This window comes from Procambarus clarkii, chromosome 7 (assembly GCF_040958095.1).
Source record: "Procambarus clarkii isolate CNS0578487 chromosome 7, FALCON_Pclarkii_2.0, whole genome shotgun sequence".
NCBI lineage: Eukaryota > Metazoa > Arthropoda > Malacostraca > Decapoda > Cambaridae > Procambarus > Procambarus clarkii.
The window spans coordinates 50,635,967-50,696,995 of NC_091156.1; the positions used below are offsets into that span (position 1 = coordinate 50,635,967).

At 41.8% G+C, this 61,029-nt stretch overlaps 1 protein-coding gene and 1 non-coding gene across 2 annotated transcripts; both read right to left on the bottom strand.

The window, feature by feature from the left end:
* Window positions 1–7,346: 7,346 nt before the first annotated feature.
* LOC138358228 (ionotropic receptor 93a-like) lies at window positions 7,347–60,650 on the bottom strand. The gene is made up of 6 exons (XM_069315838.1): window positions 60,548–60,650; window positions 57,165–57,382; window positions 27,314–27,494; window positions 15,277–15,376; window positions 9,015–9,144; window positions 7,347–8,872 (listed from the first exon to the last, which is right to left on the bottom strand). Exons 1-6 carry the CDS (start codon window positions 60,648–60,650, stop codon window positions 8,786–8,788), a joined length of 819 nt encoding a protein of 272 aa, XP_069171939.1. The 3' UTR covers window positions 7,347–8,785.
* Window positions 24,132–24,204, bottom strand: TRNAT-AGU (transfer RNA threonine (anticodon AGU)). The gene has a single exon. It is a non-coding gene; the product is annotated as a tRNA-Thr (tRNA).
* Window positions 60,651–61,029: the final 379 nt, after the last annotated feature.

Sequence of the window (61,029 nt, forward strand, 5' to 3'; positions counted from 1 at the left end):
ATTTACTTTAACTTCTTCCAAAGCTATTTTTAAGAGTTTAATTTCTTCTTCCATGGCTTTGCAATTTGTTTCCAATTGAATCTTATCCATGCACAAGTCTTTCACTAAACCCTCAAGACATACAACTTTGCTATTTAAATGGTCATTACTTTCTTTCAATTTACTAATTATTTCTACATGAGAGGTCACTATAGTATCTAATTTTACCAACTTGTTGTATAGACTGGTTATATCAATGCTTTCTTCACTGAATCCAGCAAAATCAAGCTCTGTTTTTTATTTCCTCTTGCCGACGGCCATCTTGAATGTTCTTCTCTGCACTGGAAACACTAGGGCAACTTTTTCTCATCCAATTTTTCACTTCCCTTGGCACATTCCGGTTATCTCACCTATTTTTCAAAAGCACTATATCTTTATGTTCTCTGGGACACCACTCACTATCATCATCCTGTACTACAATACTTAGGATTGTTGAAATTTGCTGGAGCTCCTCTTGTCTACCTCTTGGGAAAGAACTTGGGATAGAAGAATAGTGTGTGTATGTGTGTGTGTGTATGCGTGTGTGTACTCACCTAATTGTGCTTGCGGGGATTGAGCTCTGGCTCTTTGGTCCCGCCTCTCAACCTTCAATCAACAGGTGTACACGTACCTGAGCCTATTGGGCTCTATCATATCTACACTTGAAACTGTGTATGGAGTCAGACTCCACCACATCTCTTCCTAATGCATTCCATTTGTCAACCACTCTGACACTAAAAACGTTCTTTCTAATATCTCTGTGGCTCATTTGGGCACTCAGTTTCCACCTGTGTCCCCTAGTGTGGGTGCCCCTTGTGTTAAATAGCCTGTCTTTATCTACCTATCAATTCCTTTGAGAATCTTGAATGTGGTGATCATGTTCCCCCTAACTCTTCTGTCTTCCAGCGAAGTGAGGTTTAATTCCCGTAGTCTCTCCTCGTAGCTCATTCCTCTCAGCTCGGGTACTAGTCTGGTGGCAAACCTTTGAACCTTTTCCAGTTTAGTCTTGTACTTGACTAGATATGGAATCCATGCTGGGGCTGCATACTCCAGGATTGGCCTGACATATGTAGTATACAAAGTTTTGAATGATTCCTTACCCAAGTTTCTGAATCCCGTTCTTATGTTGGCCAGCCTGGCATATGCCGCTGATGTTATCCTCTTGATATGGGCTGCAGGAGACAAGTCTGGCGTGATATCAACCCCCCAAGTCTTTTTCCTTCTCTGACTCTTGAAGAAATTCATCTCTCAGATGATACTTTGTATCTGTCCTCCTGCTCCTACACCTATCTTTATTACATTACATTTGCTTGGGTTAAACTCTAACAACCATATGTTCGACTATTCCTTCAGCTTGTCTAGGTCTTCTTGAAGCCTCAAGCAGTCTTCCTATGCCTTAATCCTTCTCATAATTTTGGCATCGTCTGCAAACATTTAGAGAAATGAATCTATATCCTCCAGGAGATCATTTATATATATCAGAAACAAGATATGACCGAGTACAGAGCCCTGTGGGACTCCACTGGTGACTTCACGCCAATCTGAGGTCACACCTCTCAACGTAACTCTCTGCTTCCTATTGCTATCCCTTATCCACCGGAGCACCTTACTAGCTACACCTGCCTGTCTCTCCATTTTATGTACCAGCCTCTTGTGCGGTACTGTGTCAAAGGCTTTCCGACAGTCCAAAAAAATGCAGTCCGCCCATCCTTCTCTTTTTTGCTTAATCTTTGTCACCTGGTTGTAGAATTCTATTAAGGCTGTCAGGCAAGATTTACCCTCCCTGAACCCATGATGGCGATTTGTCACGAAGTCTTTTCTCTCCAGATGTGTTAGCATTTTTTTTCTCACGATCTTCTTCATCACCTTGCATGGTATACAAGTCGATGACACTGGCCTGTAGTTCAGTGTCTCTTGCCTGTCCCCCGTTTTGTATATTGGGACCACATTCGCCGTCTTCCATATTTCTGGTAGTTCTCCCATCTCCAGTGACCTACTATACACTATGGAGAGTGGCAAGCAAAGTGCCTCTGCACACTCTTTCAGTACCCATGGCGAAATCCCGTCTGGACCAACAGCCTTTCTAACATCCAGATACAGCAGGTGTCTCTTGACCTCCTCTCTCGTAATTTCGAACCCATCCAAGGCCGCCTGGTTTACTTCTCTTTCTTCTAGCACAGTGACCTCACCATGTTCTGTTGTGAAGACCTCTTGGAACCTCTTGTTGAGTTCATCACACACCTCTTTGTCATTCTCTGTATACCTGTCCTCGCCTGTTCTAAGTTTCACTACCTGTTCTGGTTCACATACTCCATGATGGCGCGGCATACTCTAAGACGGGTCTCACGTAGGCAGTGTAAAGCGCCCTAAAAGCCTCCTCATTTAGGTTTCTGAATGAAGTTCTAATTTTCGCCAGTGTAGAGTACGCTGCTGTCGTAATCCTATTTATATGTGCCTCAGGAGTTAGATTAGGTGTGACATCCACTCCCAGGTCTCTTTCTCGAATCGTTACAGGTAGGCTGTTCCCCTTCATTGCGTACTGTCCCTTTGGTCTCCTATCACCTGATCCCATTTCCATAACTTTGCATTTACTGGTGTTAAACTCCAGTAGCCATTTCCCTGACCATCTCTGCAACCTGCTTAAGTCCTCTTGGAGGATCCTACAATCCTCGTCTGTCACAACTCTTCTCATTAATTTTGCGTCATCCGCAAACATTGACATGTATGATTTCACTCCTGTAAACATATCATTTACGTAAATTAGAAAGAGGATTGGTCCCAGCACCGATCCTTGAGGTACTCCACTTGTTACTGTTCGCCAGTCCGACTTCTCGCCCCTTACCATTACCCTCTGGCTCCTTCCTGTTAGGTAGTTCTTCACCCATACTAGGGCCTTTCCGCTTACTCCTGCCTGCCTCTCAAGTTTGTATAGCAGTCTCATGTGCGGTACTGTATCAAAGGCCTTTTGGCAGTCAAGAAATATGCAGTCTGCCCAGCCTTCTCTGTCCTGCCTTATCCTTGTTACTTTATCATAGAATTCTAAAAGTTTTGTTAGGCATGATTTCCCTGTCCAGAACCCATGTTGGTGCTTGTTTACAAACCCAATGCTCTCCAGGTGCTCAACAAGTCTTAGCCTAATTATTCTTTCAAGTATTTTGCAGGGGATGCTTGGCAGTGATACGGGTCTGTTGTTAAGTGCCTCCTCCCTATCACCTTTCTTGAAAATCGGTACGACATTTGCCTCCTTCCAGGAACTGGGCAATTCTCCCGACATAAGTGACTCATTAAAGATCATTTCCAGAGGCACGCTGAGAGCCTGCGCTGCCTCTTTAAGTATCCACAGTGATACTTTGTCTGGTCCAACAGCTTTATTTGCATCCAGTGTTGTCAACTGTTTCATTACCTCCTCTGCAGTCACCTCTATATCTGATATAGATATATCTAGCTTCTAACAATGGGAGCTGCTCAGGCTCGGTTGTGAACACTCCATGGAATTTTGCATTCAGTACCTCGCAGATTTCCTTGTCGCTTTCTGTATATGCCCCTTCTGTTTTCCTCAGTCTTGTCACTTGGTCATTTACCGACATCTTCCTTCTTATATGGCTATGTAGTAGTTTAGGTTGCTTTTTCGCTTTGACTGCAATATCATTCTCATAATTTCTTTCCGACACTCGTCTTATGTTAATGTAATCATTCCTAGCTCTCTTACATCTAATCCTGTTGTCCTCTGTCCTGTGTCTTCTGTACTTCCTCCACTCCCTCCTGCTTCTCACCTTTGCTTCCTGACACTGTCTATTAAACCATGGGTTATTATATTTCCTCCTGCTTTTTTCCTTTATTGTTGGAATAAATCTCTCTTCAGCCTCCTTGCATTTCAATATGACTTGGTTCATCATACCTTGCACTGTTTTTCCTCTAAGTTCTTCCTCCCACTTCACTTCTCCCAGGTAGTCCCTTATTCTTCTGTAGTCCCCCTTTTCTGTAATCAAATCTCCTTTTCCGGACCTCTTGTCCTTTGGTCACAATTTTAAGCTCCATCATGTAGTCAAAGACTAGGACACAATGGTCACTGACTCCTAGTGGTATTTCATGTTCCAACTGCTCGATGTCTTCTACATTCTGGGTGAAAATGAGATCTAATAGGCTGGGCGTATCCCCTCCTCTTTCCCTAGTATCTTCCTTCACATGCTGTGTTAGGAAATTCCTGTCAATAACGTCTACCAGCTTCGCTCCCCAGGTCTCCTCCCCGCCATGGGGATTCCTCGTTTCCCAATCTATCTCTCCGTGATTTAGGTCCCCCATGACCAGCAGCTTCGCTCTCATTCTATGCGCTATAGTTGCTGCCCTCTGCAGTTCATCTATACATGTCTTGTTGCTGTCCTCGTACTCCTGCCTGGGCCTTCTACTGTTTGGTGGGGGATTGTAGAGTATCAAGATTACAATCTTCTTCCCATCCACTGTCAGAGTTCCATGTATGAAGCTTGTGCTTTCATTGGTACCCGGATTTTCCAGCTCATCAAACTTCCATTTCCGCTTTATTAGTAGTGCCACTCCTCCTCCCTGTCTCTGTGTCCTTTCTTTTCTTATCACCTGGTACCCCTCTGGAAAGATTGCATCTGAGATCATGGCATTTATTTTAGTTTCCACTATTGCCACTATGTCTGGGACTGCCTCACTAACTATTTCTTTTATCTCTTCTGCTTTATTGGCTACCCCATCAGCATTGGTGTACCAAACCTTGAGACTCTTCTTGGAAACTCGAGTGTCAGAGTTCCCCCTTTCACCGGGGGTCTGGGGGGAACTAGGGGGGTGTCTGGGGGGCGAGTGGGGGCTGTGGGGGTGAATGGGGGGGTGCTAGGGGGGTGCCTGGGAGTACCTGGTAGGCGAATGGGGTCTAGGCATCTAGGGGGTATAGGAAGGGCATAATGGGTCTGAAAGTTAGGGGTCTGAAATGCATAGGGGGGTAGAGAAATAGAGTGAGACTGAGAGTCAGATAGAGGTTGAGAGGTTGGGGGGGGAGAGGGATAGAGGGCTGAGAGGAGAATGGAGCATGAGTGCTGCGAGTGGAAGAGAGGGTGTATTAGTTAGGGGGGAATTGGGGGTAGGTGGGGGTTTTGTGTGTGTGTGTGTGTGTGTGTGTGTGTGTGTGTGTGTGTGTGTGTGTGTGTACTCACCTATTTGTGCTTGCGGGGGTTGAGCTTTGGCTCTTTGGTCCCGCCTCTCAACTGTCAATCAACTGGTGTACAGATTCCTGAGCCTACTGGGCTCTATCATATCTACATTTGAAACTGTGTATGGAGTCAGCCTCCACCACAACACTGCCTAATGCATTCCATCCGTTAACTACTCTGACACTGAAAAAGTTCCTTCTATTGTCCCTGTGGCTCATATGGGTACTCAGTTTCCACCTGTGTCCCCTTGTTCTCGTTCCACCAGTGTTGAATAGTTTATCCTTGTTTACCCGGTCGATTCCCCTGAGGATTTTGTAGGTAGTGAACATGTCTCCCCTTACTCTTCTGTCTTCCAGTGTCGTAAGGTGCATTTCTCACAGCCTTTCCTCGTATCTCATGCCTCTTAGTTCTGGGACTATTCTAGTGGTATACCTTTGAACTTTTTCCAGCTTCGTCTTGTGCTTGACAAGGTACGGGCTCCATGCTGGGGCCGCATACTCCAGGATTGGTCTTACATGTGGTATACGGAGTATACCACATATTGTGATTTGTGGTATACTCCGTATACCAAATATATACATAAACTCCGTATATGTGTGTGTGTGTGTGTGTGTGTGTGTGTGTGTGTGTGTGTGTGTGTGTGTGTGTGTGTGTGTGTGTGTGTGTGTGTGTGTGTGTGTGTGTGTGTGTGTGTGTATTCATCAAGCTGTTCTTGCGGGGGTTGAGCTCTGCTCTTTCGGCTCGCCTATCAACTGTCAATCAATCATCAGTAACTAACTACGAGCTAATATTTTTTCACCCCCCCCCCCCGGGAAGCAGCTCCGTAACAGCTGTCTGACTCCCAGGTATCCATTTACTGTTAGGTAACAGGGGCATCAGGGTGAAAAAAACTTTGCCCATATGTTTCTACCTGGCTTGGGTAGCGGGATGCAGAATTACGAGTCCTGCCCGCTGTCCCCTCAGCTTGTTAAGTGTTTGTTTTCTGTGTTTGTTTGTTGTTTGATTTCTGCTGTGCGTTAACAAACAACTCAGAAATCATCGATAGGTACAGCGATAGCAGGCGGTTCGACATCTGCGAGGCACTACACATCAAAAAATCAACACCAGCAATCAACAGCCAATTAATGCATAACTATATTCTACCCACTTCAAGACTCCGAACCAACATGGAAGCAACAAGAGGAAGTACAGGCCAATAGGCCTTCTGCAGTTCTCATATCCAATTTATACCCATTGTTCCATGTTCTATCTTGTGTTTGTCATAAGTTTGTTCACCTCACCCAAAACTTTGTACCATATCACCTCACCCAAAAAGATTATAAGTTCGATGAATCTGTGTGTAAATTAAGTCTTTGAAATTGTAATAAGCATTACGAAGCGCGTTCAGGCGTCAGACAATTAAAAAATTAATTTTGGAGAATTGATATTTTTATTACCACCGACATTGAAGAAAAACATAAGAAATATTGAGAAAATTCGTGTTAGAATTATTAATCTTTCCTTTTCGGTCATATTCAATAACATATATTATATATATATATATATATATATATATATATATATATATATATATATATATATATATATATATATATATATATATATATATATATATATATGTATATATATAAAAAGGGAAGGGAGTACCACCTCTGGCTGGAAGAAGGGGCACCCATAGCCTCAGAGGAAACCACACATAACGCATTGGAGGGAATGTAGGTCCCCTATAATACAGTTTCTGTGTGCTTTTCTCCTACCACCCCCTTCCCTTTTTTTCCCCTTTATTGTGTATTTAAAGGTTACAAAACATACAAGACAAATGCCTAAAGGTTATGGATCTCTTGAAGCTCCTCCGCTTCTGGACAGGAACCGAGGACGCAGCAAGCATTTTCCCTCTGGATTGCCACACTGAGACGCTGAAACATATATATATATATATATATATATATATATATATATATATATATATATATATATATATATATATATATATATATATATATATATATATATATATGTATATATATATATATATATATATATATATATATATACATATAAATATATATATATATATATATATATATATATATATATATATATATATATATATATATATATATATATATATATATACAAGCATGTTATAATGTTGCTTGTATAACCCAGCTTGAATATATATATTCAAGCTTGAATTGTCCCCAAGCAAACACGCATCAGAAAACTTTGACCCCTGAGGGATTCGAACCCGGTCAGCAAGAGGCTCCATGTCCATTGCTCCAGAAGAATTCCCACTACACCCGGGTGACTGTAGTGGACGTGGCATTTTGGACAGTTACGTTATCGTTGCTTTGTTCGCGTTCCGGTCTTGCTCTCACTCGCATAGTATGAGAAAATATAATTCTGTTATTTGAGTGTTAATGGTGGGTTAAATTTCACGACATACAATTTCTTAAATATAACATGTATAGCTGATTACATATTCAGTTCACATCGAGCCATAGTACATAATTGAGGTGATGAGTTTGTTGTTTTTATTTCATTGGACACTAACGGGTACCAGGTATTGTCTGGGTCTGTCGGTCTTCCCTTTCCCTCACTCTCTAACTCTTCAAATTCTACCTCTTCCTATATATATCTATGTAGATATATCCGTCCGCCTCCTCCTCCTCTCTTACCCCCTGCATTTCCCCTCAAGCAGCACTGAAACAAGTAACAACTTGTTTTTAGTTATTTTTATTTTATTTTTTATTTAAAAAAAAAAAGTTGTTTTTAGTACAACTCTATTCAAGCCATATTTCACACATCCCTCTATGAAAGACTCCACTAAAATTGTCTTATGCGTGTTTATAATTGTTAATATTTCTTAAAGCATTAAACATAGGCTTAGCCCGACCAGCCTGTTTCCATTGCGTAACCCTGAACATTCAACCAGCAAATATGGGCGAGGCTGCCGCCAAGCGCTGGCCTCCAGCTTTGGACAGACAGACAAACAGACATTCTTTCTTATAGGTACAGATTACATTTGTTAAATATTTTCATAATCATGTCTATAAATGTTGGAAAGTTATGGGAGCCGGTCGGCCGAGCGGACAGCACACTGGACTTATGATCCTGTGGTCCAGAGTTCGATCCCGGGCGCCAGCGAGAAACGATGGGCAGAGTTTCTTTCACCCTATGCTCCTGTTACCTAGCAGTAAATAGGTACCTGGGTGTTAGCTGTCACGGGCTGCTTCCTGGGGGTGGAGGCCTGGTCTAGGACCGGGCCGCGGGGACACTAAAAAAGCCCCGAAATCATCTCAAGATAACTTCAAGATAACCTTCCAAGCTCACCTTCTACCCAAGGGTATCGAATTAATAACTCATCTTCAATTAAAACTGTAAAACTTTTGCAAACTGATGTACAACTTATTTTAATTTATATTTGTCAATAAGGCGAACTAGTTTAGTCTTCTCATGCATCAGTTAATTTAATATTAAAACATTAAATGATGGTTTAAGCTTAAGATAAGTAAATATATAGATTTATGAGCAGCCGGCCACACTTCGCGTATGTAACAGACATGGTAATCCACTTCATGTAGTGAAGGAGTCCATCAGTGGAGAATGTTGCCGATCACCAGCTCCAGGCAGAGTACGTGCACACTGATGGCGTGACCAGCAATAAGGATGACAAACATTCCCTGAAGAAATACAGATACTGTATGTCAATTAGCAGCTAATATGTGCTCACGTACACACACTGACGTCACACTACAGACCACAGAACTTGGCAATATAAATGTCATTATTTTCATGTATACAAATATGAAACAGCTTCATTACCCAGACATTGCTAAGGGAAAGTGACTCTTGGACGGTGACTATTGTAGGCGCATGATAACACGCAGTGTAGTTTGGCTCAGCGGCCATCATCCAGTGTTGGAACAGTCCAGCCTCAGTCATAGCTTGTATCCTTTTACATAATAACAAGTAAAATTATTATTTTGTTATTATATTATTTATTAATTTATATATTATTTTTATTAAATGGAATTATATTTGATGTGATACATTTTTAAGTCATGATATATGCATTTCCCTTGTAGCTGACTGTGTATATATATTTACTACTGAAACACGTAATATATATACATATATATATATATATATATATATATATATATATATATATATATATATATATATATATATATATATATATATATATATATATATTTGCAAAAGAGCCTGAATGGTCCCCAGGACTATATGCAACTGAAAACTCACACCCCAGAAGTCACTCGAACCCATACTGCCAGGAGCAACGCAACTGGTATGTACAGAACGCCTTAATCCACTTGACCATCACGACTGTACAAAAGGAAGTGATAGCCGAAGCTATTTGAAACACTTCCCCGCTGGCACTCGGATGGTAATCTTTGGTATAGCATTTTATCAAATCACCTCATTCTTTGGGGCACACGTGAGGAACACAAATGCAAACAAGCCTGAATGGTCCCCAGGACTATATGCAGTCGTGATGATCATGATGGTCGAGTGCATAAGGTTTCCTGTTCACACTAGTTGCATTGTGCTCCTGGCAGTATGGGTTCGAGACACTTCTGGGAGGTGAGTTTTCAGTTGCATATAGTCCTGGGGACCATTCAGGCTTGTTCGCATATATATATATATATATATATATGCAATTGACGATCACAAAACACTGATCATTTTATGCGGAAAATCCACAGAGAAATATGAAATATAAATATGCCGAAACGTTCACCTCATTTCATATTTCTCTGTGGATTTTCCGCATATATATATATATATATATATATATATATATATATATATATATATATATATATATATATATATATATATATATATATATATATGTATATATATATATATATATATATATATATATATATATATATATATATATATATATATATATGTATATATATATATATGTATATATATATATGTCGTACCTAGTAGCCAGAACGCACTTCTCAGCCTACTATGCAAGGCCCGATTTGCCTAATAAGCCAAGTTTTCATGAATTAATTGTTTTTCGACTACCTAACCCACCTAACCTAACCTAACTTTTTCGGCTGCCTAACCTAACCTAACCTATAAAGATAGGTTAGGTTAGGTAGGGTTGGTTAGGTTCGGTCATATATCTACGTTAATTTTAACTCCAATAAAAAAAATTGAACTCATACATAATGAAATGGGAAGCTTTATAATTTCATAAGAAAAAAATTTGAGAAAATATATTAATTCATGAAACTAGGCTTATTAGGCAAATCGGGCCAATATATATATATATATATATATATATATATATATATATATATATATATATATATATATATATATATATATATATATATATATATATATATATATATATATATGTATTAAATATGACCGAAAAAGTAAGATTAATAATTCTAACATGAATTTTCTCGATTTTTCTTATGTTTCTTTTCACTGTTGTTCTTTTAAAAAAAACTCAGTATATAGGCAAGACAACAACATCTCTTTCCAGGCGATTAACGATGCATAAGCAACAGGGCTCCATTAAGGAACATATAATATCTTCCCACAACCAGACCATCACCAGAGACATCTTAGCAAACAACACAGAAATCATCGATAGATACAGCGATAGCAGGCGGCTTGACATCTGCGAGGCACTACACATCATGAAGTCAACTCCAGCAGTCAACAGCCATTTAATGCACAACTATATTCTACCCACTTCAAGACTCCGCTCCAATGTAGAAGCATCAAGAAATATGGGCCAAAAGGCCCCTTCAGTTACTTCCATTCTTACCTTCAATACCCATTGTTTCCTGTTCTATCCTGTGTTGAAAGTTTTGTTCACCTCATCCAAAACTGTTGTAACATATCACCTCACCCAAAATGCGGGTATAAAATGAAAAATGAAAGCTGTTTAAATCATTGCATAGTATGAACTCTGTTTAGTGTTTGCAGGTTATAGTTGTGTGTGTGTAAACTAAAAGTCTTTGAAAATTTAATAAGTTATTACGAAACGCGTTCAAGTGATGCGTCAGACTAGAAAGAAAAATGAATTTGGGAGAATTGATTTTTCAATTACCATCAACAGTGAAAAGAAACATAAGAAACATAGAGAAAATTCGTGATAGAATTTTTAATCTTACTTTTTCGGTCATATGTAATAATATATGTCTACAGGAAAGACTGCTACCAAAATATACTAATATTAAAACGCACGACCCAGCAGCAAGGAATCAAGCCTTCACGATAAAATTTCGCCGAGATCTGATTCGTAATCAGATATACAAGGGAGAAAATTAAATCAAAGACAACAAAACGCTACTACTTCATGCTACAAAACAATGGAGAAACAGCAACATCGACGAAAGTCTCCGTACTCGCATCGAGCAACACCTCGACATCCTCACAGATCGACATCACCTCAGCACTGAAACAAGGATAATCAAGAAACTAACAACGTTATATGGAGGACCTATGGCAATTCCACGACCAAGAGACGGCTTCCTGAACCTTGCAGGAATCAACCTCACTGAGGACCAAGTCACTCTCCTAAATCTGGGTATAAACTGTTACGTTATGTCCAGACCAAGTGAGATGGCCCGGAAAGTGGAGTTGGAGATTCTGTTGGACGACATATTCGACCTCGAGACACAAAAGAAGGTCACCACCAAAGATACCTTACAAGCAGAACTTTTTGCGGAAGGAGGAAAGAATCGAAGCAACTACAGGAGCACCATACTGTCCCCCGAGCTCAAAGCGGCAGCTAAGAGCCTTCCTGAGAACAAGGAGATAGTTGTCAGGAGAGGTGACAAGTCGCCAATATACGTCATTCTTAAAAAAGACGAATATCTGGCGAAAATGAACCTCATACTCCCTGACCAAACTAAATTCCAAAGGGTAACGAAGGACACTGGAGCCGAATTGAAAGCAAAGGTCAACAAATTGATCGAAACTGTAAACGCCAAGAAATCCGGACTCCCCCTGCCAAAGATTATTGAGTAATATAAACCTGGATACACGTATGGAAATGTCAAGACACATAAGCCTGGAAACCCACTTCGGCCAATCATCAGCCCGATACCCACACCCACGTACAGACTGGTGAAGCAACTCAATGGCTTGCTGAATCCTTATGTCCCTTGCGCCTTCAGCCTGAAGTCTCCAAAGGAATTTATTGACTTATTGCGGGGAGCACGGGCCAAAGGAATAAGAGCCTCGTTGGATGTAGAATCACTGTTTACCAACGTACCTGTGGATGAAACAATCGGGATGATAGCGGACAGAGTGTATCATGATCCAGCCCGTACTCCTCTTGACATACCAGAAAACATTCTAAGGAAACTACTCCAAGCTTGTACTAAAGAGGCACCCTTCTTGAGCCCGGATGGGCACATGTATAAGCAAGTAGATGGGGTCCAGGATATCTTGAGATGATTTCGGGGCTTTTTAGTGTCCCCGCGGCCCGGTCATCGACCAGGCCTCCACCCCCAGGAAGCAGCCCGTGACAGCTGACTAACACCCTGGTACCCATTTTACTGCTAGATAACAGGGGCATAGGGTGAAAGAAACTCTGCCCATTGTTTCTCGCCGGCGCCTGGGATCGAACCCAGGACCACAGGATCACAAGTCCAGTGTGTTGTCCGCTCGGCCGACCGGCTCCCTACGGGTCGCTATGGGTTCTCCCCTAGGTGTCCTGTTTGCGAACTTCTACATGGGTACCATCGAGCAAAGGGCCTTAGTTGACATAAACTTGAAACCGGCCATATACTGCAGGTATGGTGACGACATTTTTACACAGGTACCTGATGTCAGACATCTGCAGGAGCTGAAGGAGGCATTTGAGCAGAATTCTGTGTTGCGTTTCACTTACGAGATGGAGAAGGATGGGAAGCTGCCCTTTCTAGATGTAACAGTCATGGAAAGGAGCGGAGTTTTCCACACTGCAGTCTACACTAAGGAAACAAACATAGGAATGTGCCTGAATGCCAATAGTGACTGCCCGGACAGGTACAAGAGGAGTGTTGTTAACGCTTATGTCGACCGTGCCCTCAGCCACAGCTCAGAATGGAAGCAAGTCGACGAAGAACTCTGTAGGGTAAGGCAGGTCCTAGTCAACAACGGCTTCTCCAATGGTTTCGTTGAAGACATCATAAGAAGGAAGGTGAAACGCCATGCAACCTTTGAAGAGACAACTAACACAACACCGATACCCCGTATTAGACTATTTTAAGGGTACTTCTTTTCCACAGCTCATAAAACGGAAGAAAGGGTCCTGAAAGATATTGTTAATAAAAACGTTATACCTACAGACAAAAATCAGAAGATACAACTGACGATTTACTATAAAACCAAAAAAACGGCCAGCCTACTCATGAGAAACTCTCCAGATACAAAGCAGAACGCTTTAAAAGAGACCAACGTCGTCTATGCCTACAAATGCCCACTTGGGGACTGTAAGCCTCAAAAAACTCAGTATATAGGCAAGACAACATCATCTCTTTCCAGGCGATTAACGATGCATAATCAACAGGGCTACATTAAGGAAGATATAATCTCTTCCCACAACCAGACCATCACCAGAGAAATCTTAGCAAACAACACAGAAATCATCGATAGATGCAGCGATAGCAGGCGTCTTTACATCTGCGAGGTACTGCACATCAAGAAGTCACCACCAGCAATCAACAGCCAATTAATGCACCACTATATTCTACCCACTTTAAGACTCAGCTCCAATATAGAAGCATCAAGAAATTTGGGCCAATAGGCCCTCTGCAGTTACTTCCATTCTTCCCTTTAACTTACAAAATATTATACCCATTATTTCGTGTTCTGTCTTGTGTTGAAAGTTTGTTTTCACCTCATCCAAAACAGTTGTAACATATGACCTCACCCAAATGCAGGTATAAAATAAAGCTGTTTAAACTCTGTTTAGTGTTTGCAGGATATAATTGTGTGTGTGTAAACTAAAGTCTTTGAAAATGTAATAAGTTATTACGAAATGCGTTCAAGTGTCGCGTCAGACTAGAAATAAAAATGAATTTTTGAGAATTGATTTTTCAATTACCATCAACAGTGAAAAGAACCATAAGAAATATTGAGAAAATTCGTGTCAGAATTATTAATCTTACTTTTTCGGCTTTATTTAATATATATATATATATATATATATATATATATATATATATATATATATATATATATATATATATATATATATATGTGTCGTACCTAGTAGCCAGAACGCACTTCTCAGCCTACTATGCAAGGCATGATTTGCCTAATAAGCCAAGTTTTCCTGAATTAATATATTTTCTCTAATTTTTTTCTAATAAAATGATAAAGCTACCCATTTCATTATGTATGAGGTCAATTTTTTTTATTGGAGTTAAAATTAACGTAGATATATGACCGAACCTAACCAACCGTACCTAACCTAACCTAACCTATCTTTATAGGTTAGGTTAGGTTAGGTAGCCGAAAATGTTAGGTTAGGTTAGGTTAGGTAGGTTAGTTCGTCGAAAAAACATTAATTCATTAAAACTTGGCTTATTAGGCAAATCGGGCCTTGCATAGTAGGCTGAGAAGTGCGTTCTGGCTACTAGGTACGACATATATATATATATATATATATATATATATATATATATATATATATATATATATATATATATATATATATATATGTATATATATATATATATATAAATAAATATATATATATATATATATATATATATATATATATATATATATATATATATATATATATATATATATATATATATATATATATATAAGAAAGAAATGTTTACATAAATGAAAACTAACTCTAAAATGTTCTTTTTACTGCCGTATATGCACTGATGGTTAAAGATGTCTTACGTTGCGCATGTCAATATCTTTGGAGGATACAAGTTAGATGGTGCAGCTGAATATAACCAAGAAGGATGTGGCTAAGTATAGATATTACATGATTACCTGTTCTAATTATTTATTAACCTAATAAATACATGATTAACTGGGATAGTTAACAAAACCTAGATACCTTTTACTCATTGATGATACAATTGGATTTCCCTTCTGGCTCACCATGGCAAGCATCAGAGGCTCATACTCCTCCTTAGACTCGTAGAAATAACATTGATCTATGAATGAATAAAAAGAGTTTTCATAGAATTTATTAACATACGGAAATAATAAAGTATCGTTATCTACATCATTTTTGCATTTCTTTAGAATTTCTGATTAAAGTAGGAGGCCAGACGCTTGTAGCGAGCCTCGCCAAAACTGAGAAAGGTATTTGTTTGGAGTACGGGAGGAACATAGGATTCCCGGGGTCGCTATAATCAGCCATTAGAAGAGCGTGCCTAGGACACATTCAGACCCCCACCACAACTTTTGCAACACCTCGCTGGCTTAAGACGGTGACAAAGGCAGACAGACAGATATACAGTGGCTAGATGGATATCTGGAATGATAGATGGATATATATATATATATATATATATATATATATATATATATATATATATGAATAAATTAATAAATGGTTGGATAGAAGGATAAGTAGATGAATAGATAGATGGATAGATAGATTGATGGATGGGTAGGTGAAGTAGTAACAGATGAATAGTTCGACGGACAGATGAATTGTTGGATGGATAAATGGGTACAGATATGGACAGATTGATAAACATATATATATATAAATATATATATATATATATATATATATATATATATATATATATATATATATATATATATATATAAATATATATATATATATTAGTATATTTTGGTAGCAGTCTTTCCTGTAGACATATATTATTAAATATGACCGAAAAAGTAAGATTAATAATTCTAACACGAATTTTCTCAATCTTTCGTACATTACGCTTCACTGTTGGAGGTAAATCAAAAATCACTTCTCCAAAATTCATTTTTATTTCTAGTCTGACGCGACACGGGCGCGTTTCGTAAAACTTATTACATTTTCAAAGACTTCACAAATACACAACTGATTAGAACGTATCTCTGATTTTATATCTACATTTGAGTGAGGTGGGAAGGGTGATGTGGCATTAACACAAGACAGAACAGGAGGGGATATTAATAGGGTATTAAAAGTATCAACACAAGACAGAACAGAAACAATGGGTATTGAATAGAAGTGTTTGTAGAAAGCCTATTGGTCCATATTTCTTGATGCTTCTATATTGGAGCGGAGTCTTGAGGTGGGTAGAATATAGTTGTGCAATAATTGGCTGTTGATTGCTGGTGTTGACTTCTTGATGTGTAGTGCCTCGCAAACGTCAAGCCGCCTGCTATCGCTGTATCTATCGATGATTTCTGTGTTGTTTACTAGGATTTCTCTGGCGATGGTTTGGTTATGGGAAGAGATTATATGTTCCTTAATGGAGCCCTGTTGCTTATGCATCGTTAAACGCCTAGAAAGAGATGTTGTTGTCTTGCCTATATACTGGGTTTTTTGGAGCTTACAGTCCCCAAGTGGGCATTTGAAGGCATAGACGACATTAGTCTCTTTTAAAGCGTTCTGTTTTGTGTCTGGAGAGTTTCTCATGAGTAGGCTGGCCGTTTTTCTGGTTTTATAGTAAATCGTCAGTAGTATCCTCTGATTTTTGTCTGTAGGGATAACGTTTCTATTAACAATATCTTTCAGGACCCTTTCCTCCGTTTTATGAGCTGTGGAAAAGAAGTTCCTGTAAAATAGTCTAATAGGGGGTATAGGTGTTGTGTTAGTTGTCTCTTCAGAGGTTGCATGGCTTTTCACTTTCCTTCTTATGATGTCTTCGATGAAACCATTGGAGAAGCCGTTATTGACTAGGACCTGCCTTACCCTACAGAGTTCTTCGTCGACTTGCTTCCATTCTGAGCTGTGGCTGAGAGCACGGTCGACGTATGCGTTAACAACACTCCTCTTGTACCTGTCAGGGCAGTCGCTGTTGGCATTTAGGCACATTCCTATGTTTGTTTCCTTAGTGTAGACTGCAGTGTGGAAACCTCCGCCCTTTTCCATGACTGTTACATCTAGAAAAGGCAGCTTCCCATCCTTTTCCGTCACGTAAGTGAAACGCAGCACGGAACTCTGCTCAAATGCCTCCTTCAGCTTCTGCAGATGTCTGACATCAGGTACCTGTGTAAAAATGTCGTCAACATACCTGCAGTATATGGCCGGTTTCAAGTTCATGTCGACTAAGACTTTTTGCTCGATGGTACCCATGTAGAAGTTTGCAAACAGGACACCTAGGGGAGAACCCATGGCGACCCCATCTACTTGCTTATACATGTGCCCATCCGGGCTCAAGAAGGGTGCCTCTTTAGTACAAGCTTGGAGTAGTTTCCTCAGAATACTTTCTGGCATGTCACTCTGTCGGAATGATAGCCGACAGAGTGTATCGTGATCCAGCCTGTACTCCTCTTGACATGCCAGAAAGTATTCTGAGGAAACTACTCCAAGCTTGTACTAAAGAGGCACCCTTCTTGAGCCCGGATGGGCACATGTATAAGCAAGTAGATGGGGTCGCCATGGGTTCTCCCCTAGGTGTCCTGTTTGCAAACTTCTACATGGGTACCATCGAGCAAAAAGTCTTAGTCGACATGAACTTGAAACCGGCCATATACTGCAGGTATGTTGACGACATTTTTACACAGGTACCTGATGTCAGACATCTGCAGAAGCTGAAGGAGGCATTTGAGCAGAGTTCCGTGCTGCGTTTCACTTACGTGACGGAAAAGGATGGGAAGCTGCCTTTTCTAGATGTAACAGTCATGGAAAAGGGCGGAGGTTTCCACACTGCAGTCTACACTAAGGAAACAAACATAGGAATGTGCCTAAATGCCAACAGCGACTGCCCTGACAGGTACAAGAGGAGTGTTGTTAACGCATACGTCGACCGTGCTCTCAGCCACAGCTCAGAATGGAAGCAAGTCGACGAAGAACTCTGTAGGGTAAGGCAGGTCCTAGTCAATAACGGCTTCTCCAATGGTTTCATCGAAGACATCATAAGAAGGAAAGTGAAAAGCCATGCAACCTCTGAAGAGACAACTAACACAACACCTATACCCCCTATTAGACTATTTTACAGGAACTTCTTTTCCACAGCTCATAAAACGGAGGAAAGGGTCCTGAAAGATATTGTTAATAGAAACGTTATCCCTACAGACAAAAATCAGAGGATACAACTGACGATTTACTATAAAACCAGAAAAACGGCCAGCCTACTCATGAGAAACTCTCCAGACACAAAACAGAACGCTTTAAAAGAGACTAATGTCGTCTATGCCTTCAAATGCCCACTTGGGGAATGTAAGCTCCAAAAAACCCAGTATATAGGCAAGACAACAACATCTCTTTCTAGGCGTTTAACGATGCATAAGCAACAGGGCTCCATTAAGGAACATATAATCTCTTCCCATAACCAAACCATCGCCAGAGAAATCCTAGTAAACAACACAGAAATCATCGATAGATACAGCGATAGCAGGCGGCTTGACGTTTGCGAGGCACTACACATCAAGAAGTCAACACCAGCAATCAACAGCCAATTATTGCACAACTATATTCTACCCACCTCAAGACTCCGCTCCAATATAGAAGCATCAAGAAATATGGACCAATAGGCTTTCTACAAACACTTCTATTCAATACCCATTGTTTCTGTTCTGTCTTGTGTTGATACTTTTAATACCCTATTAATATCCCCTCCTGTTCTGTCTTGTGTTAATGCCACATCACCCTTCCCACCTCACTCAAATGTAGATATAAAATCAGAGATACGTTCTAATCAGTTGTGTATTTGTGAAGTCTTTGAAAATGTAATAAGTTTTACGAAACGCGCCCGTGTCGCGTCAGACTAGAAATAAAAATGAATTTTGGAGAAGTGATTTTTGATTTACCTCCAACAGTGAAGCGTAATGTACGAAAGATTGAGAAAATTCGTGTTAGAATTATTAATCTTACTTTTTCGGTCATATTTAATAATATATATATATATATATATATATATATATATATATATATATATATATATATTCAGATAGGTTAGGTTAGGTTAGGTAGGGTTGGTTAGGTTCGGTCATATATCTACGTTAGTTTTAACTCAAATATAAACAAAATTATTTCATACCTAATGAAATGGATAGCTTTATCATTTCATAAGAAAAAAAAATTGAAAAATATATAAACTAAGGATAACTTGGCTTAGTAGGCAAATCGAGCCTTGAATAGTATATAAAAAACATTAATTCGAAAAAACATTAATTCATGAAAACTTGGCTTATTAGGCAAATCGGGCCTTGCATAGTAAGCTGAGAAGTGCGTTCTGGCTACTAGGTACGACATATATATATATATATATTTCGCACCTAGCAGCCAGAAGGCACTTCTCAGCCTAGTATGCATGGCCCGATTTGCCTAATAAGCCAAGTTTTCATGAATTAATATTTTTTCGACTGCCTAACCTACCTAACCTAACCTAACCTAACTTTTTCGGCTACCTAACCTAACCTAACCTATAGAGATAGGTTAGGTTAGGTAGGGTTGGTTAGGTTCGGTCATATATCTACGTTAATTTTAACTCCAATAAAAAAAATGACCTCATACATAATGAAATGGGTAGCTTTATCATTTCATAAGAAAAAAATTAGAGAAAATATATTAATTCAGGAAAACTTGGCTTATTAGGCAAATCGGGCCTTGCATAGTAGGCTGAGAAGTGCGTTCTGGCTACTAGGTACGACACACACACACACACACACACACACACACACACACACACACACACACACACACACACACACACACACACACACACACACACACACACACACACACACACACACACACACACACACATATATATATATATATATATATATATATATATATATATATATATATATATCGTACCTAGTAGCCAGAACGCACTTCTCATCCTACTATGCAAGGCCCGATTTGCCTAATAAGCCAAGTTTTCATGAAATAATTGTTTTTCGACTACCTAACCTACCTAACCTAACCTAACCTATAAAGATAGGTTAGGTTAGGTTAGGTAGGGTTGGTTAGGTTCGGTCATATATCTACGTTAATTTGAACTCCAATAAAAAAAAAATTGACCTCATACATAATGAAATGGGTAGCTTTATCATTTCATAAGAAAAAAAATTAGAGAAAATATATTAATTCAGGAAAACTTGGCTTATTAGGCAAATCGGGCCTTGCATAGTAGGCCAAAAACTGCGTTCTGGCTACTAGGTACAACATATATATATATATATATATATATATATATATATATATATATATATATATATATATATATATATATATATATGTCGTACCTAGTAGCCAGAACTCACTTTTTGGCCTACTATTCAAGGCCCGATTTGCCTTATAAGCCAAGTTTTCCTGAATTAATATATTTTTTCTAGTTTTTTTCTTATGAAATGATAAAGCTACCCATTTCGTTATGTATGAGGTCAATTTTTTTTTATTGGAGTTAAAATTAACGTAGATATATGACCGAACCTAACCAACCCTACCTAACCTAACCTAACCTATCTTTATAGGTTAGGTTTGGTTAGGTAGCCGAAAAAGTTAGGTTAGGTTAGGTTAGGTAGGTTAGGTAGTCGAAAAACAATTAATTCATGAAAACTTGGCTTATTAGGCAAATCGGGCCTTGCATAGTAGGCTGAGAAGTGCGTTCTGGCTACTAGGTACGACATATATATATATATATATATATATATATATATATATATATATATATATATATATATATATATATATATATATATATATACATATATCGATAGGCTGATAGATGTATAGACAGATGATGGACAGACGACATAATAGATGAATAGTTTGATGAATAGATGGGAAGAGAGATGATTAGTGGAATGGATAAACAGATATATGGATAGACAGATAGATGTATAGACAGATGGTTGGACAGATAATTAGATCTATGGATGTATAAATGGATGGATAGATAGATAGATTGATGTATAGATGGATGGATAGAGAGGTGGTTGGATACATATATGTATAGACGGACAGATTGTTTGAGAGATGGATGGATGTACAGACGGATAGACAGGTAGATGGATACATGGATATGGATGGACATATGAGTAGATGGATGGATAGATGAATAAATAGATGGATACATAGATGGATGAATACATAGATGGATGGATTAATAGATGGATAAAGTGATAGAGAGAACGACGGATAGATGGCTAGATATATTAATATGTGGAGAGATGGATGAATAGATAGAGAAACATATATATGCATATATGTATAGATAGATACATAGATGGGTGTATAGACAGATTGGAGACTGACAGACTCTAGCAACGCAGGTTACCTCCTCTAATTGATCAATACTATAAGGGAGAATGTTTGTTAGTCTGGTGGATGTTGATGCCACACGGGTGAGGGATAGCCTCACCCAAGGTGGCAGAGGGAATGGTCTGGGGTATGGGATGAACATAATATGGTTACGTTCGCCAGAATTTAAAAGGGAACACCGTGCCAGGGTCCCACTCAGACTCCCATGACGATTTTTGCCACGTCAAAACATGGAGAAACGATGATGTTTCGGTCTCTCCTGGACCATTATTTAGCCCCGTGACAGCTTTCCATCAGTAGGCTTACAGGAAGATGACCGGAATTTTACGAATTTTCTATTGGTGGAAAACCCTCATGACGAGTATTGTTATATTCTGACCTACAGATTTTATTTCATTCTCTTCTGGGCTACATCATTTCCATTGCTCTTGCGAGCAAACACAAATATACATTCAAAACATTCAAGCTGTCCTACTATGCTGAAATTAATCAGAATCTATGCGTAGATAATGTTCAAGAGGACACTTAACAGCAAAACCAGGTTGTTACTCTTGTATTAGGCGGCACATTGTGAACATAGGTAAGCCAATATGACATTACAGTTGTGAGCCTTCAATACTTTATACTTGAATACTTTAAATAAACAGACAGACTGATTTACCCGATTATCTCATACCTAAAAATATAAAGTATTGGGTGTTGGATAGAACATCACTGTAACTATCTAAACTACACACATGATCCTCATCATTATAATCATATACTATACACACATGATCCTCATCACTGTACTCACCTATTTGTGCTTGCAGGATCGAGCATTGACTCTTCGATCCTGCCTTTCCAGCCATCGATTGTTTACAGCAATGACTCCTGTCCCATTTCCCTATCATACTTACTTTTAAAAGAATGTGTAGAGTTGGCTTCCACAACCTGTTCCCCTAGTGCATTCCATTTTTCCACTACTCTCACGCTAAAAGAAAACTTCCTAACATCTCTGTGACTCATCTGAGTTTCCAGTTTCCACCCATGTCCCCTCGTTCTGTTATTATTACGTGTGAACATTTCATCTATTTATACTTTGTCAATTCCCCTGAGTGTTTTATATGTCCCTATCGTATCTCCTCTCTCCCTTCTTTTCCCTAGTGTCGTAAGGTTCAGTTCCTTCGTACGCTCTTCATATCTCATCCCTCGTAACTCTGGGACAAGTCTCGTCGCAAACCTCTGAACCTTCTCCAGTTTCCTTATGTGTTTCTTCAGGTGGGGGCTCCATGATGGCGCGGCATACTCTAAGACTGATCTCACGTAGGCAGTGTAAAGTGCCCTATATGCCTCCTCACTTAGGTTTCTGAATGAAGTTCTAATTTTCACCAGTGTAGAGTACGCTGCTGTCGTTATCCTATTTATATGTGCCTCAGGAGTTAAATTAGGTGTTACGTCCACTCGCAGGTCCCTTTCTCGAATCGTTACAGGTAGGCAGTTCCCCTTCATTGTGTACTGTTCCTTTGGTCGCCTATTACCTGATCTAATTTCCGTAACTTTACATTTACTCGTGTTGAATTCCAGTAGCAATTTCTCTGACCATCTCTGCAACCTGTTTAAGTCCTCTTGAAGGATCCTACAATCCCCATCTGTCACAACTCTTCTCATTAATTTTGGGTCATCTGCAAACATTGATATATAAGATTCCACTCCTGTAAACATAGCATTTACGTAAATTACAAAGAGGATTGGTCCCAGCACCGATCCTTGAGGTACTCCACTTGTTACTGTTCGACAGTCCGACTTCTCGAACCTTACCATTACCCTCTGGCTCCTTGTTACACACACAAACACACAGTGTGTGTGTGTGTATGTACTCACCTAGTTGAACACATCTAGTTGTGCTTACGTAGGCTAAGCTCTGGATCTTTGGTCCCGCCTCTCAACTGTCAATCAACTGGTATACAGATTCCTGAGCCTACTGGGCTCTATCATATCTACATTTGAAACTGTGTATGGGGTCAGCCTCCCCCACATCACTGCCTAATGCATTCCATCTGTTAATTACTCTGACACTGAAAAAGTTCTTTCTAACGTCCCTGTGGCTCAATTGGGTGCTCAGTTTCCACCTGTGTCCCTTGTTCGCGTCCCACCCGTGTTAAACAGTTTATCTACCTTGTAAATTCCTCTGAGAATTTTTTAGTTAGTGATCATGTCTCCCCTTACTCTTCTATCTTTCAGTGTCATGAGGTGCACTTCACGCAGCCTTTCCAGGTGGCATTCCTCTGAACTTTTTCCAGCTTCGTTTTGTGCTTGACAAGGTACGGGCTCTATCTATTCAAGGTACGGTGTGTGTGTGTGTGTGTGTGTGTGTGTGTGTGTGTGTGTGTGTGTGTGTGTGTGTGTAATTACCTAAGTGTAGTTACCTTAGTGTAGTTACAGGATGAGAGCTACGCTCGTGGTGTCCCGTCTACTCAACACTCTTTGTCAGATAACGCTTGGAAGCTACAAAAAAAATAATGTAGCAGCCTTCAGCGTGCCTCCAGGGAGGATCGAACTCCCGGCCTCTGGTTTACTAGACCAGCGCTCTAGCCACTGAGCTATGGAGGCGCACCTACGAGGACCAATAGTTGTATTCACCTAGTTGTTCTTGCGGGGGTTCAGCTTTGCTCTTTCGACCCGCCTCTCAACTATCAATGAAACTATCAATCAATGAACTGTAACTAAGTCGATTAAGATGTGTGCGTGTGTGTGTGTGTGTCTGTGTGTCTGCGCGCGTGTGTGTACTCACCTAGTTGTACTCACCTAGTTGTGTTTGCGGGGGTTGAGCTCTGGCTCTTTGGTCCCGCCTCTCAACCATCAATCAACTGGTGTACAGGTTCCTGAGCCTATTGGGCTCTATCATATCTACACTTGAAACTGTGTATGGAGTCAGCCTCCACCATATTATTTGCTAATACATTCCATTTGTCAACCACTCTGACACTAAAAAAGTTCTTTCTAATATCTCTGTGGCTCATTTGGGCACTCAGTTTCCACCTGTGTCCCCTAGTGCGTGTGCCCCTTGTGTTAAATAGCCTGTCTTTATCAACCCTGTCGATTCCCTTGAGAATCTTGAATGTGGTGATCATCCCCCTAACTCTTCCGTCTTTCAACGAAGTGAGGTTTAATTCCCGTAGTCTCTCCTCGTAGCTCATACCTCTCAGCTCGGGTACTAGTCTGGTGGCAAACCTTTTAACCTTTTCCAGTTTAGTCTTATGCTTGACTAGGTATGGACTCCATGTTGGAGCCGCATACTCCAACATGGAGTATGCGGACCTGATTGGTCTGACATATGTGTCATTTAATGTTCTGAAAGATTCCTTACACAAGTTTCTAAACGCCGTTCTTATGTTAGCCAACCTAACATATGCCGCTGATGTTACCCTCTTGATATGAGCTTCAGGGGACAGGTCTGGCGTGATATCAACCCCTAGGTCTTTCTCTCTCTGACACTTGAAGTATTTCATCTCCCAAATGATTCCTTGTATCTGGTCTCCTGCTTCCTACCCCTATCTTCATTACAATACATTTGCTTGGGTTAAACTCAAACAGCCATTTGTTCGACCATTCCTGCAGCTTGTCCAGGTCTTCTTGAAGCCTCAAGCTGTCCTCTTCTGTCTTAATCCTACTCATAATTTTGGCGTCGTCAGCAAACATTGAGAGGAATGAGTCTATACCCTCTGGGAGATCATTTACGTATATCAGAAACAGGATAGGTCCGAGTACAGAGCCCTTTGGGACTCCACTGGTGACTTCACGCCATTCTGAGGTCTCACCCCTCACTGTAACTCTCTGCTTTCTATTGCTTAGGTACTCCCTTATCCATGGGAGTGTGTGGGAGTCATGTGGGTGATGTGGGAGTGAAGTGGGAGAGCTCCCATGTGATCCATGGGAGCATGGGAGTTATCCTCTTATGTGTGTGTGTGTGTGTGTGTGTGTGTGTGTGTGTGTGTGTGTGTGTGTGTACTCACCTAATTGTGTTTGCGGGGGTTGAGCTCTGGGACTTTGGTCCCGCCTCTCAACTGTCAATCAACAGGTGTACAGATTCCTGAGCCTACTGGGCTCTATCATATCTACATTTGAAACTGTGTATGGAGTCAGCCTCCACCACATCACTTCCTAGTTCATTCGATTTACTAACTACTCTGACACTGAAAAAGTTCTTTCTAATGTCTTTGTGGCTCATTTGGGTACTCAGCTTCCACCTGTGTCCCCTTGTTCGCGTCCCTCCAGTGTTGAATAGTTCATCCTTGTTTACCCGGTCGATTCCCCTGAGGATTTTGTAAGTTGTGATCATGTCCCCCCTAACTCTTCTGTCTTCCAGTGTAGTAAGGTGCAATTTCCCGCAGCCTTTCCTCATAACTCATGCCTCTTAGTTCTGGGACTAGTCTAGTAGCATACCTTTGGACTTTTTCCAGCTTCGACTTGTGCTTGACAAGGTGCGGGCTCCATGCTGGGGCCGCATACTCCAGGATTGGTCTTACATATGTGGTGTACAAGATTCTGAATGATTCCTTACACAGGTTCCTGAACGCCGTTCTGATGTTAGCCAGCCTCGCATATGCCGCAGACGTTATTCTCTTTATGTGGGCTTCAGGAGCCAGGTTTGGTGTGATATCAACTCCTAGATCTTTCTCTCTGTCTGTTTCATTAAGTACTTCATCTCCTATTCTGTATCCTGTGTCTGGCCTCCTGTTTCCACTGCTTAGTTTCATTACTTTGCATTTACTCGGGTTGACCTTCAACAGCCATTTGTTGGACCATTCACTCAGTCTATCTAGGTCATCTTGTAGCCCCCTACTATCATCCTCTGTTTCAATCCTCCTCATAATTTTTGCATCGTCGGCAAACATTGAGAGGAACGAATCTATACCCTCTTGGAGATCATTTACATATACCAGAAACAGTATTGGTCCAAGAACTGTGTGTGTGTGTGTGTTTTTGTGTGAAGAAAACAGTTGATTGATTGATAGTTGAGAGGGGGACCGAAAGAGTCAGAGCTCAACCCCCTCCCAAGCACAACTAGGTGAATAAATGATCCTCATCACTATACCCATCTGCACTACACATGATCCTAATCACTATACCCATCTGCACTACACATGATCCTCATCACTATACCCATCTGCACTACACATGATCCTCATTACCATAACAATCTACACTGCAAAATATCCTCCTCGCTATAACCATCATCACCATAACCATCAACACTACAACCAATCACCATCAACACTACAACCAATCATCATCACTATAACCATCTACACTGCAAACTATCTTCATTGCTATAACCATCTACAATACACTCACGATTTTCATCACCATAATCATCTTCACTCCTCACGATCCTCATCACTATAATCCTGTACACTACACACGATTATCATCACTATATATACACAACACACACGATCCTGATCACTATAAGTATCTAAAGTTCACAAACCCATCTTCACAGTAAGCATCAACATTACACACAACCATCAACATATATTCACTCTCATTACTCATTATCAATGGAAATGTATACGCTACACATAACTATCATCATTGCACTCGTCATGTAGAAAATCACATGGATGAATCTTAATAAGAATTGTTTGGAAATCATCAAATCTTTAAAATAGTCGCACAATACATACTCCGGCCCCACTAACACCCTTTTATAAATTACCTGATGCAGAAAAATCGCGAGACATATAAATCCTTATGTCAGAATCCGTCTGAATGGTAACGTGGTCCCCTCTCCTCACCAAGGTGTCGATGATCTCTGCAAACTGTGATGGAGGAACGTATAAGAGGCGGCCTTTCTCCTGCAGAACAGCAATCTCGCGGTAGATTCCAGTTTCGACCTTCTGCAAATATAGACCAGACTGTTTCGCTCTTCGTGTTATAGACATTCAACTGCTTCTATCATCATGTCCCTCCAACCCACCTGGGCAGTATATTTTATCTGAATGCACAAATAAAACTTGATTATAATGTTACAATGCATTGCCGCTTATACAAAAATCATAAACAAATATTCTGATTAATATCACAATCTCGATCTGGCTAGAGAATAAGAACGTAGTCAGAAAAATCTCTTCCTGGGAAAGAGTTTTATCTCTTCCCTTCCTCAGGAAGAAGTAATGACAGTTCAAGTTAAACACCATTTAGAAAAAAATAATAACAAAAAAATAAAAACATAATGCACTATTCGAAACCTCATAACATACACTTTTAATAATGACTAAACTATGAGGTTTATTTTCATAAGAATTTTCCGCAGCCACATTCAACTTGACTTCTAGTAGTCTTACACATACAATGTGTACACACACATTCTCTTTATAAGTCTTTTTCAAAAAGATTTATAAAGAGGCTTGTGAGTGTAACTCAAAACCCCTCTTCTAGCCGGTATGCCACTACATCACAAATAAATGTGCATATTAAATAACAATAATAGTCAAATTAACAAGGGACTTGAGGATTCGAACCTAAGCGCTGGATGTTCCCAGACGCGCTCTAGTCAACAGTACCACCGCAAGGTATAACAATTGCAACCTGAAGTGCTACTACCCCCATCGAGTATTCCAAGGCTTCCACTTTAGCCAAATCCGGGTTTCACACAATTCCCCCCATGCACTCAGGCTCTGTCAACCAAACAGTTCTACCTCTGATGCCCCTACTTCAATACAGAGAGAAATCACAATTCGAAATATATCAATGAACAAATTCCCGAAGGACTTGATGAAGATTCGAACTGGATGTTGTCAGACGTGCTCTTGTGAACTGTACCACTACATGGAATAAGAATTGCATCCTTGAGTACTACTGCCCTCACGAGCATCCCCTGACTTCCACTGAAACCTAATTGGGGTTTCACACAAGGCCCCCCTGCACTTGGGGCTCTGTCAACCAAATAGTTCTACCTCTAACGGACTTCACTACACAGAGAAATTACAATTTCTGGGTGGTGTAGAAATGCCGCCATTCGGGCTTCAGACACCAGAGGAGGATCTTACTATCCCGATGAGCATAGGGAAAAACCGGTTATTCCTACGTCTAGAAGTCCAGTACTTTCTGTATCCACGAGACAAGCCAAGTACTGGATCCTTGGTAAATTTCCGTGGAGCAGTCGATTATAATTCAGTACTAGAAGAAATATTTAAGGACGAAACGAAGGTGAAAGGGACAAGCACAGAAAACGTGCTCGTCTGTACGATACTAGTAGAGTGGTTTACCTGAACGTGTTATTTGACTAGGAAGCAGAGTGATAGAAGAAGTGAAATCGAGCATACTATTTAAGCAGTAGTGACTCAGTGTTAATTGTGAGTCTGATTGGGAGTGATTGCCCAGTAATCTGAGCGACAATCAAGTGTGGAATATCCCAGAAGTGCATTAGGTTTTGGGCATACTGTGAATGTGTAGTATTTCCCGTGTGTATGGGGTGGTGGGGAGTGTTGTTGTTGTTGTTGATGTAGGGGCGATGACGATCATGGGATCCGATGCGCCCCCCGAGTACCCGTGAAGGGTTAATCGCAAAGCCCGGAAAGGTGAAACGCCAAGCCTATTCAAGAAACGAGTGACGTCAATCACTGGACACTAATATGCCTCGCGGCAAGAAAACGCAGACAGGTAGATGATTGGGGAGCCCAGGAGTCCCTCAGGGTAACAAGCACCAGCCCTGCCCCACACAGAGAATACTGGATAGCTAACCCAAAAGCTTAGCCTCCAGCTAAAACGCAAAAGTCATCCAGTGTTTTTTTTTTTTTTTTTTTTTTTTTTGAGATATATACAAGAGTTGTTACATTCTTGTACAGCCACTAGTACGCGTAGCGTTTCGGGCAGGTCCCTGGAATACGATCCCCGCCGCGAAGAATCGTTTTTTCATCCAAGTACACATTTTTCTGTTGCGTTAAACAGAGGCTACAGTTAAGGAATTGCGCCCAGTAAATCCTCCCCGGCCAGGATACGAACCCATGACATAGCGCTCGCGGAACGCCAGGCGAGTGTCTTACTACTACACCACGGAGACTGTCCGTGGTGTAAGATTGTTCTCTGACGTAAGTAAGTAAGATTGTAAGATTGTTCTCTGACAATCTTACCTGGGACGCGGTCGGGTCAAGAAGTACCTGCTCCGCGACTAGAAGTGAAGTTGGTATTGGTGTTTAGTTCAGTCTACAGACAGCGAAACTGACTAGTATTAATCGCCTTCTACACATCTCCCCACCATGCTGGGTACTGAGATGGAGACTCAGTCACCAAAAGAACTGGCTACTTCCCACGGCAATATTCACATGGACTCAGAAAGCAGCCAGTCAGTCGAGGAGGGTGAGTTTCAAGAAGTTCTAACCAGGCAACAGAAGAAACGGAGAAGACAGGATGTAAGGTGTAGTGTTGACAGTAATAGTACACATAGCGGAAACGACAAGAGAATGAAGAATGACGCCGAGACTGATCAAACCAGTGTCGACGAACGGACAGAACGATGTTAGGAAGGTGAGGGTCAGCGGAGATGGAGGCTTCTCTTCCCTGCCTCATGCACTCTGGCCTATCATCAGAAGCTGCTGTGGACAATCAGACTTGGAAGAGAACACCGCAAGTTCGAGCTCCTGCTGAAGGAAGGTGTGAACAGATCTTTCTTAACGGTAGGTTCTATGGAGGCAGTTGTGTTTCTTACCCAGCAAGGATATGAAGGAATTGTTATGGAAATACCGGAGGAGAACGAGAAGCTGACGAAGGTAATTATCTATAAATACTCTCAGATTCTAGACCCTGAATTCATCCTCGACGACCAACGATTTGTGTGGGCCAAGCGTCACCTTATTAAAGGTGAAGCTAGGAATCAGGTGGTGGCTCTAATGAGAGGTGAAGTTCCCGAGAGAGTGTTCATCACCGGGGCTGGCTACAGGTATGTAGCAAAGTATGTGGAAGAGCCCATAATATGCCTGAAATGCTGCAGATGGGGGCATAAATCCTGGAGCTGTCAACATGATCCACGATGTCGTTTCTGCGGAAAGTCTCACCTCTCTAATGTGTGTAGAAACAGACTTAATCTGGGTGAGAAAATAGTTCCCAAATGCAGCAAATGTGGAGGTGTTCACATTGCCAGCTCGGCTGTGTGTAGCAAGAGGTCGAGTATGGCTGTTCCCCGGCCGGTGAATGTTACAGAGCAAGCAAGAGCTCTTACCCAGACACCGGGAGCACAGCAAAACAGTCTGCCCCAAACAGTGCCAGTGAACCGGACGAATGCGTGGGTAAAGGAGTCACCTTTACTTCGTCAGGTTCAAGCAACAAGCAGCCACACCAACACTCAGGACTCCGGCAGTGACAGTGTAACGGTGAGTGAAGTGGCTACTGTAGCTAAGAAAGAGGGCCATAATTATATGGTCAAGGAGGTGTGGGCTGAACTATGAAAAGTTGGTGAGTTCCTCCGAAATCTTGGGCAGAGAATCGAATCCATCGAGGCGACATTAAACGTTCAGGAGGTCAAGGAAAGTCACAAAACAGTGAAGGAAAGTCAGGATATAGTGGTTAAGGACAATAATGAAATACTGAGTGATGAAATGAAGGAAAGTGAAGTGTGTGAGAATGATGATAGTCGTAGTGAAAGAAAGAACCATATAATTACGCATAAAATGAAGGAATCATTTGGGCCAATAATGGACGTCACAGGACTGAAAAAATCTCTTGAGAAACGCAATGTCGCTTTTACTGGTGAACTTGGGAGGAGGCGGGAGATGTTATAAAAGGTATGGCTATCATTTAGTGAACTTATTGGGGATGACTTAGGCAGTGAATTGATTAATAATGGATCACCCTAGACTGAAAGTGTTGTCATGGAATGTTAATGGTTTAAGAAACAGGGTTACAGATGTTCATTGTTATGTGATGGGAAATGATATTGATGTTGTAGCTCTCCAGGAGACAGGGGATAGGAATGAAGGCGTATTGAAATTTATTGGCTATGAAGGGTTTCACATCTTCGCCACAAATATCATCAGAGGGACGTCGATTTATGTTAAGAACTCCATACCAGCAGAGTTAGTAGAACCGCCATCAAAAACGCAAGGTATAGAGAGTGTCTGTGTTAAATTATCATTAAAGGAAGGGGAATTTATTGTAGTTAATCTGTATGTATCCAGGAACTGCTTCGACGCTAACTATCTACCTGACTGCATTTATACTAATCCTTCACTGGTCATTGGGGACCTTAATGCTCGGCACACAAGCCTTGGGACAGTGGGTAGTATTAATGCTAATGGGGTCAAGTGGTTACAGTTTCTACAAGATCATCCAGATCCTGTCTCTTGGGAAACAATGAACCAACTCACATCAGGGGAGGACGGCTTGACTATGCCTGCATTTTAAACTCTCAGGGGATTATGGGGGAGGCTCGGGTTGTTCGGGAACTACTTAGTGACCACTTTGCCTTGAACGTTGAATTACCACTGGGGAAAAAACAAGTCCTCTTTCAAAGGAAAAGGCTAAATATTAATAAAGATATGAAAAATTATTTTATTCAAAATATGAGAGATTAGTATCAACAATACACGCCGCTCTGCGTTGATAGTTTTTACGAGAGAAATTTTACATGGTCGAGAACATAGAGAAATTAGTACAGAGGGAAAATAACGGGGGCTGGGGAAGCAAGACGCATGGACCTAAGAAATTTAAATATTCCAATGATCAGCAAGTTAAAGGGTGGGAGAGAATGATACGGAGTGCACATAAAGAATGGTTAAGAAATGGAATGAGGGATGAAGAGAAAAATACAATGTTGGAAGTGGCTAGGGAATGCAGTCAGGTGAGAAAGGAGGCGCGGGACAGATACTGGCAAGACTTTGCTCAGTCCATTGGTAATACTAAGAACCTTAAAGACATATGGAAAGCAGTAAATAAATTCAGGGGTTGTAAGACCAAATTCATTGCTCACTCAGATTCAGGGAAGGTTGCTAATGAGTTAGTAGATAAATGGGCAAGTGCTGCTGGTATGGAGTCCTTACCTGAAGACACGAGAGTCACCATTGAGTCATGGGAAAATATTAGAAATGAAGTAACTGTATGTGCCTTAAATACAAGATCTGTAGCATGCACTGAGATAACTCACGATGAGCTACTGGATGCTATAAAAAGTGGCAGCTCTACTGCTCCGGGGAAAGATGGAGTAACGTATGACATTCTTAATTATTTAGCCGGTATGAAACCTAGTTCCTTACTTGATTTGTTTAATATGAGTTATAGAGAGGGAAAGTTACCAAGAAAATGGAAAGAGGCTGTCATCATTCCTATCCCTAAGTCAAACGGAGGTTACAGACCTGTCTCCTTAATATCCTGCTTTTGTAAACTGATGGAAAGGATTTTGTTAAATTGGCTACTCTACCTTGTAGGTGATAACATGTCCAATAATCTCTTTGGTTTTATCAAAGGCAGAAGTACTGCGGATTGTCTCTTAAAGTGTTTGTCTAATGTGGATGACAATTGTAGAGTTTTTGTTGATCTACAAGGAGCATTTGATAAAGCCAATGGAGAAGTAATCAAGGCATTTCTGGGAACAAAATTCAAACTGCTCTTAACATACTTGGTACACACTGTCACAAGTTAGGCTTAGTTATAAATACAGACAAAACCAAATATAAGTATAGGAAACGAAGAAATATAACACTAACTCTAAATGGTGTGGAACTGAGCCGTGTTCAGAAGTACAAGTATCTGGGCATGTATGTTGGATACACATATGAGAGTAAAAATGCTGAAATAAATCATATCAGCACCCTATGTAAAGCCAGTCTGCATCCTCTAAAAGCACTGGCTTTTTCTGGTAAAGGTGTTGGGGTACCTATCTTGCGGATGTTATACATAAGCACTGTTCGGTCCCTGATAGACTACGCAGCACCCGTTTTGTCTTACACAGGCCAAGGCAGAATTAAAAAAATAGAGCTGATACAGAACGAAGCTATGAAGATTATTCTTGGATGTCAAAGAAATGCAATGATTGAAATAATGAGAATGGAATTAAATTTACAGAGTGTGTGTGACAGAGTCCGGGACATTAACGCTAGAGTATCTATTCGTTTCATGCAGAGAAAAGGAGAGGATAAGCTGTTTCAGAGCGTTCAGACCTGCTTGAGTGACGTACACACTTCCAGGAAACTGAGGGAGACACGCTAAACGAGGGGATTAGCTCATGACCTCAGGGAATACCATGTACTTGACTGCTGTAAACCCTCTCACCAGTGTAATAGGTCTGCTCCCTGGAAAGTACAGAAAATAGACGTCGAAATTGTACCCCTCAAGGTGAAAAAGATTTATCATGAACCGGGACAATTACGGTGTTTGTATGGAAACATGATATCTCGGTTACCAAGAGGCAACAGTTTACATGTATATTGTGACGGGTCGGTGGCGGAGGATGGCAGGGCAGGGTGTGGTGTCCTAATAAGGGAATATACTGAGTTTGGGACTGTGGACAGGATAACTGAACTCTGACTTAGTAATTATATATCATCCACACAAGTGGAACTGCAGGCCATTCTGGCGTGTTTGGAGGAAGTACGTCATGACGACAAAAATGTTTTTGTATTTGTCGATAGCCGAGGAGCACTTGATTCCTTAAACAGTCGAAACCCAGTCTTCATGTCCCTAGTTGAGGATTGTAAGAAAAGGATAACTGAGATACAGCTGAAAGGTCATAGTGTGAAATTCATGTGGATTCCATCTCATGTTGGAATAGTGCTCAACGAGGTGGCGGATGACTTGGCCAAAGGTGCCACATCAAAACCACAAGTTGACATTGAATGTGAATTCACAATGAGACAAATAAGAAGCAAAACCAGAAATATTCAGGCAGAGGCAGAAGTGGAGAGGAGAGATATAATGTATGAGAGAAGTCTAACCATGCAACACTACATGTCAAAACACCCATTTCACTTATGGTAAAAGGAGAAATGCTTGGAGTGACTCTGTGTACATGCGGCTCAGGCTTGGGTACAAATATTACTGGGAATATGGGATAGGTGTTCATGATAATGACACGAAGTGTAAACTATGTGGTATGTTAAGGTCTCACACCCTTGCCCATTATGTTCTTAATTGTCCGTTGATTAATGTATATAGAAACACTGAGATAAGGACTGTTCCTGAACAAATAGCCTGGATGTGTCACACGGAAAGGTTGATGATATTCTTGAGAGATATAAGAATTTTGCACCAAGACTGTTATTTTTTGTTGAATTATCTGTATGTCTCATGCAAATTGTCTATGCAGTATACCTAGGTCATAAAAGTATTTGTGTGTATGTCTGATACCATACTACTTGTGAAGGAGGAAATGTATATGTTTATATCTCAGAATGTGTGGTAATATGTTTATTGTTTGTGATGTGTGTCTATGTATGTATTAACACGATGTACTGAACGGGGTGAGAATAGCTTGAGCTACCTCATCCCTTTGTGTGTATTTTACATCAATAAACTTATTTCAATTTCAATTTCAGTTTTCTCTGACAGAGCAGAAGCCAATCACCTAACACGGCTGAGGGCCCACCAGGAGCCCACCAAGTCTCACCAACTAAGGGCCAACCTCTCAGCCAAGCAGGGGTCAGACACTGTCAACCCGCCGGGGAAAGCAGCTATAACATAAAAAAAGATAAAAATAATCTACCGACAATCCCGTGACCCAAGGCGATATGTGCTAAAGGTGTCCTACAACAGGACCGTTGAATAGAGACGCCAAACGGCAGTATTAAATCCAAATCGCAAAACAAAACGTGATCCGGCGGCTCTCAGGTGGAGGAGGCATCCAGATGTCCACTCGGCGTTAAGGTTGAACCAGGAGTCTAGTGAGGGAGTGTAAGGTCATCTTCCCTCACTACGCCTGGGCTGTGGGTATGGGTTTGTGTTCGTAATGTGTTCATGAGCCGTGCGCACCACCAACAGAAAACGGTAGGGCGAGTGGAGCAGTGTATCGCGCCTTTAACAGACAGAAAACGGGAAGAGTGTATGGGCATCTAAGGTATAGGTGCCACCACCGGGTTGAGATGTATAGGGCTCAATTATACCTCAAGTAAAATAAACTGTTTAGTGACGCTGCATTTGAACAAACCCCATATGGTCGTGTCTGAGGGACTGACCGGCCCCCATTATTGCAACACCCAACACCTGGAAATATCATCTGATAGTTGGAGGTGTGAACCTAGTCTAGCACTGAAGAATTCAATGCCAGGTCCTCTCACTATAATTCTTCAATTTACCTGCCACGTCGACATCATCTACAGCAGCAGCCGTGTGTATGAGCATGTCAGGGTGCAATCTGTATGTAAATACATTCCCGGGTAATTGTACTGTATGAGTCATTATGGTGGTACAGTTAACCACTCAATCTGAATTATCAGTGTGTGCTCGCAAGGATACCTCTGTGTCAGAAGTCCAAAGAGATGGTGGGGGTGGTAATCTGTTTGACAGCTCTTAACCGTGCTTGACCTGTCACTAGTGAGAGTGACAGGTGACGTGTTGTGTGTGTATACAAGTGATCTATAACACATTGAGAATTAGGCTGTTAACGTCTAAGTGCAGGTATTGAATTGACTGATCTTTAATGCCCGTGTGACACTATGTTTCTATCCTTTTACAGAGATCCAGTTATTGAGTAAGTCATTGAGTGTTGTGTCTAGTGACAAATAATTGCTGACTGTTACTCATCTGTTTCTTTTGTCCGTGTTACAAGTATTATTGTCAATTGTGTGTTGATTGTGTAGTGGTATATAGTGATCCCCTTGTTAGTGGTTTGTCTGGTGACACGAGATAACTAATCCTTCAGATTAATTATTTTAAGCCATCTAACGTATTCAGTTAAGTCAGTAATGTAATTAGTAAAGTCAGTAGTGTAATTAGCAGAGCATTATTGTCATTGATTGCTAACCGTCAGTTTGACAGTGTACTGAGGTGCTGATTGTTTCATCTATTGTGATAAACAATAATTTAACGAATTTAAGTGATTGCTAATTGCCAGTGTGACAGTATATTAGCATTTTTTTTATTGATATATAAAAAAAACAAAGTACAAAAACTGGGAACAAAAAACAAAGCAACACATAAAAACAAAACCATCCGGCTTACACAGGAAACAAAGCAAACACTAGTGAAGAGACATAATATACACACAAGATGTCACAGGAAAACACACAGGACACAAACAAGGACTCCACAAACAGCATGGGACAGAGAATGCTCACAATACAACAAATAAGGGACATAAGGACAATACCAAAAATGTACAAGAAAAAAAACAAAAACGTACAAGAAAAAATACACAAAAATTACAACACACGTACAGAAATCAAACCACTCTAAAACAGACAGGGGACGAAATGAAAACACAATCACGGGCAGACCGACTCCGCACAGAAGGAGCGGAACCGGACACAAATGAGGACACCAAGAACAAATACACAGTAAAACCATAAATACACATAAGAACCCAAATAACAGAAAACATATACAAAGAAGAAAGCAATGACAAGTACATAGATATAAAAACGCACACACACCACCCCACACCATACGCCCACCACCCCAAAACATGGGGCGCGCGCAAATACAGGTAAGAAAGAACACCAAACACCCACAACTGCATACAACCACAGCACAAACACCCATACAGAACAAGGCAAAGCATAAAACACGCAGAAGCCAAAAACAAACATCCACACACCACACACGCACAGACATATATGCCCAATACTGCACGCAGGCACTGGGGAAACAACACGCACAACACAGTCAGAAACCAACCATACGGATCACTCGTACTTCTCCGGGTACTCCCGAGCCGGAAATCGTAGGCAGTAAGCATCCCAAACAAGTTGGTCCGTTTCAGGAATCGCACGTCCAGGAGTCACAGTAGGCCGAGGCATCGAATCCGGCATGCCAATGATGAAACACCGCACCCGCGGAACCCAGATGGTAGAAGGGCACCAGGGTATAGGACGCACTCGGTCATCCGATTCAACACACACATATTTGCACCAGACCCGTCGACCTCCTCACCGGACGGGAGGAAGATAGGGAAGGGTTTCTTCCAAGGAAGCCGGTCATAGAGCCGCACCCCAGGAAGCACACCAGGCCACACAGCGGGCCGCACATCCGGCCGTCCACTAGGGCGTGCACTACGATCTACGCTAAGTCCCACGGAGGGCGGCACCGCAGGCGCCCCAGAGACCCCACCAACCGGAATAGGAGCAGGGGGATCCCGTAGTACATCATTCGACAACACCACAACGAGGTCGCGGTCAGCAGGGGCAACCGCCCACTGAGGAGAGCCACCAGCAGGAGGCACAGTGTCCAACACAGAAGGCACCACAGGAGGCAACACAGCGTCGTCCACAGCAGCATCATCCATCGCATCACGCTCCTCCGCCCACGTCCGGCGAGGTGACACATCCCGAGCCGAACCTCAGCGCTTAAAAAGAGGCCGCTGATCGTCGGAGCTGTCACCCCCAGCAAGCGGAGCCCCAGAAGAACCAACGGCAGGCGGCCCCCAAAGCCGGGGCAGCACGATCACGCAGAACAGCAGCCTTAACAACACGGGGCAAAAAGCCACTACCATCCAAGGAGACCGGAATCGGGGAAAAAAGAGACACAGCAGGCGGAAGGGTAGACTCCATTACACGTGAGGTATCCAGCGGGGACGACGGAACCGGCGCAGGAGAAGAGGCACGTGGGAATGAGGAAACTACCAGAGGTGACGCTCACACACCACCACCCCGACAGCCCAGAAAGCACATGTCCATCTGCAGGAGAAGCAGACGCCACCCCAACAGCACCATCCAATGCCTCCATGGAAGCAACCGGCTGCAGATGCACCTCCGCAACCACTGAACGTCGAAGATCCGAAGCAGGTGCCCCTGCTTCGAATCGAAACCGCCGCAGGAACCACATCTGGCACCAGGACAGAGCGAGGATCCGCTGGGGAGCCCCCACTCACAGACAAGCAGGGAAAGTCATCCTCCAGGAAAACTGAAGGGGCCTCAGCATGAGGAGCGTCGCAGCTGGCCACCAAGTGGCCTCAGCGCCACACCGGAAACAGGTTCGTGTCTGATCCTGATAAAATATCCGCAGAGAGAGCCCACGAAACGAAACCCTGGAAGGAATGGGGCACGTCACCCGCATGACGAGCGTACGAGCGCGCAGACGGACCCCTTTCAGCCGGCCCACACTCAAAGTGGTGAACCGGTGCTTCACCACCACACCATACTGCATAAACACCGAAATAAAGTTATGCCTTGGGGAAGGTCACCGCTACACCGTGAACACTCACAAATGTCAAGGCCCCCCCCCCCATCCCAGAGATCCGAGATCTCCACAGTCACAGCCGAAGCAGGAATAGGAAGCGAGTGTGCATCTCAGGGTGCCACAAACTCCTGGGGCCAGATTCACGAAGGTACTTAAGAAGGTCTTTCTTCTTAGCTACAAATGTTTTCCTTCTTAGCTCCTTCGTGGCGGCTATGTCGGTATTCAGGTAGCTACACTAAGTCGAAAAACCTTAGATGTCAAAAACTTTATTCATTGAATACTTAAAGCTATAATTATGACTATATGGACAATTGAAAAAGAGAGAGGGAAGTAGGGGTCCAAGACTTCTTCCTGTTATACATCTTGGGTGTGGAACAAGTAATTATCAGAAGAAGGCACCATGCTGGGAAGGCTATGAAGCAGTAAGGCAGTGAGGCAGCTACTTATTTGAGAAATGCTTATTTTATTTACCTTATAAGCTGAGGCAACATATTTTATTTGAGGAATACTCAGTTGATTCCTCTACATTTAGCATGGAACAAATTTGTGTCCAAGACCTCTTCCTTTTACACAATTTGGTTGTGTGTAACCAAACTAGAAGTGCTCTACAAATCAAGGGACCCAGAATGTGGAATGACCTCCCGAATCATGTCAAAGGCTGTATCTCTCTCAACCAGTTTAAGAGTAAAAACCAAGTACTACCTAATTAACTCCATGTAACCTAACTTACCCCCTAAATGTCAACCCATGTCTTGTTATTTTTTAAGCAATGCTGTTCACCAACGTTTACAATTGCTGATTTCTGCTATGTTACCCCCTTCTTTTATTTTTTATTCCTTCTTTCAACACAATTTATACCTAATCCCGATTACTATTAAGTTTTAGTCTAAGTGTTTTTTCCCCCACACCTTGCCCAAAATGCTATGAGTATTAGTGGCTTTAGGTATTGTATGTACTAGCTCTGTCTATAAATCCAACATTATGTTTGTAAATCAACTGTATGTACTTTTCCTGAATAAAATTTATTTATTATTATTTATTTATTAATCAGTAAGTATTAAAAGAAGGCACCAAGCTGGGAAGGCTATGTAGCACCATTGTGTGTAACAATAAACCAATTTTTTTTTTAACAAATAATGCACCTGTATGGTAAAACAAATCCTGTCAGCTGTAAAAATATTGATGCAGTTATTTAAATAAAAAATATAATGAAAGAAATATTACTGGTTTATCTTTATCCTATATTTTTGTACTGTACAGTATATCCAAGGAAGTGAAAAATTGAGACATAATGCACAATTTAATGAATGATTAGCATGGATTAGCAGTTCAAAAGAAATATGACTATTACATATAAACATGAGATCTTAATGATCCATGGTTAACATGATTTAATAAGGATAATACAGTATTTGTAATAATACAAATTATAATTTAAAATCTTTATTACTGTTTTTTTTATTAAGAAGATTAGGTATACACAGCAATGTGCTGCTACCCTATTTTATATATAATATTACAGTGTAGATAAAAAACTACCTATAAGTTTATCTAATACTCCCATCTCACAGGATGGTTAGACATACATGGAATCAAGGTACAAAATACCAGCCTCAATACAAAAAACAAATCAACCCTGACTAAACAACTCTTCGCGATTTTCACAAGAGGTAAGCATTGAATCATGGAAACATTATATTATAATTACTCTTACCAGTTTCTACAAAACTCCTCTCAAACAATGTATTTTTTAACATGTTTAGGTATACACAACAATGTGCTGCTTCCCTATTCTGTATGAAGGACCACACAGTGTAGATAAAAAACCAGCTACAAGCTCATCCAACATCAATCATACATGGAATCAGGAGAGAACAAAATACTTAAGGCTGATCTAATAGCCTCCACTGGCAAAATCTGGGTGCAGCACAAGAATATCTTCCAATATTCCTGAGTTTATGAAGCAATTACAGAGCTCAAAGTACCTCATACCATTTGTTGTATGGTAACGAGACTCATTTTCCATTATCAAATTAATGGTGCCTTGGCCCAAGATATCAATGTGCTGTCAATTAACTGCTGTTAACTTTTTTCCACAACACTGAAGGCATGCAAGTTTAAATTTGCTGAAGGCTGAATTTTTGTGTTATGGTTGCCTGACTTCCGGTGTCCACAAATGCCATCCAGCTCAATCCATCGACCTTCAGAACTAAAGTTGGTCTACCATCACTAGTGGGGGCCTCATCTCACTACTACGCCAGCATGCTAGGTCAGTCCGCCTGCATGTGCCCGCACTTACCAAAGGTAAAACAAGTATGCGAGTCCCGAAAGTCAAGTCGTTGGGGCTGTCCTATGAATGTACCTGTTTGGGTTTGCTTATGGAAAGGACCTGTCATATTGCTGTTATTTCCCTTCCCCACCTGTTTGCTCACTGCACAAACATATGGAGACAGCTGGGCATCACCACACACGTTATACAATTCCAAATCACATGATCCGGCGGCGAATTGTGGAGCTCATTGAAACTCATTGAGGCCCCGTCCGAAGCAATGAACGGGCCGAGGGTGGGAGGTAAGGCTCTACAAAAATGCTGCTTAGTTAAGCTTACCACTTGGAATGCATCGTACCCCAATTCTTGTGTGAGGTCACTAACCCTACACATAAGGAGTGTGCCAAAATCTTTAAGTGTGACAGTTATCACGACTAAGAGACGTTAAGTAGCGGTGAGCCTCCTCTTCCGTTATTCTCTCTTTACATTTTTGTTTAACTGCCTGAACAAACTGCGGCCTCGTAATCAATTCGTAAATCTGTGTATCTATGTATTTACGTATGTATGTTAGCTTAGCATTTTAAAAGCACTACAATCACCTTCTGTGGTTGGTTGTTCAATAAATCTCTGAACTATATGTTTAACAAATCTCTAACCCTGTCCATTGAGGACAGATGGAAATGAATAAATTCTGGTTAGCATTGTAAATGTGTGGCCACGTCTGTGCTATAAAATAATAATAATAATAATAATAATAATAAAAATCGATTGTCTAAACACTTCCAGCTTTTTGATTGGTCCGCAGAGATACATTAACCACAGTGGTCCGCAGACACTTAACCTCAAGACTCTTAAACACTGAAAAAAAAATTCCTCGGAATATTTGAATACAGGACACTTTATACGTGGAACATGAGATGTTGGGAGTAAATACAGCTGCTAAATCTCCAGAATACAAAAAAGAATGCATGCACCATACTAAATATTCATCAGAGAAATAATTAGTACTAAATCAAGCGAAATATCCTATACTTAGTAAAACTTACAACTGACTTAAACAATATTTAGGGAGCACAGAACAATATTTAGAGACTTTCCTGCCTCTACTCTACACAGACGCTGTCTTGTCGACTCTACTCTGATACACAACCTACCTAACATTAACCTTAGTCCTGGCTTTGTTGCTGCTGACTCTTCCCTTTCACAGTATATACTCAAATGTTCTAAACTTTCTAACAAACGTCATCTGACATAATCCATCCCTTCCCTTTTCTCCTTCTTTTTTCTTTTTCTTTCTCTGGTTCCTCTTACGTTCCCATTCTTACTCCTATTATTACACCTTACCTTCCGTACGTTGTCGTTGCTGTAGATTCAACTAATTAGAACAAAAAGTTCCAAGTAGCACGGGCTATGGTGAGCCCCGTAGTGAACTTACCTGGCACAGGAGTGGTGTTGTAACTTTGGCGTACCAGTTGTTTGTTGTTTTAGATTTAGCTACTCTGAACGAAATGTCCATGTAGCACGGGCTATGGTGAGCCCGTAATTTTTTTTTGTGTGTACTCACCTAGTTGTGCTTGCGGGGGTTGAGCTCTGGCTCTTTGGTCCCGCCTCTCAACCGTCAATCAACAGGCGTACAGGTTCCTGAGCCTATTGGACTCTATCATATCTACACCTGAAACTGTGTATGGAGTCAGCCTCCACCATATTATTTGCTAATACATTCCATTTGTCAACCACTCTGACACTAAAAGAGTTCTTTCTAATATCTCTGTGGTTCATTTGGGCACTCAATTTCCACCTGTGTCTCCTAGTGCGTGTGCCCCTTGTGTTAAATAGCCTGTCTTTATCAACCCTGTCGATTCCCTTGAGAATCTTGAATGTGGTGATCATGTCCCCCCTAACTCTTCTGTCTTCCAACGAAGTGAGGTTTAATTCCCGTAGTCTCTCCTCGTAGCTCATACCTCTCAGCTCGGGTACTAGTCTGGTGGCAAACCTTTGAACCTTTTCCAGTTTAGTCTTATGCTTGACTAGATATGGACTCCATGCTGGAGCCGCATACTCCAGGATTGGTCTGACATATGTGGTATATAATGTTCTGAAAGATTTCTTACACAAGTTTCTAAACGCCGTTCTTATGTTAGCCAACCTGGCATATGCTGCTGATGTTATCCTCTTGATATGAGCTTCAGGGGACAGGTCTGGCATGATATCAACCCCCAGGTCTTTCTCTCTCTGACTCTTAAAGTATTTCATCTCCCAAATGATTCCTTGTATCTGGTCTCCTGCTTCCTACCCCTATCTTCATTACATTACATTTGCTTGGGTTAAACTCTAACAGCCATTTGTTCGGCCATTCCTGCAGCTTGTCCAGGTCTTCTTGAAGCCTCAAGCTGTCCTCCTCTGTCTTAATCCTTCTCATAATTTTGGCGTCGTCAGCAAACATTGAGAGGAATGAGTCTATACCCTCTGGGAGATCATTTACGTATATCAGAAACAGGATAGGTCCAAGCACAGTACCCTGTGGGACTCCACTGGTGACTTCACGCTATTCTGAGGTCTCACCCCTCACTGTAACTCTCTGCTTCCTATTGCTTAGGTACTTCCTTATCCACTGGACCACCCTACCAGTTACTCCTGCCTGTTTCTCCATTTTATGCATCAACCCTTTATGGGGTACTGTGTCAAAGGCTTTCCGACTGTCCAAAAAAATGCAGTCCGCCCATCCTTCTCTTTCTTGATTAATCTTTGTCACCTGATCGTAGAATTCTATCAAGCCTGTAAGGCAAGATTTATCCTCCCTGAACGCATGTTGATGGGTTGTCACGAAGTCTCTTCTCTCCAGATGTGTTACTAGGTTTTTTCTCACAATCTTCTCCATCACCTTGCATGGTATACAAGTTAAGGACACTGGCCTGTAGTTCAGTGCCTCTTGTCTGTCACCAAATTGTATATTGGTACTACATTAGCAGTCTTCCATATTTCTGGTAGGTCTCCCGTTTCCAGTGACCTACTATACACTATGGAGAGTGGCAAGCAAAGTGCTCCTGCACACTCTTTAAATGCCCATGGTGAGATTCCGTCCGGCCCAACAGCTTTTCTCACATCCATGTGTGTGTGTATTCACCAAGTTGTATTTGTGGGGGTTGAACGTGTGTGTGTGTGTGTGTGTGTGTGTGTGTGTGTGTGTGTGTGTGTGTGTGTGTGTGTGTGTGTGTGTGTGTGTGTGTGTGTGTGTGTGTGTGTACTCACCTAATTGTACTCACCTAATTGTGCTTGCAGGGGTTGAGCTTTGGCTCTTTGGTCCCGCCTCTCAACCGTCAGTCAACTGGTGTACAGATTCCTGAGCCTACTGGGCTCTATCATATCTACATTTGAAGCTGTGCATGGAGTCAGCCTCCACCACATCACTTCCTAGTGCATTCCATTTACTAACTACTCTGACACTGAAAAAGTTCTTTCTAATGTCTCTGTGGCTCATTTGAGTACTCAGCTTCCACCTGTGTCCCCTTGTTCGCGTCCCTCCAGTGTTAAATAGTTCATCCTTGTTTACCCGGTCGATTCCCCTGAGGATTTTGTAGGTTGTGATCATGTCCCCCTTACTCTTCTGTCTTCCAGTGTCGTAAGGGGCATTTCCCGCAGCCTTTCCTCACAACTCATGCCTCTTAGTTCTGGGACTAGTCTAGTAGCATACCTTTGGACTTTTTCCAGCTTCGTCTTGTGCTTGACAAGGTACGGGCTCCATGGTGGGGCCGCATACTCCAGGATTGGTCTTACATATGTGGTGTACAATATTCTGAATGATTCCTTACACAGGTTCCTGAACGCCGTTCTGATGTTAGCCAGCCTCGCATATGCCGCAGACGTTATTCTCTTTATGTGGGCTTCAGGAGACAGGTTTGGTGTGATATCAACTCCTAGATCTTTCTCTCTGTCTGTTTCATAAAGTACTTCATCTCCTATTCTGTATCCTGTGTCTGGCCTCCTGTTTCCACTGCCTAGTTTCATTACTTTGCATTTATTCGGGTTGAACTTCAACAGCCATTTGTTGGACCATTCACTCAGTCTATCTAGGTCATCTTGTAGTCTCCTACTATCATCCTCTGTTTCAATCCTCCTCATAATGTTTGCATCGTCGGCAAACATTGAGAGGAACGAATCTATACCCTCAGGGAGATCGTTTACATATACAAGAAACAGTATAGGTTCAAGGACTGACCCCTGCGGGATTCCACTTGTGACGTCTCGCCAATCTGAGACCTCACCCCTCACACAGACTCGTTGTCTCCTGTTGCTTAGGTACTCCTCTGTCCACCGGAGTACCTTCCTTTTCACTCCAGCCTGCATCTCCAACTTTTGCACTAGCCTCTTGTGTGGCACTGTATCAAAGGCTTTCTGATAATCCAAAAATATGCAGTCTGCCCACCCTTCTCTTTCTTGCCTTATTTTTGCTGCCTGGTCGTAGAATTCAAGTAACCCTGTGAGGCAGGGCCTGCCATCCCTGAACGCATGTTGATGCTGTGTTACAAAGTTCCTTCGCTCCAGATGCTCCACTAGTTTTTTTCGCACAATCTTCTCCATCAGCTTGCATGGTATGCAGGTTAGGGACACTGGCCTGTAGTTCAGTGCCTCCTGTCTATCCCCTTTCTTGTATATCGGGACTACGTTAGCTGCTTTCCAAATATCTGGCAGCTCCCCTGTTGCCAGTGATTTGTTATACACTATGGAGAGTGGTAGGCACAGTTCTCTTGCTCCTTCCTTTAGAACCCAAGGGGAGATTCCATCTGGGCCTATAGCCTTTGTCACATCCAACTCTAGTAAACACTTCCTTACTTCCCCGCTGGTAATCTCTAACTCTTCCAGTGGTTCTTGGTTAGCTATTCCCTCACTTACCTCTGGAATTTCTCCTTGCTCTAAGGTGAAGACCTCCTGGAATTTCTCATTCAATTCCTCACACACTTCCTTGTCATTTGTAGCGAATCATTCCGCCCCTATCCTTAATTTCATAACCTGTTCCTTTACTATTGTTTTTCTCCTGATGTGGCTATGCAACAATTTAGGCTGAGTCTTTGCCTTGCTTGCGATGTCATTTTCGTATTGTCTTTCTGCCTCTCTTCTCATCCTGACATATTCATTCCTGGCATTCTGGTATCTTTCTCTGCTCTCCAGTGTCCTGTTATTCCTATAGTTTCTCCATGCCCTTTTACTTTGCTGCTTAGCTAGCCTACATCTCTGATTAAACCATGGGTTTCTCATTTTCATTTCTGTTTTCCTTTTGGACTGGGACAAACTTGTTTGCTGCGTCCTTGCACTTCTGCGTGATGTAATCCATCATATCTTGGGCCGTCTTTTCCCTGAGCTCTGTTTCCCATGCTATATTTGTTAGGAATTTTCTTATCCTCTCATAGTTTCCCTTTCGGTATGCTAACCTTTTGGTTTCGGTATCCTTCCTCGAGTTCAATAACCGTTCTTATATCAAGTACTCAAACACCAGTACACTGTGGTCGCTCATTCCTACTGGGTTGTCAAAACCGATTTCTCTTATGTCGGAGTCGTTCAGAGTGAAGACTAGGTCGAGTCTCGCTGGTTCGTCATTGCCTCTCATCCTTGTGGGTTCTCCGACATGCTGGGATAAAAAGTTCCTTGTCACCACCTCCAATAGTTTGGCTCTCCACGTATCCTTGCCTCCATGCGGTTCCTTGTTCTCCCAGTCAATCCTGATCTCCCATGATGAGCTGGTGGGATCTATTTTTACAGACAGCAGAGGCTGCCCTCTCAATTATAGTGTTAACTGCCATGTTGTTGTTTTCATACTCTTGACTGGGTCTTCTGTCATTTGGTGGAGATTTGTATATTACTGCTACTACTATTCTTGGTCCTCCCATTGTCACGGTGCCTGCTATGTAGTCTCTGAACTCCTCACAGCCCGGGATGGCCATCTCCTTAAAACTCCATTCCTTTCTCATGAGTAGGGCCACTCTACCTCCTCCCCTACCTTCCCTCTCTTTCCTTATTACTGTGTACTCCTGGGGAAACACGGCATTCGTTATGATTCCAGAGAGTTTTGTTTCAGTGAGTCCGATTACATCTGGGTTCACTTCTTGTGCTCTTTCCCTTAGTTCACTTGTCTTGCTTGTGATCCCATCTATGTTCGAGTACATCACCCTGAAACTCACTCTCTTCTGCTTCTCCTCTGGGGTGGACCTTTGGGATCTGGGGTGAGTAGGAGCTGTGGGGACCTGGCACGGGGAGACTGGTGGAGGAAGGAGGGCTTGGGGGGTGGGGGAGAGGGGGGTGGTGGGGGAGAGGGGGAGGGTAAGGGGGGAGAGTAAGAGGGGGAGGGTAGGGGGGGAGTGAGAGGGAGAAGGTTGGGGAAGCATGGGGGGAGGAGAGGCTTTGGGGGATAAGGGAGTTGGGGGGAGAAAAGGGTGGAGGGCTTGGGGGCGTGGGGGAAAAAGGAGGGCTGAGGTGGGTGAGGAACAGGGGAGGGTTTAGGGGAGTGGGGGAGAGGGGAAGACTTAGGTGGGGTGGGGGAGAGTGGGGGGCGGGGGAGAAGGGAGGGCTTGGGGGTGGGAGAGACAGGAAGGCATGTGGGAGAAGGAGGGCTTGGGGGATGGGGGAGAAGGGAGGTCCTGGGGAGATAGATGAGTGGGAGGAGGGGGGTGGGTGGGGGGAGGGTGCCGTAGGTGGATACTTAGTGGGGGGCTGACAGGGGATGGGGCAGGTTGGGTGTCTGTTGGTTAGAATGTGGGGGTGGTGCCCCCAATCCCTGTGGCTGTTGCACTGTTTGAGGAGGGTTCTCCACTTCCCTCTGGGATTGTAGGGTTCTGGGTTGTGGTACTCTGAATCCTTTCTCTCTCCCTGCGCTCCTTCCTCACGTCTGCTGCCTGTATTCTCTCTTCCCTTGTCATATCCCTCTGCAGGAATACTTTTTTGAACTTCGGAACATTTGCTAGACCGCTCTTCCTTGCTAACAGCTCCTCTTTCGTAATTTCGCTCATGAATACCACCTTTATCATTCGGTCCATGTCCTTGTTGAACTTTTCAAGCCTGAAAACCTTTTCAACATTTTGGTTAGTTCCCTCCATCCTTACCTCTTAAAGGATCTCGGTAACTGCGTTTTTGTCCTGGTCTCTCCGCTCCTTTGGGCTGGTCCCTGTTTGCTTTTTAATGCCTGCTACTACTACTGCTCTTTTTCTCTCTATCAGCCGGCTAGTACATCTAGCTGCTTCCTGAGAGGAAGCCACTTCCTTGGCAACTTCCTTAACTGCAGACCTAGTTTCAGGGCTCTTTTTAAGCATTTCAGTAAATGAGAGCTGGGTTGTGGTGGTCCCCTCCACAGTAGTATTCCCATCTCCCTGAGGTACTGTTTGTGTCTGGTATTGTGGAAGAGTCTCCTTTAGGCATCTTATCTCCTCCTTTGCTGCCCTTAGATCATCTTGCAGGTTGGCTACTGTCTCCCTCATTACCCGCAGTCCTTTACTGAATTCATTCTGCATTTGCTGGAGTACTTCCTTCATCCAGTCTTTCTGTTCCACCCCATCCTCTGTGTTTGTTCCAGCTGCGATTGTCCTCCTGCGTTTGCCAGCCAGAGTTCGTATCCCTTCCATGATTTCCCTATGAGTGTGTGTGAGAGAGAGAGAGAGAGAGAGAGAGAGAGAGAGAGAGAGAGAGAGAGAGAGAGAGAGAGAGAGAGAGAGAGAGAGAGAGAGAGAGAGAGAGAGAGAGAGAGAGAGAGAGAGAGAGAGAGAGAGAGAGAGAGAGAGAGAGCGAGAGAGAAAGAGAGAGAGAGAGAGAGAGAGAGAGAGAGAGAGGAGAGAGAGAGAGAGAGAGAGAGAGAGAGAGAGAGAGAGAGAGAGAGAGAGAGAGAGAGAGCGAGCGAGAGAGAGAGAGAGAGAGAGAGAGAGAGAGAGAGAGAGAGAGAGAGAGAGAGAGAGAGAGAGAGAGAGAGAGAGAGAGAGAGAGAGAGAGAGAGAGAGAGAGAGAGAGGGAGAGAGAGAGAGAGAGAGAGGGAGAGAGAGAGGGAGAGAGAGAGCGAGAGAGAGAGAGAGAGAGAGAGAGAGAGAGAGAGAGAGAGAGAGAGAAGAGAGAGAGAGAGAGAGAGAGAGAGAGAGAGAGAGAGAGAGAGAGAGAGAGAGGAGGTGTGTGAGTGTATGGGGGGGTAGGTGGAAGGTGGAATTGAGGGAGGGGGGATGGAGAGGGTGTGTGGGGGTGGATTAATGCGGGAGGGTTCAGAGCGAGGTTGTGTGTGTGTGTGTGTGTGAGTGCGTGCGTGTGTGTGTGTGTGTACTCACCTAGTTTTCCTCACCTAGTTGTGTTTGCGGGGGTTGAGCTCTGGCTCTTTGGTCCCGCCTCTCAATTGTCAATCAACAGGTGTACAGATTCCTGAGCCTATCGGGCTCCGTCATATCTACACTTGAAACTGTGTATGGAGTCAGCCTCCACCACATCACCCCCTAATGCATTCCATTTGTCAACCACTCTGACACTAAAAAAGTTCTTTCTAATATCTCTGTGGCTCATTTGGGCACTCAGTTTCCACCTGTGTCCCCTTGTGCGTGTTCCCCTTGTGTTAAATAGACTGTCTTTATCTACCCTATCAATTCCATTCAGAATCTTGAATGTGGTGATCATGTCCCCCCTAACTCTTCTGTTTTCCAGCGAAGTGAGGTTTAATTCCCGTAGTCTCTCCTTGTAGCTCATACTTCTCAGCTCGGGTACTAGTCTGGTGGCAAACCTTTGAACCTTTTCCAGTTTAGTCTTATCCTTGACTAGATATGGACTCCATGCTGGGGCTGCATACTCCAGGATTGGCCTGACATATGAGGTATACAAAGTTCTGAATGATTCTTTACACAAATTTCTGAATGCCGTTCGTATGTTGGCCAGCCTGGCATATGCCGCTGATGTTATCCGCTTGATATGTGCTGCAGGAGACAGGTCTGGCGTGATATCAACCCGCAAGTCTTTTTCCTTCTCTGACTCCTGAAGAATTTCCTCTCCCAGATGATACCTTGTATCTGACCTCCTGCTCCCTACACCTATCTTCATTACATTACATTTGGTTGGGTTAAACTCTAACAACCATTTGTTCGACCATTCCTTCAGCTTGTCTAGGTCTTCTTGAAGCCTCAAACAGTCCTCTTCTGTTTTAATCCTTCTCATAATTTTAGCATCGTCCGCAAACATTGAGAGAAATGAATCGATACCCTCCGGGAGATCATTTACATATATCAGAAACAAGATAGGACCGAGTACAGAGCCCTGTGGAACTCCACTGGTGACTTCACTCCAATCGGAGGTCTCACCCCTCACCATAACTCTCTGCTTCCTATTGCTTAGATACTCCCTTACCCACTGGAGCACCATACCAGCAACACCTGCCTGTCTCTCCAGCTTATGTACCAGCCTCTTATGCGGTACTGTGTCAAAGGCTTTCCGACAATCCAAGAAAATGCAGTCCGCCCAGCCCTCTCTTTCTTGCTTAATCTGTCACCTGATCATAGAATTCTATCAAGCCTGTAAGGCAAGATTTACCCTCCCTGAACCCATGTTGGCGATTTGTCACGAAGTCCCTTCTCTCCAGATGTGTTACCAGGTTTTTTCTCACGATCTTCTCCATCACCTTGCATGGTATACAAGTCAAGGACACTGGCCTGTAGTTCAGTGCCTCTTGTCTGTCGCCCTTTTTGTATATTGGGACCACATTCGCCGTCTTCCATATTTCTGGTAGGTCTCCCGTCTCTAGTGACTTACTATACACTATAGAGAGTGGCAAGCAAAGTGCCTCTGCACACTCTTTCAGTACCCATGGTGAGATCCCATCTGGACCAACAGCCTTTCTAACATCCAGATCCAGCAGGTGTCTCTTGACCTCCTCTCTCGTAATTTCGAACTCCTCCAAGGCCGCCTGGTTTATCTCCCTTTCTCCTAGCACAGTGACCTCACCCTGTTCTATTGTGAAGACCTCCTGGAACCTCTTGTTGAGTTCCTCACACACCTCTCTGTCATTCTCTGTATATCTGTCCTCGCCTGTTCTAAGTTTCAATACCTGTTCTTTCACTGTTGTTTTCCTTCTGATGTGACTGTGGAGTAGCTTTGGTTCAGTCTTGGCTTTGTTTGCTATATCATTTTCAAAATTTTTCTCTGCTTCTCTTCTCACCCTGACGTACTCATTCCTGGTTCTCTGGTATCTCTCTCTGCTTTCTGGTGTTCTGTTATTCCGGAAGTTCCTCCACGCCTTTTTGTTCAGTTTCTTCGCTTCCATACATGCCCTATTATACCATGGATTCTTCTGTTGCTTCTCGGATTTTTCCCTTTGGGCCGGGATGAACCTGTTTACTGCCTCCTGACACTTTTGGGTAACATAGTCCATCATACCCTGTACAGACTTGTCTCTGAGGTCTGTGTCCCAAGGTATTTCACTTAGGAAACTTCTCATCTGTTCATAATTCCCCTTTCGGTATGCCAGCCTTTTGATTCCTAGTTCTTTTTGGGGGGAGATAAGTCCTAGCTCTACCAGGTACTCAAAGTTCAATACACTGTGGTCACTCATTCCCAAGGGCGCTTCCATCTTAACTTCCCTTATATCCCATTCATTTAGGGTAAATATCAAATCAAGCATTGCTGGTTCATCTTCTCCTCTCATTCTTGTTGGTTCTTTGGTGTGCTGGCTTAGAAAGTTTCTTGTTGCCACGTCCAGCAGCTTAGCTCTCCATGTTTCTGGTCCTCCATGTGGGTCTCTGTTCTTCCAATCTATCTTCCCATGGTTGAAGTCTTCCATAATTAGTAGTCCAGATCCATTCCTGCTAGCAACAGAAGCTGCTCTTTCTATTATGTTAATGGTGGCCATGTTGTTTCTATCATATTCCTGTCTAGGTCTTCTGTCATTTGGTGGTGGATTATATATGACTGCGACTATAATTTTTTTCCCTCCATTTGTTACAGTACCTGCTATGTAGTCACTGAAACCTTCACAGCCCTGAATATCCATCTCCTCAAAATCCCAGCCTTTTCTTACCAGCAGAGCTACACCACCCCCACCTCTTCCTTCCCTCTCTTTCCTCATAACATAATAGTCCTGTGGGAACACTGCATTTTTTTATCGTTTTCGTGATCTTTGTTTCTGTGAGGGCTATTATGTCTGGGTTTTCCTCTAGTACCAGTTCTCCAAGCTCATTTACTTTATTTGTAATTCCATCTATGTTAGTGTACATCGCTTTGAGGCTCACTTTCTTCTGTCCCTTCTCAAATCGCCTCCTTGGTGAGTGTTCTGCTGGTGGGGGAGGCTGTTCCATGGGTGTGAGGACCTGTGAGGTGGATAACAGGGTCTCAGAGGATACTGGGATGAGGGGCGGGGGATCCAGTGAAGGGGGAGGGACAGGGAGGGTATGGGGTGAAAGGGGAGGGAGGACGGGAAGGAAAGGGGGGGAGGGAGGACTCGGGAGGAGGGGAGGGGTAGAAGGGTGGGGATTGGGTGTGGGGGGAGGGAGATTTGGCTGAACATTTGAGTGGGGGCAGAGAGGGTTTGGGGTAGGGGGGTTTTCTATGCAGAGGAGGGAGGCGGGGTTGTCCTCCCTTCTGGTGTTACTGGGTAGCTGGTTGTGGGTTCCCCCCTCGCCTCTGTGGGTGTTGTGTTGGGAGCTGTGACTTCCTGGTTTTCCCCTCTCGCCTTGCGCCTCTTCCTTGCTTTCTGCCGCCACGGCTCTCTCCTCCCTTGTCATGTCTCTCTGGAGGAATACATTTTTTAATTTTCCCACATTTTTCAGGGAGCTCTTCCTTGATAGGATCTTCTCCTTTGTGTTCTCGTTTGCAAACACTATCTTTATCATTCGGTCTCGGTCTTTGTTGTACCAGCCTAGCCTGAAAACCTTCTCAATGCTATGCTCAGCCCCTTCCATGTCTAGTGCCTTTAGTACTTCATTCACTGCTGCTTTGTCCTTGTCATTCCACTCTGTCCTATTAGATCCTTCCTGCTCTTTAATACCCACAGCAACCACTGATCTGTTCCTTTCCATCAGTTGGCTAGTGGAGCGTGCCGCCTCCTGCGAGGTGGCTGCTTTCATGGCCACCTCCATCACTGCAGTCATTACTTCAGAGTTATTTTTTTTAGTATTTCCGCAAATGTTGCTTTTATTGTGGCATTCTCATCCAAAGACTGTGTGTGTGCGTGTGTGTGCGTGTGTGCGTGTGCGTGTGTGCGTGTGTGTACGTTTGTGTGTGTGTGTGTGTGTGTGTGTGTGTGTGGTTGAGTGCGGGGGTGTTTGGGTATAGGGGTAGGGGTAGGGGGGTGTCTTGGGACAGTGTAAGGCGTGGGAAGGTTTGGGAGGGGGGGGAGGATGGGTGAGGTTACCAGGGTAGCATGTGTCAAGCCCCACCCAAGTGAGCCACGGAGTTGTATATTTGAGATATTGAGACCTACTTTAAATTAGGCATTTTAAGTCACTCTGTACACCTTATTGATGACCTAGAGAGGGGTACCTACCGTCAGCTCACCCCGAGCAAGCACGCCTAGGTGAGTTTGAAGAGATGTCCTTATGACGGGGTTGGTCGTCTGTCCTCTCCTCTCTCTGGTATCAATGTTGTCTCCACGTGCTACTGTTGTCTCCACGTGCTACTGTTGTCTCCACTTGCTCCTGGTAACATTCGTTCCTATCTTCCTCACTGGTCGTCAGCCACTATGTGCACTTAGTATACGATCCTAACGGTGCACACACTTCGGGGGATCAATCACTATGTATGCTGCAATCCGCTTCAGAACACATCACTCAGCAAGCAAATCGTAGGTCCTGGCTAGGCTGACCCATCGGTACACACTGATCTTGCCACTCGACCTTATTTTTGCTTTCTTAATTGCTCTACCGCTGTAGGAGCTCACTATACACCTTGATCACTGCGTTTGTGTACACTCCTGTGACAAAAAACTATGTTTCTTGTCTCCGTAACACTTCAATGTCTCGAGATAATTAATGTTATTCGCGGACCCTACGGACACCACGTGTGACTCTCTCCAGAACTGCGAACGAACGCAGAGTGTGTGTGTGTGTTGGGGTACCTTTTGCCTTGCTCTTATATTCCTCCAAGATTTCGGTCTCCTCTTGCCTTACTTAATGCACTTGCCTCCCTCGTCTCATCACAGTCGACTTGATAATGGTCCAGGACGGACCGAAACGTCGTCCATTCACTTTTTAGTATGAGGTTTGGTCAAAAATTTTCAGCAACGTTATTGACTTTTCATCTGCGCAGGGGGGGTCACTTAATTAAAGGGGGTCACTTATTTTTAAGGGAGGTCACTTATTTTTAATGGGTCAATTAATTAAAGGGGGGTCCTCTTATTTTTAAGTGGTCCTTCGTTATTATTAAACCAATAGCTTCTATTTCTTATATACATCAATGATCTGCCTAATGTCTCTAACATTCTGAAACCTATTTTGTTTGCTGATGATACTACCCTCATCTACTCCAACCCCAACCCACATACACTAAATAATGTTGTTAATAATGAACAAAAAAAGTCCACTTATGGATGTCAACCAACAAACTAACACTTAACATAGAAAAGACCTACTACATCTTATTTATGTTCCCAATTTGAACATCTTTACCATTGTGATCATTGCTGTCTTCTTATATGTGCTGCCAATCTGCTGTATTGTGTTCATTAATCTTGTTTATCTGTATCTATTGCTACCCAGTCTCCCAATCTTTATGCACCCAATCTAAGCATCTTTACCATTGTGATCATTGCTGTCTTATATGTGCTGTCAATCTGCTGTATGGTGTCTATTAATCTTGTTTAAATTACCAATCAAGCTGTCAATGTAATCAATCAGAGCTTTAATATAACAATGTGCTTTAATATACTTACTAAGCTCTCTCATCTCATTTTTCTCTTGCAATGTATTTGTTATCATTTATTATATTATATCTATTATTATACCCGGTAATCTATTCCACAAATCTACAACCCTGTTGCCTAACTCTTTGGCTTTCTAGAAAATGTAAATTAAGAATTTTCAACCTTTCTTCATATGAAAGGGTTCTAATTTGTTAATTAAATTGGTCATTATTCCCTGAAAACGGTCAGTTGAAGTTATGTCCAGTCTATAGTATGGAAACCAAAACTGAACTCCATAATCTAAATGGGGCCTAAAAGGAGCAATATATAGCTAAAGTATAAAACAATATTTTTTTTTATTATCAACGCTTATAGAAATAAATCCCAGTGTCCTATTTGGCATCTATCATATATTTGTGCATTGATATTTTTGCCTTTAAATTCTTTCTAATCATGGCCTCCATATCATTTTTGCAATTAGATTTCGCAATTTCAACATCCAGCTGATATCGTGTAAATCTATCAGCACCTAGCCTCAGAACCTTACATTTGTCAGCATTTGACTGAAACTGTCAATATTTTGATAATTTCAAAACACAAGCTAAATCGCCTTGGAGTGACTTTGAGTCTTCTGAAAATTTGTCCACCCAATATTTATATATCAGCAACTTTGCAAACATTGCTGTTGAATCCAAAAGCTAAATCACTGTAAATTCGGTAAACAAGACAGGGCCTGCGGACAGGGCCTTGAGGCACTCTACTTACAAGAGCTCTCACCCTCATTTAACTCAATTTAAACTAATTCCTTGTTTGTTTGAAATATGCCCTAATCCATCATATGATATCATCCCTAGTACCGTAAGCCTCTATCTTTTTAATCAATGGCACCTAATATAAAAGCTTTGCTAAAATCACGATATATGTCACAATCCATTCGACTATCAACTGTCTCAATCATGTTGGAAAGAATGAGAGAAAAATTTGTCAAATATGAGCGTGTCTTAGTAAAACCATCTTGTGAATCTTTTATTAATCTATGTTTTTCAATATGTACACAAATGGCCTTTGGAAAATATAGTTTCAAGCAGCTTTCCCACAATAGATGTTAAGCTAATTTGCTAATAGTTTGATGCAAGTGATCTACCTAGAATTCTTAAATATGGACACCACATTAACCACGACTCAATTGATGTTATAAATGTTTAAGACTGCGGATCACAAAGCCCTCAATACATTCATTATTCACCCGTCAAACACTTCATCTGTCCCTTAGAACTAGTCTTTCTTTAATTAGTAAATTTGACTCAGTGGAAGCTTCGAGATTTCCTCTGGATTTAGTGGAATCCAATGTTGTATAACTTCTACCGAATGGTGGTACAAGGGGGTTAGGTGTACAACTGGGAGTTTCCTTGATCGCTGGTTCGAGTCACTTCTTTGTTAAAACTGATGTTCTCACTTTCTAGATAATACTACTGACCACTTATCTTGGTCGTCACGAGATTAACATCAAAACAGCAAACGCTATCACACGTGTAGTGAAGCTATTGCCTTAATTTTCGTTGTGGCATTGTAACCTTCGTTAACCTTACCATTGAGGAACAAACATTTTTCTCTAAAAGTAGAGTCTGCTCTCTGCAAGTCTCCGTTTTATTTGAAAAAGAACTTAAGCGACATTAGGAACACCAACTTTTAAATTACCTAGGCATCCCTTTACTGCCACAGCTCCTTTGCTTGAATATATCAATAGATATAACTGTAAATTCTATGACCCTTCCAGGATTTGAACCTGGGACTCCAGACAACCATACTCTTAGTAGTTCGGCAATATACCCACTCAACCAGTAATTCCCTAAAAGTGTTGGAAGTCCTGAGACTCGCCTGTACCCAAACACTCACGTATGAGTCTCAAATTGTAACCAAATAAGTGCAGATGAGTGCAGTGAATGGTAACATTAGTCTTCAACAAAAAAATCTGGAAAACCGTAGAGAGGGTTAAGACTGGCACAGGACTCAACATATATTCCAAACCAGTTACATTACAAGTAACTAAGAATACATAGAAATATTTCATTCAAGACGATGTTTTGGTGCCTTTTATTCTTCATGTTTTAAAATATCTGGCAAACCAAAACACATTGTACAGACCTTAAATTGTGCATTAGACGAGCCATGCTCTAATATCATGATGGCAGATTTGTCCTCCACTACGTCTAGAATTGACTGGTAGGGTTGAGGGATGTGTCTGACGGCCAGGAGAGCCATGAGGTTGCCAGCGTAGCTCTGCGTCAGCACCACCGTCACCAGCCCCCACACCACCACCACCACCCGCTCCCACCACCTGTCACCACCACGCTCAAACACATCTGAAAAGGCAATATTTATTCATTAATAGTACTTGTTAATCATTGTATATGCAGCATTAATTTAGAAATTTTTTATCCATAAATTAAATCAATCTATATAAATAAGAATGGAAATGTTCTTTTGTTCAAAATCACAATTCTCCGAAAGTTCATCACCGATTGCTTTGAAATTTTCACACAACGTTCAGTTCGTATCCGAGAGGGTTTTTATATACATCCTATATAGATGTGACGTCTGTGGACAGGAAAAAAATGTTTTTTAAGAAAAACTGTGTTTTCAAGTGTTTTTCATGTGAGGGAAATCTCCGAAACCGCTTTACCGATTGCTTTGAAATTTTGACACAAAGTTGCAGTCGAATAGGTGCGTGTTTTTATATACCTACTATATACATGCCTCACCTGTGCCAGGAAAAAAACATGCTTTTTTGAAAAACAATGCCATCTATTAGACGTAAGAGCAACACTCGATGTAATGTACGAAAGTTCTTCACCGACTGCTTTGAAATTTTGACACAATGTTCCATTTGAATACGTGCGTGTTTTTATGTCTACTAAATAGATGCAACACCAGTGACATGCATAAAAATGTTTTTTTTTTAAGAAAAACAGCGCCATCTGTTGCATGTAAGAGCAACACACGCAATACTAAGTATGTTATGATTCCATTTCAATGTTTCCGATTGCATTGATAAATAGATTTTTCATAGATTTCGATTTATATTCATTTTGATTTAACTATTTTCTGAGATATTGTGTTGGAATTGAGCTGTGTTGTTTTATATACGTTTTATATATTTTATTATATGTATTATATATATATATATATATATATATATATATATATATATACTATATATATATATATATATATATATATATATATATATATATATATATATATGTCGTACCTAATAGCCAGAACGCACTTTCTCAGCCTACTATTCAAGGTCCGATTTGCCTAATAAGCCAAGTTTTCATGAATTAATGTTTTTTCGTCTACCTAACCTACCTAACCTAACCTAACCTAGCTTTTTTTGGCTACCTAACCTAACCTTACCTATAAATATAGGTTAGGTTAGGTTAGGTAGGGTTGGTTAGGTTCGGTCATATATCTACGTTAATTTTAACTCCAATAAAAAAAAATGACCTCATACATAGAGAAAAGGGTTGCTTTATCATTTCATAAGAAAAAAATTATAGGTAAATATATTAATTCAGGAAAACTTGGCTTATTAGGCAAATCGGGCCTTGAATAGTAGGCTGAGAAGTGAGTTCTGGCTACTAGGTACGACATATATATATATATATATATATATATATATATATATATATATATATATATATATATATATATAATATATATATGTCGTACCTAGTAGCCAGAACGCACTTGTCAGCCTACTAAGCAAGGCTCGATTTGCCTAATAAGCCAAGTTTTCATGAATTAATATATTTTCTCTAATTTTTTTCTTATGAAATGATAAAGCTACCCATTTCATTATGTATGAGGTCAATTTTTTTTATTGGAGTTAAAATTAACATAGATATATGACCGAACCTAACCAACCCTACCTAACCTAACCTAACCTATCTCTATAGGTTAGGTTAGGTTAGGTAGCCGAAAATGTTAGGTTAGGTAGTCGAAAAAACATTAATTCATGAAAATTTGGCTTATTAGGCAAATCGGGCCTTGCATAGTAGGCTGAGAAGTGCGTTCTGGCTACTAGGTACGACCATATATATATATAAATATATATATAAATATATGTATATATATATATATATATATATATATATAATATATATATATATATATATATATATATATATATATATGTATGTATTAGTCTATTTTGGTAGCAGTCTTTCCTGTAGACATATATTATTAAATATGACCGAAAAAGTAGGATTAATAATTCTAACACGAATTTTCTCGATCTTTCTTACGTTTCTTTTCACTGTTGATGGTAATTCAATAATCAATTCTCCAAAAATTCATTTTCATTTCTAATCTGACGCGACACTTGAGCGCGTTTCGTAAAACTTATTACATTTTCAAAGACTTTAGTTTACACACACACACACAACTTTAACTGAATAGAGCTTAAACATCTTCGAGTTTTTATACCTACATTTGGGTGGGGTGACATGTTACAATAGTTTTGGATGAGGTGAAAATAAACTTTTAACACAAGACAGGACACGAAACAATGGGTATTAAAGGTAGGTAACTGCAGAAGGACTATTTTTATTGGCCCATATTTCTTGATGCTTCTATATTGTTAGCGGAGTCTTGAAGTGGGTAGAATATAACTGTGCATTAATTGGCTGTTGATAGCTGGTGTTGACTTCTTGATGTGTAGTGCCTCGCAGACGTCAAGCCGCCTGCTATCGCTGTATCTATCGGTTGATTTCTGTGTTGTTTGCTAAGATTTCTCTGGCGATGGTTTGGTTGTGGGAAGAGATTATATGTTCTTTAATGGAGCCTTGTTGCTTATGCATCGTTAAACGCCTTGAAAGAGATGTTGTTGTCGTGCCTATATACTAATTTTTTTGAGGCTTACAGTCCCCAAGAGGGCATTTGAAGGCATAGACGACGTTGGTCTCTTTTAAAGCGTTCTGTTTTGTGTCTGGAGAGTTTCTCATGAGTAGGTTGGCCGTTTTTGGTTTTATAGTAAATTGTCAGTTGTATCTTCTGATTTTTGTCTGTAGGGATAACGTTTTTACTAACAATATCTTTCAGACCCTTTCCTCCGTGTTATGGGCTGTGGAAAAGAAGTTCCTGTAAAATAGTCTAATAGGGGGTATAGGTGTTGTGTTAGTTGTCTCTTCAGAGGTTGCATGGCGTTTCACTTTCCTTCTTATGATGTCTTCTAAGAAACCATTGGAGAAGCCGTGTTGACTAGAACCTGCCTTGCCCTACAGAGTTCTTCGTCGACTTGCTTCCATTCTGAGCTGTGGCTGAGAGCACGGACGACATAAGCGTTAACAACACTCCTCTTGTACCTGTCTGGGCAGTCGCTGTTGGCATTCAGGCACATTCCTATGTTTGTTTCCTTAGTATAGACTGCAGTGTGGAAAACTCGCTCCTTTCCATGACTGTTACATCTAGAAAGGGCAGCTTCCCATCCTTCTCCATCTCGTAAGTGAAACGCAACACAGAACTCTGCTCAAATGCCTCCTTCAGCTCCTGCAGAAGTCTGACATCAGGTACATTTGTAAAAATGTGGTCAACATACCTGCAGTATATGGCCGGTTCCAAGTTCATGTCGACTAAGATTTTTTGCTCGATGGTACCCATGTAGAAGTTTGCAAACAGGACACCTAGGGGAGAACCCATGGCGACCCCATCTACTTGCTTATACATGTGTCCATCCGGGCTCAAGAAGGGTGCCTCTTTAGTAGAAGCTTGGAGTAGTTTCAGAATGTTTTCTGGTATGTCAAGAGGAGTACAGGCCGGATCACGATACACTCTCTCGGCTATCATCCCGATTGTTTCATCCACAGGTACGTTGGTAAACAGTGATTCTACGTCCAACGAGGCTCTTATCCCTGTGGCCCGTGTTCCCCGCAGTAAGTCAACAAGTTCCTTTGGAGACGTCAGGCTGAAGGCGCAAGGGATATAAGGGGTCAGCAAGCCGTTGAGT

Excerpts from the sequence above, each read along its gene's own strand:
- LOC138358228 (XM_069315838.1), bottom strand. The coding sequence starts at position 60,650 with ATGAACTTGGAACCGGCCATATACTGCAGGTATGTTGACCACATTTTT. Across the intron at positions 57,383-60,547 it reads GAAGGAGGCATTTGAGCAGA|ATGTGTTTGAGCGTGGTGGT; the intron begins GTTCTGTGTTGC and ends TTGCCTTTTCAG. Across the intron at positions 9,145-15,276 it reads GTATCATCAATGAGTAAAAG|GATACAAGCTATGACTGAGG; the intron begins GTATCTAGGTTT and ends ATTATGTAAAAG.